The 70,705-nt window shown below is 37.2% G+C and overlaps 3 protein-coding genes and 1 long non-coding RNA gene across 7 annotated transcripts; 2 read left to right on the forward strand and 2 right to left on the reverse strand.

Moving 5' to 3' along the window:
* Positions 1-2,866: 2,866 nt before the first annotated feature.
* On the reverse strand, positions 2,867-12,757 carry SPCS3 (signal peptidase complex subunit 3). The gene is made up of 5 exons (XM_063309780.1): positions 12,343-12,757; positions 9,190-9,263; positions 7,828-7,904; positions 5,588-5,703; positions 2,867-3,277 (listed from the first exon to the last, which is right to left on the reverse strand). The coding sequence occupies exons 1-5, from the start codon at positions 12,483-12,485 to the stop codon at positions 3,145-3,147; spliced, it is 543 nt and encodes a 180-aa protein (XP_063165850.1). The 5' UTR covers positions 12,486-12,757; the 3' UTR covers positions 2,867-3,144.
* A 4,417-nt stretch (positions 12,758-17,174) lies between these two features.
* Positions 17,175-18,150, reverse strand: LOC134502024 (uncharacterized). The gene is made up of 2 exons (XR_010068407.1): positions 17,955-18,150; positions 17,175-17,329 (listed from the first exon to the last, which is right to left on the reverse strand). It is a non-coding gene; the product is annotated as an uncharacterized LOC134502024 (long non-coding RNA).
* ASB5 (ankyrin repeat and SOCS box containing 5) lies at positions 17,527-48,944 on the forward strand. Of its 3 annotated transcripts, none has more exons than XM_063310106.1 (7): positions 17,527-17,898; positions 36,982-37,061; positions 40,435-40,542; positions 41,467-41,617; positions 41,711-41,845; positions 46,449-46,640; positions 47,120-48,944. In XM_063310106.1, the coding sequence occupies exons 1-7, from the start codon at positions 17,703-17,705 to the stop codon at positions 47,245-47,247; spliced, it is 990 nt and encodes a 329-aa protein (XP_063166176.1). In that variant the 5' UTR covers positions 17,527-17,702; the 3' UTR covers positions 47,248-48,944. The 3 variants fall into 3 exon arrangements, with proteins under 3 accessions (XP_063166176.1, XP_063166177.1, XP_063166178.1); XM_063310107.1 differs by lacking the exon at positions 17,527-17,898 and adding an exon at positions 29,316-29,622; XM_063310108.1 differs by lacking the exon at positions 17,527-17,898 and adding an exon at positions 34,688-35,001.
* Positions 48,945-60,310: 11,366 nt separating this feature from the next.
* SPATA4 (spermatogenesis associated 4) lies at positions 60,311-69,191 on the forward strand. 2 transcript variants are annotated; one of them, XM_063309939.1, is made up of 7 exons: positions 60,311-60,376; positions 61,882-62,045; positions 63,441-63,570; positions 63,950-64,068; positions 65,242-65,462; positions 66,144-66,260; positions 69,046-69,191. In XM_063309939.1, exons 2-7 carry the CDS (start codon positions 61,945-61,947, stop codon positions 69,177-69,179), a joined length of 822 nt encoding a protein of 273 aa, XP_063166009.1. In that variant the 5' UTR covers positions 60,311-60,376; positions 61,882-61,944; the 3' UTR covers positions 69,180-69,191. The 2 variants fall into 2 exon arrangements, with proteins under 2 accessions (XP_063166009.1, XP_063166010.1); XM_063309940.1 differs by having other exon boundaries at positions 66,144-66,325; positions 69,046-69,143.
* The last annotated feature ends 1,514 nt before the right edge of the window (positions 69,192-70,705 follow it).

Here is a 70,705-nt window from a genome sequence, read left to right on the forward strand (position 1 = left end):
AATCCTAGTGTTCATTTTTGCATATCTGGTTGTAGGTTGCTGGCACAGGAGCGTACTGGTCTTTTGGCTTATCTATTGTCTCTTTTGGATGGTATGTAAATATTGTTTACCTCTATGTGTCTGTTGATGGCTGCTTTGTCTGAGTGCCAGGCTTCCAGAAAATCTTTTTAAGTTTTTGGATTTGGCTTGGTTTAGGATAGGACCCAAATCACAAAATGTAATAGTGTAAGTGGCATTATATAAAAGAGCAAAGTTGGCATTATTTATTATAGTTCTTACTACAAATATACAAATATCAGAATCTTTATCAATATGATCAAGGTATGTAAAACAAGAAAAGTGAAAGGTTTGAGGGGAGGAAGTGTCTTGGTCATTTATTATTATATTTTCTTAGGTGTTGTTTTTTCTTTTATTGCACAAGTACAAAACCTGTAGTTGCAAATGGTGATATAACGATATTCTTGATTTGTCAGATAAGTCTATGTAAACAATTGCAAAGAGTTATTCTTTTTGCGTTGTTTTCTTCTCTGAATCTGTAATGGTATGTGGTAATGACCTTGTGAGACAGGAGGAAGAGACATAGAGTAGACAATTGTCATGCAAAAGGTATCTCAGTCCACAGAAGCAGAGGGGACATAGGAAGCACTTCAGAAGGGACCCTTCCTAGTTTTCCGGAGAGTAAACAGAGAGGAGGGGAGAAATACTTTCAGACTTGCAAGATTCTGTAATCTTACAATAAAGATAGAGCTAGTATCTATTACTGTGCTTCTTGTCTGGACTACCTTGAAGGGATGACAGCATCACACTTACCTGAATTTAGGGTGTCATGGGAGGACATACCCAGAAGGGAGAAGCACACAGAATGGCTATTGGACTCAAAGAAGTCGTATTCTGGATTGGCCCCTACATTGACTATTAAGAACAAGTAGCAAATGCATTTCCAGAGATTATAGGAAGAATATTTACTACCTTGTAAATACCTGATACAAGAAAACAAATGCTTTCAACAGTTCAAGGGTCTGCATGTGAAGATATGCTGCCTCCAAATCATCCTTCCAGCAATGTAAATCTACTCAACAGGAAATTACTTTGGTTGAATCATCCTTGATCTTATATAGGATTATCAACAGAACTGCTGGTCTAAGTATTTATGACAGCCATGGTATTATGAATCATGGGGCACCAGTAAGGACAATTTGAATGTACTGGTTTAATAAAAGGGCTTCTTTGTGGTTCCTGGACAAATCTTAAGTCAGTCCTTCAATGGGGTTCTTGGTAATTGTCAGGAACCAGGCCAAGAACCACGCTGAGCCTATAATCCAACTCTAGTCTTTTATTGTTCTCACCCTATAGATAGAATCTTGCCAGACTAAGGTTACTCAACTAACCTAAGGGGAAATAACCCAGAAGGGCTCTAGGGCAAAGCTACCTTGAACCTCTTAACCTTCCCAGCAACAGAGTCCAGGCTGCGAAGCCTCTTATCAGTCTGGAATGCATTATCTCCCTGGGAACCAGCAGCAGCTCCGGAATCCATCACATCACCCCCTCCTTCAGGAATACATTCCATCACAATAATCTTCCATCCAGGTTTTTATCGTGGCCTTCATCTCCCTTAATTATGCTGAAATACTAAATCTAACTAGACCATTCATAGTATCCTGAATTTAACCTTTTATCCATGCTTATTATAATGTAAAGATACAGTGATATAAGGATGAAGTGATATAAAGATGAAGTTGTAAGAAAAATTTATAGCCTATAATAGGAGGGAAAACAAGCTATATAAAAGGAAAGCAGGCTCTTAGGAGGGCTGTGAAATGAAATAAAATAATAATTTTAGGCAACAAAAGGTTTTCCTCAAAGAAAATAAGCAACTATGTTAAACCTTAAAGAAATAAACTAATTCAGAAAATATACTTTTCAGGAATTACAGATACTTTCTTCCTCATTCATGCATATATGCAGAAAACATCCAAATATTAGTCTTTGTTAAGTAAACAGTCTTTATTGTCTATTCTGATCTATAAGCTACATGTGGATAAAAGAGGTTCTATAACCCACTCACTCTTGTGTGCTATTTGGACTATATTAAGATTTAATTAAATAGATGTGTTATTTGAAGTCTCTTAAGACTCTGTTAGGTGGAATATAATGGAAGAAGGATAATTGATAAAAAAGAAAGATGTGTAATTTCTGAATCTCTCTCTTAAGTGGATAGGGATCAATGAAAAACACTGTCCAAATTGTAAAGGAATTGGATTTGATAGTTTTGCCACTGTATAAAAGAGCAAAACAAGAATGAAACAAGTAAAAAAAAATGGAAAAGGAAAGTATAGTAAGATTTCTTTTTAACATAATAGGCTATTAATCTATTTTACACAGACAATACTATAAGGATTGAATTTTTGTTCATTCTTAATTTCTATGAATTGCAATTTTATTTATAAATTAAACAGTATATCCCATGGTGTATCTTCTCTAATCTCAACTTCCAGCATTTGTGGAAGCTGCTTTCATCTTTGCCCTAATATCAGGTTCAAGACTGATTCCACGAAGAGATGCCATCCACTGCCTGTGTTTTTTCTACCAATATTAATCTGGAATGCGACTCCTAAAAACTGTGAACTACTTTTTTTCTTTTAAAAAGGATGCTGATGCTGCATCATTTTAGGAAAGTTAGTTCAGGTCTCATGTCTTTTATAAAACACTTTTACAAAGGAATTTGTTTCAGTAAATGCACATAAAGTTACTCAAAAAAATTTTCTGTATAACAATAAGCCATGGTGGTGATACTGCAATTTCAAAAAAGGATACACAGATAGGAGAATGGAAGAAAAAAATAACATAGTATACCCAAACCAAACTGTTTCTGATTTCAAAAAGTTTATTTATAAGAAAGGTAATTTTTGTCCCAATAGTAAACACAAAACTATTTGCTCAAATTTAAACAATCACCTTTCCTTGAGATTGCAATTTCATCTTTTTTAATTGAAAAGAAATCTGACAAAATTTCCCTCCTTCTCAGCTAAGTCTAAAGAAATTAAGTACAGTACCTTTGAATTGCAGCGGGCGAGAGACTAAAAAGTGATAAAATTTGTAATGTACAAGTATAAAAATATGTTACTCAAGGTACAGCACAATAATTTAATAGCTTTTTGCCGTTTTATAAGTATCTGGAAATGGAACAGATATGTGTCCTGCTCCTGTTACAAGAGGTAGGATGCCTGCATTTGGTACAACATTCCACGAGAGAGTCAACGTGACATTCCTGTTGCCCCTGCAATTTGAACAAAGCATTAGTAGAAACATTTGAATATTCTAAGTTGCAAGAAAAGCAACAGTACATAAAATGAGGCAATACCGCTGTGCAAAGCACACAAAAGGGTGCATCATGAAATGGCGTTTGTGTGAATAAGTACCTCTCCTCAAAGTGTTGAGGCATCAATGTTTTCCAGAATGCTTGCTGTGGCTAATTCAAGGGCCTTAATTTCTTCATGTATGTGCATGGACATCCTCTTTACTGATGGAAGTACTACCTCTGTGTGCATACAAACTAACACACATACCCGGGAATGTCCTGGAAGAGCTCTACCTTCCTCAGACCTTTGAGAAGCACTCTGCTTGTGATGTACAGTTTATGAAGCATGCCTTCAAATGCTTTGCATAACTTTGCTATGCATATCATTGTAAAGAATTCATTAATTGATTTAACAAGAATTGGATTATGAACTGTAATGTTGTTTTTATAGTGAGAAACTATTCTGATGAAAACTTGCCAGTTTTATATGTGCTTGTATTTAGGTCTATAGTGCCCTAAATCCAAGGAGCTAATGTTAAGTTTTGGAGTGTGTGGCTCTCAAGATTTGAATGCACTTAATGGTTTCTAGACACATTCTTAAACCTGAAAGAAAAAAAACAATATAACAGGGGAAGTTCCACAATCACTTGCAGACATACTCAGAGCGTATGAGAAAGCTTCTGAAATAACCTTCAAGTAGTTCCCCAGCAGAATACAAAGGAGAGCAGAAACTCAGGGCTTCATTTACCCCTCTTCTTCCATGCAACTATATGGAATGCAAAGATCAGCTGCGGTGGTGAAGGACCACTTATCTGAACCAATTCATACAAGAATGAGTAGTTTAGTTAAGTTTCAAAACTACGTAGTTTAGTTTTCAGCAAAAGGGAATACATTAAGCTATTAATTGATAAGTACTGACTTTTTAAATGGGAATTGATCTGAATTTCAGTATGTCTTTCCCAAAGTGCTACAAAGAATTGCTGGGGTTTCTTCTTACTAATGCATGTATTAGCTATCTCCACTTTGAAGGGCTGCAGGCTCCCTTTCAAATGTCTGTTCAGACTGCTACAGCCAGATCAACACAACATCCTTGTATAATTGTCTTGCTTTTAACATATTCAACAGGGGATCTACTTTCTGTCCTGTCAACATCTGAATACATTTTTTGAGAATGTGAAAACTGGCTGCACCTAGACTCTGGAACCTCATTTATATGATTTAAACCTTATATTTCTACCCATAGATTACTCATAAGTTACGGATATACATCATATCTGATATTCTAGACTTCTACAGTCAGGCATAGCATTTATAAGCAAGTCTACAGAAGACATAAAGAGAACGTGTAAGTTATACTAGCTATAGATACTTGCAACATTTATAAATATATGGTCAACGAATACTGTATTCTCTCAAAAGAAAGAGTATCTACTTATAGGTAGTCCTCAGTTAATCATCACTCATTCAGCAAGCATTCAAAATTATGAAAGCGCTGAATGAGTTATACTTATGACCAGTCCTCAAAGTTCCAGCTGTCCCAGCACCCCCATGGTCACATGACTGCAATCTGGGCACTTGGCATCCAGCTCACACTTACACCAGCTGCAGTGTCCTGCAGTCACGTGATCTCCATTTGCGTCCTTTCCTGCCGGCTTCCCACAAGTGAAGTCAATGGGGAATCCGGCAGGGAAGGTCACGCGAGTCCTGGGCGGCTTGCAAGCAGGCTGGTGAATGGGTAAGTGGCTGCTGCAATGCGGCATGAGCATGGCTGGCTGCTGCTGGCTGTGGGAAGGCACGCAGGTGGCTGCTGTGGCACTGTAAAAGTGCGGCCAGCAGTCAGGCAGACGCTATAGAGTGTGGGATCTCATACTCTGTAGCCAGGCTTCTCGGGAGCGACTTATAGGAGCAACTTGTGACTTCCTGCCAGCTTCCCCATTAACTTTGCTTGTTGGAAGCTGGCAGGAAGTCACAAGGAGGTCCTCACTTAATGACCTGCAATCCTTGCTTAACAACAGCAATAGGGACTGCAGGGATTGCCATCACTAAGTGATGTAGTCACATGACATCACACTTTATGACTGCATTGCTTAGCAATGGAAATTCCGATCCCAATTACTGTCATTAAGCGAGAACCACCTGTATTCCATTGAAGAGACACAGATGCAACAGAAATGTATTGTTGAAACTATATACTCTCCGTATAAGACTGTTTATATTTTTACCCTGTGGTACATATATTACAAATATATATATCAATTAGTAAATAATGTAAGGGGGAGATTTACTCACTTGAGTCCATTTCCATCATCAAAGAAAAAGTATTTTGATTTCATATCTTTCAAAAGCAACTTTGGGTTATCTCCTCTCAAGATGATTTTGTCCCAAAGGACAACTTGATTCAATGCCTATAATTAAAATTAAAAATTTATATCAACAAAACCAATACAAAATATATTTCTTAAGAAAGCAGAACACATATAGAAAATATTTGATGATTTTGTTCACAGTACAATTTGAAATAAAGTTAGCTAATACATACAATCCAGAAGTATATTGGAAATGGAACATAGAAGAGATTAATCTGCAATTTTTTGATCTTTTCTACCAAGCTATTTGACTACTGTTTTAAGGGGTAGATTAAGCAACCATTATTTAAAATTTCAAGCTGTATGGAACCACTAAAACAGAGGCAGAATTTTTTTTTTATAAGGGCTACATGTCCATATATGCTTGCATGTGTATGTGGCAACTGAGGGCTGAAAGGGACATTTTCCGGATGATGATGATGATTAAAAATAGGTGCATAAAACCTTTAAAAAGAAGGGAAAAAAGCACTGCTAAAAATCACTATACTAATGCCAAAATTTCAGCAACATACTGAATCTCTAGGCAGTACACAAACCATTACACAAACAGTAAGTTAACAATACGTCCTAATAATGTATTGCTAAATTATATCCTCCAAACTTTGCATTTGTGTATTAATGAGGAAATTTGAACTGGGTTGTGGTAGAAAAGGTGATTATGTACTCCTGGAAGAAAGTTTGTATACCAGACTCTAAAGATGGGCTTAATAAAATCCATCAACTTTCAGCCTTTGAATTAGCTCAATATCATAAAAGAAATGTCAAACAATATGATTCTGTGAAGTCTAGATTCAACTTGTATAAAAAACCAGCTGCCATATTTTATATAAAAATGCAAATATCATTTTGGTATTATAAAAAAACAGATAAATCTTATTACTAGTGTACTGTTTTCCCACATTTTTACTTTGCTGTATCATTTTGTATTGGTTAATGTATAGTTTATATACATTATTTTGTATTTTTTAAATGTATAATTTAGCTTCAATTGTCTTGATGCTATTTACAAGTTCTGTTTTTCTCTTTTTTTCTACATCAAAATCAATAAAATTGTTATTAAAAAACGAAGGAGGCCACATGCAACTTGCAGGTTACCCTTGTAGGTACCTATACTTGAAGTGCAGCATTTACTACGAGTATTACAAACTTGGAACTAATATTTCAAAATATTATTTTAAGAGTTCCAAGTTAGACTGTTTTTATGAGTCAAGAATAAAATACTTCTTATTTCAGCATACCGGTTGCTTCATCCACAGATTTAAAATGTGTTATCCAAAATATACCGTTGTCTCCTATACATCATTATATATTGTCTTTCTCTGAATATGCATTAAATAGATGGCTGAGTTCATGAACAACAAGGGCAGCCATACTTTTTTCTATATAATTTCCCTGGGAGCATCATAGAAAATCAACAGAGAAATATAGCAAAATGTATAAAAGTACAGCAGTATCATGTTAGACACTACTTTTTAAAGAAAGGTATTATGTCCTTTACCTGTTATAGAGAAAGGAAACAACAGCATGGGAAAATTACGATAAATGAGGAACAATTAGAGATAGTTGCAATGATCCTGTAGCCAAAATAATGATTCAAGACATAACTTATGGTATATAGAAAGATTATGAATTAAAATATATAGAAGTCTTCTTCTCTAAGAGCATTGGAAGGATTAAAAAGGCTAATCTCTATCTAATAATTCAAAATGTTGCTGTTGTTTCTGATTGAGATGACCATAAGTTAAATGTTGGAAACAGAAATTAGATACTGTTGTAATACTAAAGTAATGTATGAAAACCAAAATGCTTCCTTTCTATAAAGGCAGCTTTTCAAACAGCATTCAAGCTGGAGCTGGCAGGTAAGTTCAAAACTTTCAGAATATGGATAAACTTTTGTATATATTTTATACGTTGTTAATCTGGGAAAGTGGAATGATGTCACATCATATCTAATAGTCTGTCAAAGAGAAACCCCAAAATATAATCAAAAACTGCTTTTTAGTTATTGCCAGAATGTGTTCCAAGGTTTATTTTGGTGATGGAGAAGAGAGAGTGTAAGAAATAAAGTAACTACCCATATATGATTGTTATGCAGCTCAATAATACTAATAGCATAACATCTAGTATGATTTCCCACTTACTCACTTTTAAATGTATACTTACATTGTTCTTTGTTGAATATTCTGCTGATAAATATAGAAATAACTGTTTCACGTTCCAGTCAAATATACTTTGCAGATGTGAAAAAGATAAGGAACATATGCTGTATCAGAATATGACTCTTTTCAAAACATTCCCATTCAGTACAAATCTCAGCAATCCAAGCTTCTATTTAAGAAAAGAAAAAAATCTTGCACAGACATTGGCAAGCCTGAACATTATTCAAACTCAAAGCATTCCAACAAGCCCTAAAGCCCTGCTGGTTACAAGTTGGCAGAGTAGAAATGAAAACAGAGGGGCTGTTCACTAGAAGTGTACAAAACATTCTGAAGTCAAAATGACAATTTTGAGTGTTATGAATTCAGAATATCCCATATTGCAAAATTTTACTCTGATTTGGGGATAAAAAAAAATTACTACACAGTGTTTTGAGCACTTTAACACACTGCACTTTTAAAAAAAACACAATGCCATGGAGACTTGTATTACCCAATAAAACAACAAGTAGATCCCTTGCTGCCACTGGTTAGATCTAATTGAAGGGGAATGGGGAGAAAGTAAGAATCATTATGAACTTAGGAAAAAGACTGCTATCTGCCTGGTAAAAAAGTTTACTGCTGTTTTTCAATCTATCTGTTTTTCAGTTCTTTGCTATGGGTTACAAAGAGTAGCCTATAATGTAATGCTGCCCCCATTTTTCATGCTGTTTTGTTTTCCAGGCAGATTACCAAATGCAGAAGTGGGGCAATGATATGATTAACAGGCAATGCTATTATGTTGCTGAATTTTCAAGTTGCCACATGCAAAACTGTGTTACTTTCTTTGTTCACTGAACTTTGTTAGCAGGTTATCAAATGCAGAAAGTATGCACAACATAAGCATCAGCATCAGGAAAAAGTCTCAAAACAACACCAAAGAAATGGATGTTACACTGAAATGAATCTACTGCTATTGCTTCTTTGATGTATTCAGTTCTATGGTTATGTAGCCAATGACTGCAAAGAATTACGCTTAAATATTTCTTCTACCTTTTCTTATAAATGAGGAAGCAAAACTGAAGTTTTCAGTTCCCATTAGTGTCTATGGCAGAACACCCAAAATAGTCTGACTTTTCTTATATTAAAATACAACCAGTTTGAAACACCTTTTACATAAGTATATGAATGCAATGTCATGTTTGAAATTTGAAACTATGTAGAGTTTTGTTCACACTACTAATATTCATATCTGTCCATTTTGGAGGGAGTGTCCCTTCCATTGCTTGCTATGAGTAAAGGCAGGCAGAGTTGATGTCAGTTTACCTGTCCTGTTGATGCCCATAAGACATTCTACCCTCTTAATGCTAACGTTTGTCATAAAGGATATCTGCACTTATGTCAAAAGTAACGATTCCAAGGTCACTTCTTTCACCTGGTCCAGTGAAATCTTCTACATTTTTTCTATGAAATAAAAGTATTATTCAATATTATTCAGTTAACATAAGACACCATATTTACTTTCAAGAAAAAGACGTAACTACTCAAACAGGAAACAAACAAGTATATTTCTGTTTATCCTTATTATGAGAAAAAGAGTGTTTATGCACATTTGTTGCTCTAGAGAGCACATAGGATAAAGTGAATAGGTTTGCATTAGATAGTTTTGCATGAATATGAAATTGAACATTGGTTGGATGGGTAAGAGGAGTAGATGATAGAAGTAAAGCATGTGTGAGAATAAATGTAATGCTTAATGAAAGGTTCAACACTGAGTAAGGAATAAGACAAGCATGAGTGATGTTTCCTTGGTTGCTTAATTTATTTAAGCATAAATTTATAATAAATGCTTATGGTAACTTTAGATGTGTGTTGATTATGGATATGAATGCCCATGTATTTTGTATGCAGATTATGCCATGCTGTTGGCTGACAACCTTAGTGATCTGCAGTGAATATGAGACCACCAATTAATCTATCAAAGACCAAGAAAAAATGAACAATTAAAGGCTAAACCTAAATGGTAAGAACCCACAGTAGGCAAACAATGTGCTTACCTTCATAGAATGTTTAGTAAAGAAGGGGAAATGAATGGAGAACATTTAAGAAGTGCAAATGCTGACAGAAAGGAAGGGGGCAATATGTGAGGAATAAATGTTTGTCAAAAGAAGTTGAAATGGCTGTGTACATCGATCAGTCAATAATATTGATTTTATTCCGTCAATGACCAGCAAAATTTAAAAGGACAGAAACAAAGTAAAACGAAGAGATATAATAATATACTACCAACTAATAAAATAGATAACATAATAATATAGTATTCATTCCTCCATTAATATACTGAAATGGCTGTGTATAAGAATGTGCTTCTGCCCACTTTGTTACATGGAAGAGAGTGTTTGAGTATGTTAAGAGAAACATAAAAAATAGTCGAATGTACTGAAAATAAGGTACTTAAGAACGGTAGTTGGTAAAACAAGAAGAGGTAGGCTAAGGATGAATGGGGGTTGACTGAATATAAAAGTGAGCTGACAATTATGAAAGAAATATTTTGAGATAATTTGTCATGTAGAAAGAATAGGGTCAAATTGCAAATGAAATACATGAAGCAAGAACAAATGAGTTGAACGGAAAAGACCAAGATGTAGAGAATCAGATCCTCAGAGGGAGACATGAGGTCTTTAAAGGAAATGGATGAAGCAGTCCATGGGCATGGGAGAAGCAAGGATCATTTGCAAGGGCTGCAAGAGCATGAGTAATGTTGGTGTAAACTAGTTTTAGCTATTTTCTAAATTCACAGTCCCGTTTATGGCCCCAGTTACAGGTATACAGAGTTATACAGCATCCTTAAATATAGTTATATTTACTTATATAAAGCATTTCTATCTTGTTTCTCAAAACTGAAGGTTCCAAAACTAGTTCTTATGGCAGCAAATATTAGCTAAAGTTTTAGCTTTGTGAAGAAATACTTTCTGTCCTAAATCTGCCACCCTTCAGTTATATTAGATAGTCCCATCTTCTAGCATATGGAATAATTTATTCCTCTTTATTTTTTTCTTATGATGCATTTTTATTCATTTCTAACATTTTCTCTTTTAGTCACATTTATTCTAAGTTAAATAACTCTAAACACTAACATTTCTTTGTAGATTAGAAAAATAATTTATGCTTTTGTAAGATTTCTCTTAGATAAAATATTTTTTATAATCCACAATTAATCCATCAGAAATAGCCAGTACAATCAACAAAATATAAATTGCTAGTTAACTGGGAATAAATGGTGAATTAAGGAGCTATTCAATGGTGAATTAAGGAACTAGCTAGTCAAAAACATGCCAAATGAATGTGAATTCAGTATCTGTGATAGACAAGCACATAATTTAGTTTTCTTAGCACTTATTTACAGTTCTTACTAATACAATTACTATATCATGAAAATCTGGAAACATTTTTAAATTTCTCACTCAAATGGCTCACTATAAAAAAAGATCATAAATGTATTTCCATTATTTTATTGATGCAGTGCAGTTAATATGACACACTTTAACCATGCTGTGTATATGAGATCTGAAACCCATAGTTCAGAATGATCTCTACTGAAATCTTCAGGAAAGCATATCTAAATAGGATTGCTAGCTACAGGATTTATTTTGCTAGTACAGCAAGACTTTTTGTTACAAAATAACACTAAACCTCTTATGTTTTTCTAACTTCTTAGAAACTGGAATATGCTTAGCAAATAAGCTGTCAATGTCAAAAGCAACTGGGGTTTTTAAACTGAGTTGCCCTACTGTGCATTCACTCTCAAGGGAGCTTGCGAGAAGGCAGACTGTAGCACTGGAGGGTTCGTGTTGTTCATTCATTGGCTTAAAGAAAAAGGAAATGACAGAACAGGAAGGAAAGGCCTACGGTTCTGAAACTGACGATCTAGAGGAAAATTAGATTAAGACCTAAGTGACAGCAAACAGAGAACAAGAAAAGTTCTTGTTCCAAAAAGTTTGGAAGGGCTATATAAAGAGTGCCTTTAAATGTGAACTGAACAGCATATATATTGAAGGGGTGAAACAACACATGAGAGTCACTAGCACAATCAAACAGGAGGACACGCAGATCTAAGAATTATTCTCCATCTAACAGCAACTCCAGTGAGACTGTATCAAGGGTTGATACTAAAGCAAACACCAGGGCAAGAGTGGACGTTTACAAAACGGATTAAACACGGGGGTTACTCCACAATACAGCTCAGCACCCCAACACTCCGACAAGTCAGGCTACTGTGTGACAGCTAGAGCAGCCAAGCATTATGGCTCCATAAAGACTGACAAACGTCCTAATGAATTCATTAGTTTTTAAGGTGCCGCCAAACTCTTCGGCACATTCGCTCCTTTTCAGCCAGGGGCCGCTGAAAAAACGAGATGTGCATCCGATTCTGTTTTCCCCCCATTTCCCCCACCCTTTAGTCGGAAAAGGGCTGCCTGGTCCCCATCCCCGGAGAAAGAGAAGGGCCGCCTGCGCCTCCGCCCTCCCTCATTCACACACTCACAGCATGACACGGGAGACGGTGATGCTGACGGGCACCGTGCGCTCTTTGAAAGCAGTGGTGATGAAGCAGCCGAAGGTTAGCGCCGCCATCACGCTCAGCGAGAAGGCGAAGAGCGAGTTGGCTCGAGTTAGGACGGTGTTCATCTCCCCGCCGTCCCTCCAGCCCTCACGACACACACGCGTACGAGCGAGCGAGCGACTGCCCGCTTTCTCCTGCTCTCCGTGCCGGCCAGGCCACAGCTCCGGGGTAAGGGAGAGGGATAGGCAAGCGAGCACGCTTGAGTTAGAGGGAGGCACGAGGACCTGAACCCGAAAGGAAAAGGCCGCTGTCGGGACTGCCACTATGCGTGACTGAAGAGAAAGGAAGGCCCAAGGCGGCCACCTGCCTGGAAACGAACCCGCCCAACCACCCCGCGAGAGGAGGGCCCAAAGAACATCAGTCTGCCTCAGCCCGCCCATAGGCGGAATATCCCCCCTCAGTTCCTCTGTCTACAAGTCCCATGAGCCTCAGCAACCATGGTTCGCTCTACTTCCTCCATAGAGATAGGAAGTTAGAGTGACAGGAAGTCCGCCTTAGGCGAGGCATCGCTGTAGATCTTGGTTGAGCGACGCGGGACGCAACCTGCGCGGCCGCCGAATTGAAGAAGCAAGCTTTTGCGGGAGCGGGAAATGAAATATATTTGCCCTTGGTGCAGCCCAAAGTTTATTTTTGAGATTGAGAATGTATGGCGATTAAGTTCTTAACAGCCTTCCCTAAGACCGTACCGGCGGAGGGAAACGTTCCTGGAAGAAGGCGATGGCAAACCATTTCAGAATGATTAAGAAAACTAAATACTTGTGCGCATTAAGTCGTCATAAGCCGAACTCTAATTGGAGGCTATATTCAGCCTAACCCATTTGGAGGGCGCTGGTTGGAGAAGCCGGAGTTACGTTGCAGAGTTCAGCTTCTCTACACCGCCTGCGTACCCTGTTAATTGTCTCCCCCTCGGTAACGTGTGCTGCAGTGTGCAGCATCGCAGTGGAAAGTTCCTCTACGTGCGACAGTACCGTTCTCCACAAAAGCCTCTTACGTGCCTTGCTCTCATTTAATTGTGAGGTGCTACCTGAAAAACACTGAGCGCAACTAATTGGAAATATGGGGTATGGGGGAGATAATACTAAGAAATGCACGCGTCAACTTTGCAATTTGAGAATAGCAAGGCGGAGCTTACTGTAAAGTGTTGATAAAGTCATCTGTCATGCTGTCTGCTGCGGTATCCCAGTTAACAACAAATAGACATCCTTAAGTCGCTTCGACAGGGGACGCTGCTACTATATTTCTCAGCACAATAAAAGGCGTTTAAAAAAAGAAATCGGACTCGAACTCCGGTGTGGAGGTTGCAATGTTACTAAATAATTAAATCCTAGATACTTATTAAAATGTTTCAGAAAAGCCTCTCTGTTAGATGAAAGATGTGTTGGGGGGCTTGTCTGCACAAATATATAGCACAGTTGTGTTAAAATAGATGACTCTAGACTTTTTCAACCTAATGCCTTTCATATGCATTAAAGTGCAACTCCTATCAGCCCCACTAAGCCAGCTAGGAATTACTCAGCACATCTGGAAGATGGTGCGGTGGTGAAATCCAAGACCTTGATGAATTGATTTGGCGAGTCAACGGCAACTAACAACAGCAACAACCGTATTTCAGCTGAAAAACTCCAAACAACCACTAGATGGTAGTAAAGTGACACAGATAATTATTTGTTGCCATCTAGTGTTGATCTGGAGATTACAGCCCAAATAGGTAGTCTTAAAATACCCAAGAAAAAGTAGGGTGTTGTAGCAATGAAACAGCACTGTGTCCTCTTATTTATATCTTAAAGCAGTAATTCAGAGTTTTTAGCTCTGTGTTTTGATAATTTGACTATAATTACACATCCACCAAGCTACAGGAAAACCTGTTTCATTAACAACTCAAAGGAATAATCTTTTGCTAAGCACACAACAAACTAGTTACAGATGCATACTGATAATGGCTGGTTGGCTGGCAGGAGTACAGAGCAGGAAGCAGGACTGAGGTTCAGTAGAAAGGAAAATATTCCCATTTATTTTCCACATGTGGAGGGGAAACTAATGCTAGGGGGAAAGGACAGCACTCACAAAATTCCATGTGGCATGATACACTAGAATAATTTCCTTGCTAACCAGCCAGCAACAGATGGAAATTGAGTGGAACAATAGGCTAAAATACTGAGAGAATGAGAAGCTGTGTGATGACAGCTGACTTGTACATTCTTAGGGCTAGAGTCACAACATATCTGGCTGTGTGCTTCTGGAAGAAAATATGTTTGTGTGGTAATTCTGCAAAAAAAAAAAAGTGTTCATCCTTGGCCAGCAGCGGAGTGTCTGAGAACACAGTGAATTGTGCCTTTCCTGTATCTTGAAGGAATATTTAGGCCCAATCTTTCAGGCAGATTTTTCCAAAGTTTATAGGAAGAGGGATGAACATTAGAATCCCTTTAGCGAAAACATATTCCTAGTGTTTCAGAAGAAATAGGTGGCCAGTTCCCTGCAGTATTTCAGTTACATTTCCTTGGACCAATATTTCCTCTTCATTCTGGTGAATATTAATTGTCTTGCTTTCCCCTACAGTCTTAGCTTGAGCAGCTATTCCCATTTTGCTCTTGTTGTCCTTGGCTTTTTCTCCCATGTTTCAGCTGCTAGTTTTTTCTCCTGAATTTTGCAGAAATGTCCACAATAGGTTTGGTATGTTGTTGTTGTTTTTTAAAGGTAGCTAAGAGCCTACATTTGTTTCCTCTCTGACCTTCATCTCACTAAAAGCCTCTTCCCTTCACCACACATAGGTAGTACGCCAGTCCTTTTGATCTGATATTGCTGGAATGCTTGGCAGCTATTGCTTCAAGACAGAATTATGCAAACAGCTGTCAAATGAAGGACAGCTTGGGATAAAGGTGAATGAAATTATAAAAGGCATTGGAACTGCCATCTACCCCTCAAATACTGAAGTGGATTTCCCCAGACATGCTTCCTGCCTAAGAAAGCTGTATGTTATGCAAATGCAGTATGTTTTCCCCTTTCTCTGCTTTCCAAATGTACTAGTGGTGAATTCCTTTGCTTAGTCACATGGAACATTATTACAAAAATTTTATACTAAAGTTGGAGTAGAAACTATCCTTGCACAAGTGTTTTTCTCACTTTAAAGGCTTTTTAAAGTAAAGCTTAATGCACAATATTTAAGTATGTAACTAAAATAGTACCTAAGTACAATTAATTGTAAAAAGCAATACCTTTCTAAATGTACATTTTAAAATAAAATGTACGCTTTAACCCATAAAGATTTTGGTTTGGAACGATACTCTAATTTCTCTCTGATTTTCATTGCTTCTTCTGTCTCATGCTGATAGGCAATCAGTTCAACTTTCCTTTCTCCCATCAGCAAATTAATTGATTTTAATTAAGTGTCATCAAGCTGGTGTTAACACTTGGCAACTACACAGATACATTTTCTTCAAGATGACCTGTTCCAGTCTGGTCCTTCAGATATTCCAACAGTGCACCCATCACTGCTGTAATTGAATCCATCTGTCTTGCTGCTGGTCCTCCTCTTTTTCTTTCCACCTTTCGCAGTATTATAGACCTCTCAAAAGAGTTAAGTGTTCACACAATGTGTCTGAAATATAATAATTGGACCTGGTCATCTGTGCCTTGAGTGAGAATTCTGGATTGATTTGTTCTATGATCCATTCATTTGTTTTCTTGGCTGTTCATTGGTATCCTCAGGAGTCTTATTAAGCACCTATGTTCAGAAGTGTCAAGGCTGTTTCTGCCTTGCTTCTTCGAAGTCCAATTTTTGCTTCCCTAGAGTGTCACAGGGAAAGCCATTGCCTATGTGATCCTGATCTTCGTAGGCATAGATACCTCACGGCACCTGAGTATTTTCCAAGGCCTTCATTGCTATTATACCAAGGGCTAGTCTACAGCATATTTCTTATATTGCTGTGCATACACATGGTTTTCCTTCATTGTCTTAACTTGACTCAACAGAATTTTGGACAGGATTCTTAAATACCATCAAAAGACAGCATGGCTGTCCATACTGAATGGATATTCTTGCTGGTTCATTTACTGTTGATAGTCAGTCCCAAAGACAGAAGCTAGCCAGCACGGTATCTTTGTTGTCATTTCTGAGGCTACCTGTTGTCATTAGTTTGGCCTTCTTTTATTTAATCTTAGCCCTACTTTTTACTTGTGTTCCTTAACTTTCAATACTAGAGTTCAGCAGCTTAAGTTGGAAGCAAAAGCTTATTTTGAAGGTGCTATACCCTTTTTTAAAAATAAATATAATAAAATAAGCAGTAGCGTACAGCCAAAAATATCCATTCAGTATGGAGAGCCATGCTTCCTTTTGATGGTATTTAAGAATCCTGTCCAAAATTCTGTTGAGTCAAGTTAAGACAATGAAGGAAAACCATGACTATGCACAGCAATGTAAGAATAAAAAATCCGGTATCAGAGTAGGTCTACTTGTACCTGTATGAATAAATCTAATTCAGAGCATTCTCGTGTTGGCCAAAGATAAAAAAACAGTGATAGCTTATAATGGGCTTCTTACTGTACTTTACGCTGTTCAACTGAGGTATACTGATCAATGAAGCAGAAATTGTCAGGGATAGAGGATACTCAAGAAAAAGAACAGTGGGTGCTAGAATATTTTAAGAAAGAGACAATTGAAGCTGAATTGCTAGCTGAAATGTGACTGGGAAGGGTACAGTTTGGCTGCTCTTCCTTCTAGATGTTATCTGAAAGATGAAGAAATGTCAGATCCAAGCTTTGTTAGGTATATTTTATATTTGGAATACATACAATAGAGAATTTAATTAATATAACAGCATAAATAAGAACACCAACAAAGGTAAATGAGAATTTCCAAAGGATTGGGACACCTCCCCTCTTCTCCAATCTTCTCTTGCTCCTATGGAATATACTGTTAGAAAAGCCATAAATATACTAGAACATACAATAAATAGTACCATTTGAGAATTTTTCTTCAACAGCACAAAACCTGATGTACTTGCACTTAGAAGGTCGATCCTTTTAAAATGGCAGCTTATAATTGACTGTTTGAAGCTGTATGTATTCTTCAGTTAAATACCATCAAGCTAGTGGGAGTGCTAGTGAACTCAATGCTATTTACAGTATAAATAATCCTCATATTTTGAGCTGCAAGCATCATGACCAGCTGATATTTTCTTTCCTCAGGACCAGCTGTTCCCTAGGAGTGTCTGGCTGGAGCCATATGATCTTAGCAACATATTTCAGAGCAGTTTCTAAACACTGACAAAGACTCTTGTGCAGCAATGACTGTTGTAGAGGAAAATAGGCCTTTTGCCCAACAATTATCCAATGTCTACTTTACCATACTTTCACTTTTCTGCTTTAAACTTTTTGTAAAAATCAGCCTTGCAATACTCAGTCATTTCTATATTGTAAAGGGGAATCGTAAAGAGGCAGCAAGAATAGCTGCTGAGTTTTATGGAATTCCTCAAGGACAAGGTATGCTTCTTTCTATTACTTGTTTTTAGTGATCTGCTAGGTTTTTAAAAAAATACCTTGTTAAGCATTTGTCTTCCATATTATCCATGTTGATTTTTGGTATCTGCATTCTTATATTTGGTTTTTACACTAAGCAGTATCAGTTGTCTTCATGCACTGTCCTGCTCCTGACATATATAACAGACCATTCAGTAAGAAAAAATGTTAATTAAAATTGATGGAATTGAATATTTCTATTCTTTTTTAATTGTATTATTTGAGTTTCTGTAACATATATTAACAATTGGCGTTCATAAAGTTTCCAAAATACATGCTATACAATGTCAATTTATACTATATTAATATCCTTGATTATTTCTATCAAACAGTAGATAGAAAAATATCTAATTCATAATAATTCTGGTGATAATCTAAGCATGATTTTGATCCAGTTTTGATCCAGTTTTAAAATATCAAATATTCACAATATAAAATGTTACATATAGCAATTCCCAAAATTCATGGTTATAAGCTAAATTACTTCAAGCCAGAGACATCTATAATTCAAGCAGCTTCTTTTCAGTTAATATCCAGCTCAAGACTGACTTCTGTACGGTAAGCAATAAATACTGTAGTCTTTCAGAATTATTAGTAAGTGCTGAGTTTTATGTAGAATAGCCAATTATTTCTTTCCAATAAATGGCTATATAGTTTTATATTAGATTTATAGACACATTTTTGACAGTCTCCTTTCCCAGAACTGTACCTAGATTCTCAAATGTAAGAAATAATATATTGCTTGGTTTTGTTTTCCTCATCCCTTTTTCCTTCTGTGTCATGTATTTTAGATGGATAAGGACTCTTCTTTTTTCATTGTTCTTCATAAACCGCTCTGGAAGCATTCTTATTTAAAGAGGTTGTTTTTATGTTATTATCATCATCACTGAAAAGCTTAAAGATTTCAGTTTTTTCTATGACACATTAGGATCTAGTAGTGCTTATGGAGCTATGGATTATCTCTGCCCTAAAAAAAAATCTGATGTTGTGGAAGCCAGTCAAAATTACACTTATCATCACAACAGTCCATCATTTTAATTACAAGTGGGAGACCTGGAAACCCAAACCACAGGTTGTTGGGTTTTGGGGATGCAAAACTTTATCCTCAGAAAGAAATATAATCCATTTCACTATGACTTATTTTCTAAAGATTATATATACTAAGCATTGTACAGACTAAGGTCAAGTGTAATGCAAATCAAATAATTAACCCAGCCAACTTGCCTGAACTTGAAAAGCTAAACACGTTGGAGCTGGTAGGTACTTGGATGGGAGACTACAAAGAAATCTCAGGGTTATAGGCTAGATTGTAGGCTAAACAACTTGAAAAAGAGCCATGGCAAACCACTTCCTTGTTTTGCCAAATAAATTACCTGGATAAGTCTTTGAAATGAGGAATCAAGCTTATTATATAAACCAATGTAAATATAAATATATTTTTGTCTGTTGTGTTAAAATTCTCTAATGATTTGATTACACAATGGAAATTAAAAATATTTTTTTAAATTATAAATATATTACAACATGTTCAAATCAGATCTGGCAAGTGTAGAGCATAATGATTACAGTAGCAAGATTCTAATTTCTAAAAAACAACAACAAATGCCCAGCAGTCCAAAAAACAAATGTACAAGTAGCCTAATTAGTTTTAAAACGGAGTAGAATATATAAGTTATTATTTAATATTTGCATGACAATGAACCTCTTCTCCATATATTTGTCTTCAAGGCATGCTTTGAAATGAAACAATGAACAAGTTGCATAGGACTGGAAAAAGTCTTTCTGGTATCAGTTAATGGGAGTGACCAAAGACAAGTCATTAAAAATTACCAATTCTAAATAATATATTTAAACCCTTTTCTCTATAGGAATAATTCTAAAACATTCTGTATGTTACTATGTAATAACATAGTGGAAGAGATAATACAAAATACAGCAATAATTAGTAATATTAAATGAGATGAGTGAATGCTGAAATGCTGAGAACATTTTCTTTTGGTAGAATATAATGAATTTATGAATGTGTAATCTTTATGAAAAGATTCCCATGAGCAATATCAATTCAGGGAGAAATTCTTGATCACCTGTTCCAGATTCAACTCACTGGTTACTCTGAAGCTTTGTATCTCCCATTAGTAATACATCATCAGTAGAATGAATCCTTCCTTTAATTCTCAGAATATTGTTTTGTATACAATAGATGTACAACTGGTGCTCAGTGTTGTAAGAATGAATCTATATGTCTACTTTATGTATCTATATGTCTACTGTCTACTGAATCTATATGTCTACTATTTACTCCTAGTTTAAAAATACAAATTTCTCTATGGCATGCAAAAATACCATTTATGGACCAGGAAATATTATTTATATTTATTATTTATAATATTTGGAGTATGGAAAATGCTGATTCAGAGATTTAGTTTGAAACTGCTTTGATTTAATGTCTGAATTAAATGTTATTTCTGAAACAAAACTGAATTATCATACTGTAGCCTGGAATCAAGTTGATTCAGTTTCCCCAAAAGATTTGAACTGGATCAAATTGATGAACAGAATAAAACTTATTTAGTGACTCTAGATACCCCTAGAGAAAGAAAAGTGATTTTTTAGTGTGAGTTTATTATAGACTGCTTGGACAGGCAGAAGATATGAATGAGGCCTTTCTCTATTAGATGACCAGACTTTCAAAGAGGCATACGATCGTGACAATGAAAGGTTTCAAATTTCCTGCTGGAAATCTAACTGCAAAGACCCAGAGGTTCAACAATTCCCATCCTCCCTTACCGCATATTAATTTGTCAGAAGGTAGAAGAAGAAAAACGGGGTTCTGCTGTTCTTTGCTTGACAAAGTGAAGGTGACTGGAACCTTGGGAAAAAGTGACCATGTTATCCTTCAATTCATGATATCAAGGGAAGAGGAACAGAAAAATCAGAATTGTAAACTGGATTTCAGAAGAGCAGATTTTGATAAAGAAAAGGTAGGTGAGATCCAGTGACTTGAAATCCTGAAAGGGAAAAGTATTCAGGAAAAATGGGAACTCCTGTGAGAAAGATACTGAAATTTCAGGCACAGACAATTTCTACTAGAAAAGAAAAATGGGAGACATCTGAACAGACCAGTATGAATACACACAGAACTTTCTAAATGCCAAAAAAGAAAGAAGGCACATAGAGGAAATAGAAGGAGGAGAGAATAACCAAGAAATTGTATAGGGTAGTTATTAGAACCCACAGGGATTGTGTCAGAAAGACTAAAGTACAGAATGAGCTGTGGCTTGTGAGAAATGCCAGCAACAGCAACAACAAAAACAACAAGGTTTTTGAGTATGTCAGAAACAAATGGAAAGTCAAATAAGGTGTAGGTTTACTGCAAGGAGAAAAGAATGAATTGGGAACAGGTGGTGACAAGAAGGCAGAAAGCCTTAAACCATATTTGATGCCTGTTTTCTCTCAGAAGAGAAATGAAGCCTTAGCTGGCCATGGTTGTGCCACGAATGGAAGAAGGGAACAGCAACTTAGGATAAACAAGAAAAAGACAGAAGAACACTTAGCTAATTTACATTCATTCAGATTTCCAGGACAAGATGAGTTATATCCTAGGATACCAAAGGAATCAGCAGAGGTGATCACAAAACTGCTAGCTGTAATATTTGAGAACTCTTGGAAAATTGATGACTCCAGGAGACTGGAGGAGAACAAATAATGGCCCTATCTTTTTTTTTAAAAAAAAAAGGAAGAAGGAAGACCTAGGAAATTACAGATTTGTCAGCTTGGTGTCTATGCTGAGAAAAATCCTCCAGCAGATTGTTAAACATTTGTGAACACTAATTTAGGAATGCAATAGTTAACAAGAACGATGTGTGTCACAAACAGGTCATGCCAGACTACCTTTATCTCCTTTTTTGATAGTTACTAGCTTAATAGATTGTGAACATACTCTATTGTGACCTCAGTAAAACATTCAAAAAAGTCTTTCATAATATCCTCATCAATAAAATGGTAAAAATAATGGCCTAGATCATGCTAGTGTTAGATGGATTCATAATTGGTTGAATGACTGCATCCAGAGAGTACTCATAAACGGGTCAACATTAGCTTGGAGAGTAGTACTGAGTAGAGTGCTTCAAGGCTCTATACCAGGGTTTCTCCACCAGGGTTCCATGAGAGGTCACTAAGGGTTCCCTGGGAGATCACAATTTTAAAAAAATATATATTTCCAATTCAGGCAACTTCACATTAAAGCGGTAAGTTTCATTCTTTATTTTTAGTTTAAGAACACTGTTAGTGCACATATGCAGGACAATATTTGAAACAAATATAATAATTTTTTAACTTCTGGCCTATAGTTGAGCCTGAAATGTGCAGGGGTTCCCCAAGGCCTGAAAAATATTTCAAGGGTTCCTCCAGGGTCACAAGGTTGAGAAAGGCTGCTCTATCCTGTGTTCTGTGCTGTTCAAATTTACTTCAACATTAATGACCTGGATGAAAGAATTTAGGAGATGACTATCAAATTTGGAAAAGACATAAAACTCAGAGGAATAGCTAACACTCCAGAAGAGAAAGAAAAGATTAACAAATATCTAAGCAAATTTGAACAATGTGTCAAAACAAGCAGCATGAAATTTAACAAGGAGAAATGTAAAGTTTTGCACCTAGAGAGAAAACAAATGAACCAATATAGGATGGGGAGACCTGGCTTGGCAGTAATACATGTGGAAAGGATCTGGACACTCTAGTAGTATAAGCTGAATGTGAGCCACCAAAGTGATGCAGCTGCTAAAAGGGTAAACACTATTTTGGAATGTATTAACAGCAGCATAGACTCTATCTCACAGGAGATAATTGTCCCATTCTATTCTGCCTTGGTCAGGCCCCACTTGGAATGCTGTGTCCAACACAGTCTAAAAAGGACATTAGCAGACTGTAGCAAAACGTAGAGGATGTCTACCAAGATGGTGAAAAGGCTGGAAACTAAGTAGCATGAGGAAAGATTAGAGGAACTGGGTATGTTTAGCCTGCAAAAGACTGAGTGGAAATTTTAGCAGTCTTCTGATATCTAAAGGACTGTCATATAGAGGGAGTGTTGCCCTGAAGGACCAGAACCAATATGTTGGAACTAAAGGGAAATAAATTCAGGTTAGATATTAGAGAGCTTTCTGATGTTAATAGCTGTTAACCAGTCAAATAAGTTGCTTCATGAAGTTCTATATTCCCCATCACTGGAGAACTTGGAAAAGAGATTGGACAACCATTTGCCTGAAATGCTTAGTGGATCTGTACTGAGCAGGAGGTTGGATTAGATGGCCTCTGAGGCTTTTTTCAGTTCTGTAGTTCTATGATCCTGGTATTTCCTCCCATCTAGTAGAGCTTCCAGAATTAGGTGGCAAATATCCAGACTAAAAAACACATTATTTGGTGCCATCTAGTGGTCATCCAGATTTTTGCAGCCCAATCTGGTAACCCTACATACTCAGTGCAATTATGACAATTAAATGTAAGGAGTTTGGATAAGTGTTAATGGCATAATGGATAGTACTAATCTCAAGTGATTATTTTCGAATTCCCTCCCCCTGCCCCACCATTTTAAAAACAGCTGAATGCCTTATGATACCACTTAAATGTAATGTGCTCGTCTGCTAAAAAATGTGCAAATGTGTGAATTCTTTGTATCTTGAAAAAGTATATTCCTATTACATAAGGTTTACGTTTATTTAGGTTCAGTGGAGGTACTCCTCACAACAATTCTTACAATGAGTCTGGTAATAATTGTAATCTGGTGAAAACACTAGATTGAAAAATTGAGCTGGTTGATCTCTAAGGTGACTAAGAGATACTGATTACTCCACTATTAAAATGATTAGACTGGTTGTCAGTTTGCTTTGAGGCAAAATATAAATAATTACCTTGAAAGCCCTTAGAGGCCTCTATCCAAATCACCTCAGAGAGTACCTTCTTCTACACAATCACCACCACTCATTAACACCTTTTGGGGAGATCTGCTTATAGTTGCTGTTTCAGCTTCTTTGACTTCTCTACCAAAATAAGAGGTCTAAGATCTTTGGTGACCTTTAATAAGATCCTAAAGTTATGTTACTTTGACTAATCTCTTAATTATGGGGGTGAACATGACAGAAAATATATTGTCAGAGGGGCCATCAGAACCCAGTGATTTCATCAAAATTGCAAAATGAGTGTTATGATGCAAGCTCCTCTGCTTTCATATGCATGTGACATCATAAGACATGTACAAAAGGGGTGGAGCTTGCAAAACCATTTCCATCATTCCCCACAGAACCCTTTCAAACCATTTTAAGTGGCTGCAGTTTGGTAGAAACAAAAACTCAAACCTTCTGGTTGTGCTAGTTTCAGACAAAACAGAATCTAGAGAGATCTCAGACTGATTGTATGGGATGAGCACAGCAAGGCTGGTCATGTTGAAATTCTTTCTTCTCCTGTGCATGACTCTGGCCATCGCCCACTTTTCAAACACTTCTGTTTATTTTAGTTTTAGCATTGATTTGTTTTCCTTTCTCCAGATACCAGACACTGTTTTATGACTTGAATTTACTTGAATTTAACATCTGATAATTTTTGTTATGGGTAGGAAAATATTGTCTGGATCCTAGAGTGATCTACTAAAATAGTAGAATAGAACTAGACTTTATTTCTTGGAGGTAAGCCTATCTTGTATTCCTGCTGCACAGGAATCAGGACTACAAAAAATGTCAGGTCCTGCTTATTATTTTAAAAAATTGGCAGGTATAAGGACATGAAGTTCCAACAGTACTTGTGCAGTCTGAAATTCAAGTCATGCCCAAGTTTACTATGTTAGCTAGCTAGTGATTCCTTGGGGGGGGGGGCGTGTTCTGTTCCTTTTTTAATTTATTTACAGTGTTTTGTTCATGTATTGTTTTAGAATGCAGGCAGGAAATACAAGTAAGCTCTAAACTCTGGCCAAGCTTTTCCCAACATGGTAACTCCATATCAAGAAAAGTAAATGAACAGAGGAGATATGCCAGAAAAGACTGGGAAATTCAGACTAATTGTAGAGTCTGTTATGGAAGGAAAAAATGTTTACCTTTCTTCCTTTAATTTTTTTTAAAATGAATGTCTTAGAGGAAAGGAAACTTAAAAGGTCTGCCTTAAATCTAGATCTTTTGTCACAGGGACTTAGAAATATTAAAATATTGAAGTGTTCTGATAAAGAATTAAGTTTGTCCTCCCTACCATTTTTCCCCTTTATGGTCATTCCCAGTTATCTGGCCCTTCAGCTCTAGAAATATGTAGCAGTCCATATTTTTAGGTATGTTATCTGAAGAACTTGGCTGCATTCATACAGTTATGGGTAATAAATGTTTTCATAGTACACTGTTTAATAATTGCAACTGATAATGTCACTCAACAACAGTTGTTTGGAGAAGGAAAATAGTACAACATGTTTTCTCAATTCACATTCCAGAAGGATCAGAGTTCTATTAATAAAAAAAACAATAGAGACTCGCCCTAGCTTTCTAGGTACAATAAGCTTTGGTGGCCATGAAAGGAATGCAACATATACTATTCAACTCAATTCATGTAATACTAAGGATTCAACATACTATTTTTCTCAAACTATGATGAACTTTTGAGCCACTAAACTATATGCATGCTAAATTATGTATGTGAATCAAGTGCCTAAGAAATGTGTTTTGCTACATTGTCTGGATTACCACCTCATCCTTTGAATGTGGGCTTGTTTTCTTGATTTTATTATTGTATCATTTATTTGTTGCATTTACATGCCAGCTTTCCCCCAAGAGTCCAAAATGTGCATATTGTACTACCCCTCCAGTTTTGTTCTCATTTCACAGTTTAATCCTGTGAAATAAATTAGGCTGCAAGATACTGATTGGCTCAAATCATCCAGGGAGCTTTATTTGTAGAACCATCACATTGCACTACACAATATTACATCAAGAGCTCAAACCTATGGACAAAGTAATTAAATACTTTGTACCTTCAAAAGCTTAATACATACTCCCTCAGCTGCAATAGTTACATGTGAGTGCCCTTGTCTTTCCTTTGCTGTTACCCATTGTAAGCTTGACTTCCATTGCATGTACTGCATGCACAAACGAGGCCTTTGAATAGTGCAGTGTGTAGGACTCTCGCCTCTGAAGGACATTCTAGAACAGTGTTTCCCAACCTTGGCAGCCTTTAGATGTGTAGACTTCATTTCCCAGAATTCTCATCAATAGCCAAGCTGGCTGTGGAATTCTGGGATTTGAAGTTGACACACCTGGAAATTGCCAAGATTGGAAACAATGCTCTAAAAGCTGAGAGAACCCTCATGAAACCTGGTAACACTAAAAGTAGCATTCAGCATTTGGGAGTAGAGCCTTAGACTCAGGGCAAAGCTAAAGAAATGTTTTAGATTGTATGTTCATCAGCACAGAACTATTCTGTATGTTTACAAGTCTTTTCCTTGTAAATATAATACACTCTTCCAAAATACACAAATCATTCTTCAATAATCCAGACTGAAGTATAAAACAGAAACTCAAAGTATATTACTGTCGGAAATCTACATAGCATGCTTGTCATAGCAGTTATATTTAAATCTGATAGGAAACTAGCTTTGTCAGGCATTACTGTTACCCAATATTCATCCCTTAGCAAATCCGTTAGGCCAGTGTTTCTCAACCTTGACAACTTTAAGATGTGTGGACTTCAACTTCCAGAATTCCCTAGCCAGCATGTCCACACATCTTAAAGTTGCCAAGGAAAAGGAAGTGGGTGCCACTCTATTGGCACTCCTAAGAACCTGCAGTTTTGGGGTCCTCTTCCATCTTAGTTATTTCCTTTCTCATTATGATAAGATTAACAACTAGCAGCACTGGAGTTACAGCATTAGAATTATAGCCAGCTGTTGTATGTTTTACCTAACCTTGAGAATTCATACAGGAGCATTTTTGCTTTTGTTTTTTCTCCCTAGTTCTGTTTTCCTTTTTGTTGTTGTCTCTCTTAAGATTTTAAATCTGTTTGTAATAGCCATCTCTACCTAGGCAAGTCTCTAGAGGTTCCTATTATATCAGAACACACCCAAATGACTGTATCCTAGTATGTTCTACCTCTAGGAAGGAAGCCCAAGAGATATAGTTGGCTGTATAGCTTGAGAAAACCCAACTCCCTGTTCCTCCCCTCCTCCCCAAAGTAAAACAGTCAGGAAAGAGAAGCTTGCTGGATATTTCTCTTGAGTCTTTCTGGGAACAACATGTTGGTGGGAAGAAAAACAAGGCCCTCTCCAAGATGGAGTGGTTGAATACATTCAACCTATCCAGGCTTCCATCTGTAGTAAGTAACCATTCAGAAAGTGTGTTAATTTAGGTTAGGTAATTTTGGATATGCACAAAGCCTCCTCTGATTCATTTCACAGCTATTTTTCCAAGAATGAAGCTAAGTCTCCATTCTTGAGGGAGTTTTCCATAGTCCCTTTATTTACACTGCTGTTGAACTCCAAACCCTTTTCTGTAAATCCAACACCCATCTGTATTTTTTTCTGCTGCTGTATGTTTTCTAATAAAGCAAATAAAATTTTAAATACACTGTTTTGGTGCCAGTTTTTGTCTTGGCGTTTTTAATGAGGTAAGATGATTTTAAACAGACAATTTCTATGCCAGGTTGTGACCAGGAGGGTATCGTCTGGCCACATATATCAAATGTCCTAGACCTCCCCTGTTGAGTTTAGGTTTTTCTCTTTCCATTTTTTATATAACAGAAAGAAGAAGGCATTTTCCATCTTTTATACTTCCTGCTACCTCTCTGGTTTGAGTGGAGGCAGAGAAGGTGGTGCAATGAAAACCAGTGAAAACAATCATAGCTGTACTAATAGAGAATATCTGTAGCTTAGGGTTGAACTGTGGAGTCCTTGGTGCTCTCAGCAAACAACCAAGCTCAGAAAGCACCAAGGACTCCACAATCATAGCTGTATTACCCCAGGCTGTCCTGGTTGCATGGGACTGGTCTGGTGGTAAATGAGATCCTTACACTTGTCTATTAATTTGTAACTGCTTTAGAACTAAGTGTGCAACATAAATGCTTTAAATAAACAAGCAGTTCATCTCAAGCCATACATACAATGCAGTTGCATGCCACATATTATAAAAATAAGCATTAAGGGTATATTAGAACAGTGGGGAGAAGGTAGGTTGGAATTTACTAGTAGATCTCTGAGTTATTTGAATTAGATTACTTATTATTTCTGACTCCTGGTTGTTCTAAATATAGGAAATAGGCTTCACCCCTGTATGCTGTAATGAAAAGTGCTTGCATGAAAACTAGAAGGGAGTGTTTATGTGAAACAGCTACAAGCATATTCTGGTATGGAAAATTCCTAGGGTATGATGCACTTCAGAGGTGCCATATTCCTTAATTTTAAGCATATGTCTGCTTTTCTTTCCAAAACACTGTCTTGACCTTGGCTCTGGCTGATGGATTGTAGAAAAAAAATGAATTTAACACCTTGAAGTCTGTCTACCTGTTCTAAGAACATTTATTCATTTTCGGTATGGTGAACAATAGGTTTTTAGACTTACTTTCAAAAGACAATTCTCTCACAAAGAGTATCATTCTGTAACACACACATAGCTCTGTGGATTGCTAAGCCATACAAGGTGGAGAGCAGGCAAATAGCGACTGGCTGGTTTAGGCAAGTAGAGCATGTCAGTCAAGCAGCCCAGTTTCTGAAGCTTCCCCTCCTCATTATTGCTCTCTTCCTTCACTCTCACCCAAAGTCAATCAGTGGAGCAGTCAACCAGGCATTCACCACTACTCCACTGAGAAATGAGAGAATTCAGGATTGTGGCATAGAAATCAATGCAGTTAATTTGAATTAGTCTCTTCTAATGTTAGCATTACAAATATACATATATCCTTCAAGTCCGTCTGACCATCCTGGATAAGCATATGTTTTAAAATGTATTTTAGATGGGTGGAAAATCAGACAATGACGAGAAAATCTACATGCCGGTAGTTTCCAGCTAGTTGGCAACAGTACTAGTAGCAACTTAAAGGAACAGCAGCAACTGCTTCAGAGAAAGGATAATGGATCCATGTTTCTCAGCTTACAAATGTGTACATATACATACCATCTTCCATATGCTGTGTACAAACATGTATTTAGATGGGATGTAATCCCATCTTTTGAAAGGATATTTGGGATGTGATAGGTTTTTATTAGTGTCATCACAGGACAAAGTTTCTAGCACAGCTTTGAATAAAAATCCAAGAGTGTCTTCCATTTAAATAATGTAAATGACCCAAGTCACAGCTAAGCTGATTCTTTCTTACTTTATAAATAGAACATGCCGATGCAATCTTTTCTTTCTCTCACTCTAGCTGCCTGTTCTGTTAGTAAATGTTGCTGAATGGGTTTAACTGAAGTGACCGTTCTACAGGAAGCTATTCTGTAACAAGTACAGCCAGAATGTCAGGGAAGAAAGAAATGAGTTAGCAGATTATGAATGTTCTGCAGAGAATAGCGTTTATGACACAGAGGCCTTGGCAGGAGTTTGAAAAAAAAAATGTCCACAGATGCTGTTGCTGAGAGGAGCAGCATTAAACAGAATCTCTCAAAGAGAAACCGAGAATGCACAGAGGAGCGTACTGTGAAACGGAAAGCTAACTGGGGTATTCTCACCAGTCAAGGTTGGTAAACTTATTGTTTCAGTAGCTCATAGGGTACTGGCATTTGCTGTCATGCTCACTTTTTGATAAGACTCAGTTGGCACAGTTTCTTAAAGTAAAATTTTGATGTAAATATGGATTTACAGTATATTGTATGTGTGGACATGTGCTTGTGAATTTTTTTAAACAGTATTTAAAAACAAGCTATGTACATTTTGTATGAGATGTTTTTGCAATATGCAAAATGTGTATGTGTGCATACGTATGTGTTTATGTATGTATGTGTGTATGTTTGTAATATAATATAGCTAAGCAAAAGCCAGTGTTGCTAAATATCAAGGATTATTTACAGGGGGAGGGGGGAGAATGCTTGTATGTGAATACAATTATAGTAATAAATATTACTATAATAATACATATCCATGTGCAAACGAACAAGAACAACTACAGGTAAATATAATTGCAGAAATGAGTTAATATGTAATGTACATATTTGTCTTCAAAAACACTGTAACATACATGAAGGACCAGCAAATCCTTTTAAAAATAAATATTGCATTCTTACTGCTTTTATATTTACCAACAAAAACAAATCTATAAGCTCCACCTGCTTCTATCTGACAATCCAACTGATTTGATTTTAGTGGTATTCTGAAATTCTGTAATCATTATCTAAATATAAAGATTCATTTATTATAGACTTTGTTCCATTTTGGATTCAAACCAGATATGATGTTAATCATATATCTGAATGATTAATGGCATTAATATGGATATTTCTTTCCATCCAAAAATAGTTAGAGTTGCACAAATTCACCTGGAATCTCACTGAACTCAAATGATATTACTTCTTAATTGCTAATTATTGATAGCATTATAATTTATTCATGTCATTTACTGATAGCATTGTAATTTATTGATAGCAATGTAACTGTCATTTGATAGCATTGTAATTGATAGCACTGTAATTTATGTCATTCATTGATAGCATTGTAATTTATTCATGTCTCAGATAAAAGTTGTTTTTAATATTTTACATTATCACTGTATTCATGATTAAGAGGGTGTATAAAACATATTTTCATTTTAATACTACATATTATATAGTATTAATACTATATATTCATTCACTTCAGTAAGTTGAAGGAGGAAATAAAAGCTGTTGTTCAAGAATATAATGAGATTTGGAGCTGAATAAACTGAATAATAAGGTAACACTGATTTTTCCTTCAATCATAGTTTAAAGGTTGGAGACAAGCTGAATGCACAGATTCTTCCTCCACTCCCTCCAATATTAAACCATGATTACAAAATACAATTTGATCCCAAGCTGCAATCTTTGTGTTGGAGGGATTACTCAAACCATAGGCGGCCAGCTGAGGATCTTGGCCATGTACAGTACTGTCCAACCTACTGCCCAGCAGAATCTCTTCCTGAGCTCCCAGATCTTGTCTCTGGGCTGGTGTTGGAGTCTCCATTACTACTAGAGTTGGGAAGCTTTCAACCTCCATGCCCCAAGGGAAGCACCTGGGAAAGCTTAGGAGTTAAGTCATGGCATCCACAGGCATGTCAAAGTAATCACTGGCCCAATGCACACAGATGGATATGATGCTAGACCTCATAATTACTTCAGAGTAGTTGATGTGTAATCTGAAGATGGAGAACATTATTCTGAGACCTTTGCCAGTCAGATCACTTCCAACCTGAGTTGACATTTATCATCTTCCAGGACTTAAATGGGAGGCTGGGACAATTAAGATGGTCTGCCCTAGTCCAGCAGAAGACAGGGCCTGGAGGCTGCATCCTCACTGGCTGTCTCCTCTTTTGGGATAATTTAACCCTGAAGTGAGAATAGTCCCCAGTCTTATAGTATGGCCTTCAGAGAATGGAAGGGCTGGCTTTTCTGGAAGGCCTTTGTAGGAGCTTGAGCAAGATCTATGTCAATATGGGGATATAATTTATTATTCTTTAAGGTTGTATTTGTTTTTATGCAAATCTTGGGGTACACCATGGTTTTCTGAGTAGCTCCAAGAGATGAAGCACCAGAAGTGATGTCTGGAGCACCACTGTAGAAAGACAAAGAGTGAATCCAACTGAACACAAGTAAGAGCCCATATTTGGGCCTAGATCATGGGGATAAGGGCAGTGAAATGTCTTTATTTCTCCACCCTTGTTGCATTCTTCAATAACTGTCCAGGGGCCATGTTTAGGGTGATCCATTCCCTGCTGGGGGAAGATGGGCCTCAGGATCTTCTACAGGACTGCAGTGAGGAGCATTCACACCATTTGGCAGATAAAGTCAATTGGATTCACTTGGAGTTGGAGTTGGAGTTGGACTTTGACTTTGACTAGGCAAATCCAAATGAGTTGCCTGGGATACAGTCTTGTGATGTTATCCAGACTCAATTTGATTCTGTGACTCGTGATGAAGCAGACAAGCTTCCAACTGTAAGTTCAGCCACCTGTTTGTTAGATCCTGGCCCAGGAGGTGGCCAGTGGGTGGGTCCATGTGATGGTATTGGTTTCTTTCAGGGAGAGGATAGTCCCCCTGGCTTTCAAGGAGGTGGTGGTGTGCCCCCTTCTCAGGACGCCATCACCAGAACCTCCATTATCTAGACAGCTGTTGTCCAGTTTCCAACCTTCCCTCTGTAGGGAAGGTTGTAAAGAAGGTGGTCGGGTAACAGTTGCAGAGGACCTTGAAGGAAAGTGATTATCTGGACCACTCCAGGAGTTGGGAGCAGGGTGTACTATGTTGCAGTGGTTTGCCTCCTTCCTTAGTGGTTGCTCCCAATGTTGAAAGAAGGGAGAGATCACACCTGCAGCCACTCACTTGTGGGGTGTCTTACAATTCAACCCTCACCCCTCCTGCTTAATATCTGTATGAAATTGCTGGATGAGGTCATCCATCAGAATGTGGGTGATATCCCAAATGTGCATCTCAACCCTGGGCTGTGCAGGTGAAGATGTCAATGTACTGACCCAGTATCTGGAAGCTGTTCAGGTCTGGATCAGTCTTGATAAGGCTGTTCAGGGTTGGCTCAATCCTGACAAAACTGAGTGGCTGTGGCTATTTGCTGCCCCCCACCCCCACATTGGGGACATTTTTACCATTAATCTTGGATCAGTTGACACTTCCATATTCAAGACTGGTGTGCAACTTGGGGGACTTCCTGGACTTGCAGCCACTGCTCAAAGGTTTGGTGGCAGCTGTGCCCAGGCGGGCCTTTGCACAGGTTCATCTTGTGTGCCATTTGCACCCTTTCCTTGACTGACAGGCCCTTCAGACAGTCATTCATGCCCTGGTCACCTCATGTTGGACTATTGCAATGCATGCTATATGGGGCTTCCCTTAAAGACCATCTGGAAGCCACAGCTGGTTCAAAATGGAGCAGCGTGTCCAGTAACAGGCAGTTGTTGTTATGCCCATGCATCATGACTGCTATGTGAGCTGCTTTGGTTGCCAGTTAGCTTCTGGGTACAGTTCAAGGTGCTGGTTGTCACTTATAAAGTCCTTTGTGGCAAAGGACCTGATTATCTGAGGGACCACCTGTCTCCAGTTGTTTCTGCATGCCCAGTTCATTCAAGCAGAGTCGATGTGCTCTAGGGCCCCTCAATTAAATGTTGTCATCTTGGGAGACCAAGGAAGCATGCCTTGTTTGTCACAGCCCCAACCTCTGGAATAGCATCCCCTGTATGGCTCCAACTCTCCAAGTGTTCTAGAAGTCCCTTAAGGCCTGGCTCTGCTCCCAGGTCTGGGGTTAGGGTGTTGTGCAGCCCCTGTCACATTTTTCTAATGTTACTGTTATAGTCTTGTCTAAGATTATCCTTCAGTGTTGGAAAGACAGTTCAGCCCCAAAATGTATAAGCTTGAATCACTGATACATATTTGCTTTATATTTCTGACCTGGCTCTCTGTCAGCATAATAGAAAGGTTGATCAGTATTATTTCATGTAGTCAAGATGTATTTAAACATTAATGTGAATGATTTCCTGTATGTTTAAAATGTTACCTCAGTAGGGGTGGGGGTCTTTTCCTGAGTGTTTTTGTAATGTTCTCCTCTTTTCTCACATATTCAAGCAATAAAATAAAAGAAACTGGATGATTACATAATAACATTCTGAAAGAGCATCAGAAAATAATAGCTCCATCACGTCCATAATGTTTTCCTTCTGCTGTTGCAGAACTTCACAAGGAAGTCAGAGCTATTATTTTGCAGTGCTGTAGCCTAGGTGTATGCTGGAATATGCTGGAATTAAGTCGTAATCACTGAATAGTTTTTAATATTCTTCTGGGAAGGAGAACCCTGGAGAATAGAAGCAAGAGTTAGCTGAGAAGTGAGGTTTTACTATGAAAAAACAGACTAAGGATTGTAAGCAGTTTGCCTATTTTCTTAACTAAGTTTTCTCGTTCATGTCAGATCACTTTAAGAATAACGAAAGAAATGAGGAGCTCTATCATGCCTTAAATTTTAAATTGACTTAAAACTCCAGATAAACTTCGCTTTTTGCGGGGGAGGGGAATGCCCTCCTCTCTGCCGTCTTAGACTGGTTATAGGCCACGATTCAGATATTTTACTCAAAAAGGACTATTTAAATATTTCATATATACTTTGCTGGGCATATATTATAATGTAAGTTACCAAGTAGCCATAAATTAGCCTCTGAACCACTCAAAATTATTATCTATGCATGAGTTCAGAAATTATCTCTGAGTCATTTCTTACATAAATATTGGAAGATAACACTTCAGATGATTGTTTTGTGTAACAATAAAAGGGTAAGGTATTTTTCAGAAATACTTTTATACAAACACAGAATATCTGGAAATAAACTGATTACATGTGACCAGTTTAATAGTATATTTTAGAGATGTAGTCTATGACTTCATAACATATTACGAAGTTTAATTACGTATTTAGCTTCTGTAATGACTACCTGTTTTTATTACATTTCTTTTCACAACAGTCCTATAAAATAAACTACTGGTCTTCCTCTTTTAAAGACTGTAAATGAGATTAAGAGATTATTTTGTGCAAAGCTATATAATAATTCACAGCAGATATCTGAACTCAGAGCCAAGTCCAAATCACTATGGTCTAGATCACATAGTTGATTATAAAATGAAATACTGCATATATTTTAAAGTATGCAGTGTTGCAGATAGCATTTCTACTGAGCAATGAGAGCTGAATTACTCTTACACTTGGTCTCGGGATATTTGTTTTCTGCAGTATCTTTACAGGCAAAAGTTCATATTATACTGAGTGCAAGGAGCTCTTTCCAAAAATGGCTGAGGTGTCATTAACAAGAATCAGCTAAAGGGACAGTTTTTCTTATTTAAAATGAGCAGGATTTATAATCACAACTGGCTGGAAATGCCATGGGGAGATGGAGATTTAGGTACTGTATACAATGTTTAAAACGTTCCTTATTCTTGTCTGTTTATTGTAGCTTTTTAACTTTGATCTCTGCAGTATTTACATAACTGTAGCTCCTGTTCCTGGTAAATTAGATACCATATGACTTGGATTGCAGAATCTAAATATAGCCAGTGGTATTTTGTATTTCAGTCTGTGAGAAAAGAATCATAAGGAAATGTTAGACTAAAAAAAATATTAGGGATTTTATTTTCCTCAGACTAACCTTTAATCTTTTTCTCCTTAAATTTAAAGAACTAGACTGAGTTGGAACTTGATTCTCTCTCCATTACGATACAGTGAATGTCATGCTGTGAAAGCTTGATAAGGTCTTCAGTACAAGTACTGTATTAAAAGGCTAATCACAGTAATGTTACTTCTAGGGTACCTATAATTCTGGTACCAATCATGTAAGCTACAATAATTCATTTATTTAATTGACAGGAATCTAGGTCTCTTATTGGACTTTGGCTCAGAAATTTAGAAATCATGAAATTTTCTATATGGGTTTTTAAAATGTTAGAGTACAAAAGAATGCCTTAGATTCTTGTCCTTTCCAATAGACTGTACAAATTAAATGGGGAGAGGGGTGGTGGTGGATGCAGGATGGACATTCCTCTAAGCAGCAACTTACTTAACAGTATTTTCAAATGAACTATACAATCATTTTACAAACACTTTTTCTTTTCAAATGCAAATGTGAACAGACTATTGCAAAGTATAGTAACATGCTATACAAAAGATTGGGAAGAGCCTTTAGCTCTAAGAAGCAGGGAAAGGAGGCATGCAGGGAGTACCTTTGAATTGAGATGTTAACTAGTATATGTGTGCTGTTATTCCATCTATAATAGGGATCCTGCACGTGGTGGATTAGTTCAGTGCAGAGCTTTGGACTCTATCCTGACATTGTGAGGGAAATTAAATGTTGTGGCATTGTAGTAATGACATATGCCACATTTTTCTAAGCGCAGCGTGTACATCTAAAAGGAAGATGGGAGGAAACAAAAGTTAGCAAGGATATGGATCAATATGTTTTGCAAGGGACAAAACGAAAACCAACAGTAAGAAAGACCCTGACTGCAGTATTCTGTTTTTAACAAAATTGGTAGTACCAGTGCAAGCTCAGAATGCCTCAGGGATATTAATCAGCCACTTTATATGCTTGGTACACTTTCCCCAATGCTGCAGCTCTTAAAGCTCATTTGGCAGCAAAACAAATTGGCACAAAAGTGTATTGAATTCTCTGCAGAGGATGGATGAAGGTGGTTGTAAATAGCAACCATACATCTTGGGGTCTGTTGCTCACACAATAATTTGTTGCAAGATATATGTCTTATATTTCATTTTTGGTATAAATAACATGCTGTTCCTTTTACCATAACATGTGGTAAATTTTTGCGCAGCATTAAAATCAAGTATTATGTACACCATCTACATCTAATTTACATCAGAAGAGTCTTATTCAATGCAGTGAATGATTACTGGAAATCTCATATTTATTTTTGGATCTTTCTTTAGCTTTATAGCAATATGTTTTGAATCCATGCACTGAACTGCTTAGTTTGTGCAATATGGTAAGGGCTGAAAGGCACACCAGTATTTTGATATGACAAAAGAAACAGTGGCCATTTCCCTCTGGCCACAGCACTATATGAAGTGAATTCCATTAATTAACTTGCAGCTAACTGAACTTGTAGCTCAGTTCTAATACTTCATTCATATTTAGGTTTACAACTTGAAAGCATTTCCATCTGGATTAACTAAAAAAAAATGTCTACCATAACCATCTTTTTCCATTCACAAGATGGTTCACTGGATATATATACTGAGAGATGAGATTTAGATTTAGTAAGGATAATTGATAGTTAAGTATGTGATAGTTAAGTGTGCTGTTTCTGTCAGTTCTTTTATATTAATGAAAAAATATATGTAATTTAAACTGTGCCATGGTATTGTTCTGTAGGCTCTTGGGCAGATCGCTCACCACTGCATGAAGCAGCAAGCCAAGGGCGCCTTCTTTCTCTCAAAACTTTAATTGCACAGGTAAAAATGTTAAAAACTTAACTGAAATCAAGGCTCATTTCTATCATTGTTTTTACTGCTTTGTTAAATTTGAAAAGGGCATTACATTATTGTTCATTAATTGCTTGGGTTTCTGTGGTTTCTTTAATAGTTTATGCAGGTCAAAAAAATTCACTATAGTATATATGACAGTGATGGTGACATACAGATCAGGATTTGATACATCCCCTCCAAGATCAAGCTTTTAGTGGAGTAATAAATATCCAGGTATAGTGTTACAGGGTTCTGAACTGCTATCCAGGCTCAGATGATAAATTCACCTAATTCACATTATTGGTTAAATCATGTTTAGTGTTAACTGGGCATATGAGCTGTGGTTTGTAGTAGAGATTTGTGTCTACCTCTTTCTGCAACCAGTAACCCAACCACATTTGCAAGGCATCGACAGCCACCATGATTTTTAACTAAACAACCACACACAAAAAAGTACAAGGCTGTAGTTAAAGAAAACTAAACAAGATAGGATACGATTGCAGAATATGGTTGAGGAATACCTTAACCACAATCTGAGTTATAGTCTCAGATTGTGGTTAGTCGAGGACCAAGGCTTCAGCAGCAACTTTCCCCACATCCAGCTGGCTTGCAGATGTGAGGAGGAGTGCAGATCTCATCAGAGTAGATGACACTCTAATATGACTCTGCAGGTTGTACAACCCAGGGCTGTTCGTTCCTCCAATGAATGTGCTTCCTATTTGAATAAAATGGATGAGGAAGGATATGCTAGTTATCCCTTTGCCTTCTACTACTGAATTTTAGTACCCAGTGTCACTGCCCTTCATATATTTGCTGTAGATATTCTGTGCAATTTATGGAGGGTTTTAAATTATGGAGCAGCTTTCCACTGTATTTTTATTTTCCTTATTAAATTTCTATTCCATATCTCTGTATGGGTAAACCTTTAAGGTGACTTAAAAAAAATTCAGCATAGATACCCTGTTGCAAGTCAATTAAAAATATTCTAAGTATGGACTATCATCCTTTCATGTTTAAGCTAGCTTAAAGCCTGAAAAATGCTCATTAGATGGCAGTAAAACACTAGAATTTTCTGTATTTCATTGGGGGGGGTCTCAAAATTTGTAGTGCTGTGACTCCCCTGATGTCATAAATATGTGTAATTATGCCACTAACATCATCATCATCAGTACCTGCTGGCAGAAAAAAAAATTCTCCAATTGTTTTGGGCTTTTTGCATTGCAGCTCTAGGGGTTCCATATGCCAATACCTCCAGCCAGCTGGCTACAGCTGATGGGATCTGCACTCCTCCTCACATCTGCAAGCCAGCTGGATGTGGGGAAACCTGCTGCTGAAGCCTTGGTCCTCAGCAAGCCAACTGGTTTCCAGTGCTGCATCACCTGTCAAGGCTGACCCCTAGAGGTGGTGTACTTCACCTGCTGGATACAAAGGCCACCGAGGTCAGCGTGGCTGGACTTACCCTTCTACTGACTGCAGTTCCCTCCTGCCAAATGTCGGCTTTGGAACTTTGGTCTTTCTTTAAGGACAGACTTCAAAGTGTGGGGAGGGGCAGGCAACTTGAAAAGAAAAAAGGGGATGGAAGGAATGAGAGAAAAGGCTGAAGGAAAGGAGAAGGGGCCCAGGAGGGATGAGGTAGCAATAAAGGATGGGAATGTGCCACTTGCTTTCTTCTGGGGCATTTTGGCTATGAAAATTACTTCTCAGAGTGATCTTTTAAAAAACAGTTACAAAACCAATCAAAAATACTCTCCTAACTTCACAAAAGAGACAAATTTCCAGTCCCCTTTATCATGAAAGTGTGAGAAAATGGATAAAAAAATTGCCATCATAAATTGCCTATATGCAAATGCCTCATTTAAAACAAAGAATTCTTCTGCTGTAACCTTAACTTTACATCGATTAAATATCACTAATCAGAACTCTAGGAGATTGATTAATCGGATTAACTGTTTCCAGCCAAGGCTGAGAGGAGGAAAGTGAACAGGATTCCCCATCTGCCATGGTAGGTCATGTGACGGCTCGTGTCCAAGCCCTGGGGCAGACTGAGGAGCCTGCCGCAGGAGGGCTATGAAGCGATTTTTAAAAACAGGGAATGGATGCACTTTGCCATGGTAGGAAGGGAGCTGTGTTGTGTTGGGGAGTTCTGGGGCACCTCAAGAGCCCTGCAGCTTATATGGCTGGCGCTTCAGTGATGTGGAGACATAGCATGCAGTGGCTCCTGAGTAGGGTGTATCTGCTACAGTTCCTCCCTACATCCATCTGGGATGAGCTGCTTCTCCATGTCAGTCATGTGCCACATGAGACACAAGCTCGTCTCCTACCTTCCCTGGGAGTCAGATCTCTGCAGATGCTGTACTCCTTGCTCAACTGTCTTTCAACCCTCCTGGCCACCCAAACACTTTTAATTCCTTCAGATTTGCTTGTGCTTCCTAGGGGTCATAATCAAGAGTCTGAGAACCCCTGCTGTTATCTCTTAGTTGCTGTGGCTTGGATTCTGGCAACCCAGAACTGGTACCCTTTGGTTCTTTGTATTCAGATATGCCATGATTTATTGAGCAAGCCAGAAATGACACCGTGGCTGAGTTTACATATTGTCCTATGACATAAGGTGGTTTGTTTTTGGCTTAGCACGATCTGTGAACTCAGTGTGATTTGTAAGCCAAGCATCATGAACTGGCATTATGTATGAAATAGATTCTGTTTCTAGAACTTCTAGAAACTAGAAGTGGTTCTCCATGTGGGCCAGGGGTGCATTTCTAGGGGACCATAGTCTTTATACAATACAGTTTAGATTGATAAACAGTGCAGATGGTAAAGTTCCTTGTGTCCAGCTAACAGCAACTATGACGGGGGTTACAGGTAGATGAGCCTCAGAAGGAGGCCATGAATAAAAAAAGATTGAGAACCCTGAACTGAATAATTGGCTTCTCCAATAATCTGTGGTTAAACAAACCATGATGTAGCAGAGCCCAGATAATCTTTTTTGACAAGCAAAGCAATCACGCTCTATGTAATTGATTCTTGATTTGTTTCCACATATTGAAAGACAGAGTTACCTTGAATATCTGTGGATTAAAAACTAGGATGGGACAAAAAACGAACAGTAAGCCAGATAACTGCAAAAAGCAGTAATTGCAATTAGTTGGTGAACAAGCATGGTTTCATACTGTGGTGTACTTAATCAAACCAAACAGTATTCTGAACTATACTATTCTTCATAATTACATTCCTTTTGAATAATTGTTAAATGTGTATGTTACACAAATGTATAAACACTACTTGTTATATAGTTTATATTTCATTAAGAAACTGAACAGTTAGGAGACTGGTTATGATTGCTAGTTTCTTCTTTTGTGCTTAGGGATACAATGTAGATGCTTTGACCATTGATCAAGTGACCCCATTGCATGAGGCATGCCTTGGAGATCACGTAGGATGTGCTAGGATACTTCTTGAAGCCGGAGCAAATGTAAGTGATCACACTGATATCAGTTTAAACTGTGGTTAGAAGATATAAAGAAGTTAGTTCTTCTTAGAAGCATTGATGTAATGTGTATCATTACCTACTTTATTGGAAGGCTAGCTTTTCTTTTTAATCAAAATGACATTTCCCTGTAGTATGTAATTCAGTGTATGTAATCTTCACTTAACTGCATTCTTGGAATGGTTTAAGTGTGGGAAAAAGTGTACATAGGTGTTTGATACAAACTGAGATGAGACAATTAGGCAATGTGTGTTAAAATGTCACGCTGCAAACCCTGGCCTTTTGTACTGCCAAACCACTTTGGACAGAAGTATGTAAGTTGTGTGATTTGCATCATGACTTAGTAATGCACGTTTCATCCTTTGCCTCCCTTACCTGCTGAACCTGATGCCTATAGGTACACAATTTCCATTTTCAGTGCAGGGCATTTACTTACTGATTTAAACAGATTTATATGGCTACCCATCTTGCAAATGTGACTCTGGGAAGCTAACGCCACTCTAAAATAACAAAAACCAGTATTAGCAAAGAATGGAAAAACAACAATGGTCACTGAGGATGAACCCAACAAAACCTCACTATTTGTCTTCCATTAATACTACGTCAAAATAATATGCATGTTATATGATATATATAAATACCTTCTTATTTCCCTCTATACTCATCTTCTATGCTTTTATCCTTCAGATTTGGCAGATTTCCACCATTCTTTGTAACATGTACTATACATTGTTTTCCCAAGAGAATAGCTCTGGTTGCTCCTCTGCAAGCCATACCAGTAGGGAGATTCTCTTGCTATATTCAATGTTTCCACTAACTTAAAATATGACAAAGAGAAGGCTATAAATACAAAGTATGATTTGTAAACATGTATTTTATCCCCACTGATACATCTAATCAATGTTTTAGGTGAATGCCACAACAATTGATGGGATAACATCCTTATTCAATGCCTGTTCAAGAGGAAGTGCATCTTGTGTACAACTTCTGTTGGAATATGGTGCGAAAATTCAGTGGGAGACATGTCTCTTTTCCCCAACTCATGAAGCAGCCAGCAGAGGTAAGCCATCAACTAAGTAGATTACAAAATGAATCAGCCATTTTAAAATGTAAATTCTTGTTTTAGGGATTAATTGCATTATGTTTTCTTCAGGTCACAGTGATTGTCTAGAACTGCTGATTTCTTGGGGCATAGAAGTTGATCAAGAAGTTCCTCACCTAGGAACACCTCTATATGTGGCTTGTTTTTCACAGCAGAAACAATGTGTTCACAAACTTCTGCATTCAGGTAATATATATTGTTTAAAGTATTTTTATTCTGCTTGCTCCTTGAACTGAACCAGTCTTTCACTATACAGAATATATATAGAATATACTTTTATATTTGCTATAAATAAAACCAACAAATGCATTTAATTAGGCTACTTTAGTAGCTCTGCATGGATTTCAGATCAACTAAGAACATTATCCGTAAGTGTAATTTATTCCTGAAAAATAAATTACATCTTCTCATTATCATCATGAGAAGATGATGTAATTATTCTGGAACCCATTAATTATAAACATACAGGAAAGTATTATTTTAACAGTTTCAAATGATATTTGTCATATTAATCCATGTTATATCAACTATACTGTATATTTCAAATTATGTCATTTTTCAATTCACTTATGTATGAAACTCAGCAATCCTCAGATCACTATCCACATTATATCTAAAAAAATAAAGTCAGTGAGGTCCCTTGTTTTAAAGACCCATACTTTTATAACTCAATCCTTGTTAATGTAGTATCATTTTTCTTTAACTCTGACATATTCAGAATTTATAAATAAATATGCATGATTGTGTCTGTTCATTCTGGGTGGGATTGCTATACCTCTGAAAGATCAGCTCAGGCTATACATTGACTGGCTGACTACCTTTATATTTTGTTTCTACAACGAAGAAGCAAAGACTTCCTTAAGTTCAGTTCCTGGTGACTGCAAGGACATGCCCAATAACTTTCTTAGCAACAATTTTGAAGTGATTTGTCATTACATTTTTTCAGGATGTTTTCTTGACTTAGTATACACCCCTGGGAATTTGTAGTGATCTCCCATCTAAATATCAGGTCTGATCCTGTTTAGTTTTTTTCAGGATTAACCAAGTTATATAAATGCTGCCACCTGCTGTGATAAATAAATTATCAAGGCAAAAACCAAAACAAACATAAGAGTTAAAAATAAATTAGGGGCAAAAGCTTTCATAACTTAAGAAGGCTCCAGGCAAAGGTTAACAGAACAGTCATAAATCAAGTCCACTTACAATTGTATTTGCTTGTAAAGCTGTAAATTAGGCTGCAGCCTTTGAGTTGCAAGGAGTCAGGCAGCAGCAGAGGTATCTAAGTCAATCTATATCCAACAGTCATCAGGTTCAAGATGACCAGTTATCAAATCCTCATAACCAAAGAATCCACATAGTCAGGAACTGCACAAGTATTTTCAAAGTAGGATTATCACCAAGAAATCTCCCTATTGAGGGGTCTTAAAAATTCATGGCTCCCTATTCCCCATCCAGAAGAAGCTGAAGCTAAGCAATCTTGATTTATTGGGGTGAGATTCTACAAAGCTTCATTCCCATCAGGAGTCTTCTCCTGTAAATGACCATTTCTTCACCTTGCTGGTTTCTGGGTCTCTGTATGTACTTGGGGGCTGGAGCACCTTGCCCCCAATTTCAGGCCAGAGTCCTTTGTAACAGGACTGGGCACAGGATGATACCATAACTTATGTTTCAGTGTTGATACTTGGTCTTGGTTCCTTAGTGTTACCAAATTCATCAGCTTGGTGCTCTTTGGAAGAAGATTATGGGTCCTACTAGGTCCTGACAAAAACAAAGAAAATGAAAAAGGAAAGTATACATGCATACAGATATGAATATATGTGATCTTAAGAAGAAATACTGTACAAACAGCCATATTCAGTATTTTGATCCAGAACATTATTTATACAAAGCTAATATATTAGAAAAAGCATTGTTAACAATTATGACCAATTTTGAATACATTTATCATTTATTGTTACTTTTTGAACAATCTTTGTTGTTGTTGTTTTTTCAGTTACAATAATCTTTATAAGGCCACCCAACTCAAACAATGTGACTCTGAGCAATGTACAACAGAAAAACAAACAATAAACCAAAAGAACCAAATAACGTAACATATATAAAAGGGTAAAATGCAAAGTATAAAATGATGATCAAACACAATAATAAAAACAACCAAAAGGGGACTCTGATCAACTGGACCCAAATGTCTGGGGAAAAAGCCAGGTCTTAACTGGTTTTCTCAAGGCGAGCAGAGTTGGGGCCTGTCATACTTTGTGAGAGACTGTTTCACATCACATGGCAGCCACTGAAAAGGCATGCTTCCTAAGTCCCATAAAGTGCCAAAGTTTAAAAGAAGGAACCTGGAGCATGCCCTCTCTATGGGAGTATGTGGGATGGGCAGATATTCTTGGGAGAAGGTGGTCTTGCAAGTATCCTAGTCCTATACCATGAGGAGCTTTAAAGGTGATAACCAGCATCCTGAATCACACCTGGAAGCCTACTGGGAGCCAGTGCAGTTCACGGAGTAGCAGTATTACATGGGCATAACAAGCTGTGCCCATAACTACCCAGCTGCTGCATTCTGAACCACCTGAAGCTAAATACCATGGATCCAATAAAAGATATATTTTAAGAAACCTAGTGGCTAACAGTGAGAGCCAGGTTGGTGTAGTGGTTAAAGGCAATGGGTTAGAAACTGGGAGAACACTAGTTCTAGTCCTACCTTAGGCATGAAGCCACCTAGGTGACTTTGGGCCAGTTATTCCCTCAGCCCTAGAAAGAAGGCAATGGTAAACCACATCCTAAAACATTGTCAAGAAAATTGCATAGACATATCCATGTAGTTTCCAAGAATCAAGGCTGACTTGAAGGCACATATGTGTGTTTGTGTGCTTGTATGCATGTATAATAATAGAAATTAAACTGACTCCTTACATTAACATTCTGAGTGAGTAAATTTGTATGATACCAAATCTAGTCAGAATCCTGATGGCTTACAGAATAATTAAAATCTTCTTAGTATAACAATAACAATATAAAACAATAAAATGTGCCCAGTAAGGATGTAAACAATTGTAAACATTCTCAGAGTAAAATTAAACACAGCAGCAGTCTCACAATAATATACAAAATAGCATTTCACTATTAAAGGCCTTCTGGAAAAGCTCATTCTTCACTGCTTTCTGGAAGGCCATCACTGTGGGGGGGCTACTTTAATATCTAAAAGGGATCTGTACTACCATGTTGCTGCCTATAAGATCACTGGGACATTTCCCAAGTGTCTCTTAGAATCCATCTGGATCCATAAAGCATTTGGGTTGTACCATCGTAACCAATCCATTCACTCCACAGGAGTCCAGATTGACAATCTTATTTGGACAACATGATCTAACTTCAGCAAAGGGCTAAGTCAAATGCCCTCCATATTCCTGTTAATGTTCCAGAAGTCCCTCAAGACCTGGTTATGTTACCAGGCTTGGGGGTCCCAGGGAACCAATAACATCTTAAGAATGGCTGCATTATTGATATGTTCACTCTCTTCATGCCTGTGGTTCTTATATTTTACTTTTTAATATATTTTAATTTTTATAATGATTGTTTTATATTTTTTATCATGATTGTATTTATATAATTGTTATTTTATCTGATTGTTATACGCCGCCCAGAGTCATTTCTTGTGAGATGGGCGTCTCTATAAATTTGATAAACAAACAAACATTCAGCTCAAACAGACCCAAGATTATCTGGGAAAGCCCATGGTTGCCATGAGAATCCAAGTTGTTCCAGCCCTAGCCCCTGGGGCATGGAGGATTACATTCCTCAACACCAAAAGGTAAAAGGACTTCAACACCCACCTTGAGCCCATATACAAACAGGATCCCCATCTTGTTACTGTTATCCAGCTTAACATACAGGCACTCACACACAAAAATCTCAAGGGCAGGCCCTGATCACAGGCAAAGTGTTGGCATATCTCCAAGAGCTACCTTCAGCCAACCAGTTCTGGACCAGGTACTTTCTTTATACACCAAATCATGGATGAACAAGGTCTTATTACAGTCAGACCTGTTATTTACTATCAGCAGCAAGAAGCTAAAGTTATCAGTGATCTGATCATCATGACCACAGGGCCAAAAGCAGGGGCTGCCACCTACCTGCCTCCCCTGACATATCTTCCTCAACCCACCATTGCTGTGGTTTCCTACCTCCATTAATGTGGAATTCACCCCTAAATGGTTACCAGATTTCTCAAACCTCCTCTCACCACTGCACATGCACACACTCCACACATTCACCATTTGGGAAGGCAGCATTTAAAACATATTTTAAAATGCTAGGTAGGTTAGTCTAGTCTAGTCTAGTCTGATCTGATCTATACCTAGACTCTTGGAGGGACTAGCTTTCCTGTTATGAAACTGTATGACTGTTAATATCTATAGGAGAGGCCCTATAGAAGAAGCCCCCACTTCCCGAGGCTCATTTCTCTGTCAAACAGGAGAGGGTTTTCTCCTGCATTGTTCCCAGGATGTTTAATGTACTATCTGAGTTGTGCAAAGCTCTCCATGCTTCCTGCTTTAGAAAAACAACCAAGATACATCTATTTTACTGGGCTTTTACTTGTTAATTAGTTTTACTGTTATTTCCAAAGTTATATTAGCTGCCTTTAGTACTCACTGGCATGGAAAGGTAGAATATAAATAAAGTGTTAACAAGCCTTTATTTCTGAGAAACAAAAATTAGATACTGGTGTCTAACTATTAAAATATTCTTAGGTTAATGTAAAATGCATTCTATTATAAATCTGTAGGTGCAAATGTACAAAAAGGAAAGTTTTTGGAAACTCCACTGCATGCAGCTGCAAGGCTATCTAATACAGAAATAATAAACATGCTTCTTGAGTTTGGAGCGGACATAAATGCCAAAAATACAGAGTTTGAACGACCAGTAGATGTCGCTGTTTCAAGCAGCTTGGGGGAAAAAATACTGCTACTGCATGAAGGTAAAGTTTGTATTTCCTCTTCCTCTGTTGCTGTTTGGTTTTGGATGGCTGCATCAATCCCAAGCTTCTTTTTCTCTTTCTCAGCGCTGAGGAAGCACATATATTCGATTTAGAATGACGGGAGAGGAATTTTCCATCCTCCTCCTGTCTGACTATAGCAGATTGCAAACCTAACTTTTTCCTAAGGAAACTGTTATTTTCTCTTCCCTAAATCTGTATTTTCTTCCCCAAGTCATTTCAAGATGTCTTGCTGAACTTTGCAAACATTCCTTGATTTTTCCTACAGAAAACATGTATATGTACTACATATTTATTACATGTATGTCAGTAAAAATGGCAGACACATACAAGAAATCAAATATATTCAACTGAAATGTCTGTTTGGATATATCAGAAAAATATATAATATAATAAAAACAAAATGTAAGTTCTTCAGGATACTGAATTTCCACTTAATTTTATTTTTTATTCACTTGCAGTGACGCCGTGTTCCCTTTGCCAGCTGTGCCGACTACGAATCCGAAATTATATAGGAAGGTCTAGATTGCATCTTGTACCACAACTTCAGCTGCCAAAAATCTTGAAAAACTTCTTACAGTACCGATAAAATAGTGATTAGTTCTTCAAAACCTGAAGAAGTATTTTACAATATGCGTCACATGAAGAATTGATAGGATAGGGGACAGCCTAAACAAACACACCTGCACATTAAAATCATGCTGCAATGTAATTTGGGATTCCTTGAAGTACTGCTATAATTAAATATAAAATGTACTCATATTTTATAGAGCTGCACGAATCCTTTGAAAAAGGTGTTCTGGAAGGCAAGGGAATATGTACAAAGACCCTCTTTTTGAATTATTAAAGCAACCAGATGTTTAGCAAGAAGCTGCACCCAGCTATTTCCACTGATGAGGTGGCTGTACATGCACATGTATGCAGACAGAGCCAGGAGCAACTTTTCATGCAGCTACCTTAGAAAAAGATGGGCTTTGTACACTCCTCCACATGTTCCAAAGCATCTCTTTTGAAGGACTTACACAGCCCTAACATTCTGAAAGTGTGCTATATTTTACAATGTAGTGTTTACTGATTAATCACACCATTTAAATTTTACTTTTGTTCAGTCTTTCTGGGAGACTGTACTTTGCACTGCGAATGGTAAATTCTTGCAGGAATTCTGATCTCTTTTCTTCAGCGCAGCATTTTCTTAAAACTACTGGAGAAAGAGAACTGGGATTTCACATAAATTAATGCTTCCAATCCTTTCATATTTATTCTCTGCATAAAATTCCACAACCTGCAATCAGAGTCACAAGGAGCTTCCCAAGGTTTGGATGTAGTTCCAGACTAAGTTTTTTCCAAAATGCAACTGAAAAGGGAGGCTATCAAGCACAATAGGTTCAGGAGATGATCATATGAATTTCATTTAATAATTTAATTGCAATTAAAGATAAATTTAAATTAAATAATCTAATTCAGTTTTTGTCCTAGGTGTGCCCATTTTATACTATATACCCTCCAGTATGACATTTGGCCTAAAAAAGATTGTTACTCCTATTCTGTAAGAATTAGCTTAGCTGGAAAAGATTCAGCTCACTTGCATTTGTAAACCAAGAACATCCAGCCATAAGTAATAGCTTTATCTATTTAAATACTGGTGCTCCCGCAGAAGCTATTTTATTCTATGTTCCTACTGCTGTTGAAAGAATGGGATATTAACTGCCTTTTAGTGGATTCTTGGTTTTTTAAGAACTAGAATTGAAAGATCCCACCGTTTATTTCTCTCTTCAAAAATTTTATGAAATGCTATGTAAGTAACTGTGTAGCTAGAAGGGATACAGGAGAATGTTTTGAAAGTCTAGATCTTGTAAGTTTTGCATAAAATCCATTGTTTAGTTTAATTATTGTTTCACTGTTACATTCTGAGTAAAGATGAATGTGTGTGTCCGTGTGTGTGTGTTAAGATGTTAAGTACATATTCTTTCTCTCTATCTCTAAAACTGATATACATATATAAAACTTGAAAGACAGTTAAACAAATAAGTGTCATATTTTTTTTCATACATCTCCTGCTTACGTACTTTATGAAGACCTGCTATTGTGAATTTACTTGTTTTTGTGTGGTCAACCACCCTCTAACTGTCCTGGCACCACCCAGGAAATTTCAGGACAAAGCAGGGACTTAATCATTCCTGCTTCAACCACTACATAAGAGCACCATAAATGTTTGCATAGGTGATTATTTTTCTTCAAAATGCACAGAAATTACAGATGAGTACTTATAAGAATAAAAGATTAAATAAAAAGTACAAACCAGATTTGATGCCACTGGACCTCAATAGTGACAGTAATTCTTATACACACACACACACACACACACACACATATACATACACACATATACACACAGACACACAGACATACATACATATACACAGACATACACACATGTGTGTATATGGACTGGGGCTTTAGTTGTATTATGACTCATTCCAAGGAAGCTTTCTCACTTGGTATAATTATGGAGTTGAAACTGAACATTTAGATTATCAAGTCCAAGCCATTGCTCACAGCAGGAATTCAAATTAAAGCAGACCGCCAATGGAAGAGTATCTAACCTCCATTTGAATACATCCAGCGAAGGGGATGTGAGCTCACTACTTCTATGAGCAGCTGTTCCACTGTCAAAGTGTTTTTACTGACTTTTGTAACTTTCAATTGGAATCTGCTTTCCTGTAACTTAAACTCATCATTCTGTGCTCTGGAACAAGAGAGAACAGATCTTGACTTTCAATGTGACATCTTTTCAGGTGTTTGAAGAGTGCTATCATATCCCCCTCAGTCATCTTTTTCCAAGGCTAAATGTTTACAGCCATTTCCATGTCTCTTCATAGGTTTTAGTTTCTATTTAACCCCCTCTAAATTTGTTGCAATTTTTCTGAATTATTTTTGAAGTGTAGTGCCAGAACTGGATACCTTATTCAGGATGGGGTCTGACCAATGCAAAACAGAGTGGAAAAGTTACTTCCCACTATTTAGAAATTATATTTCAATTGATTCATACTAAAATTATATTTGCTTTTTAATGGCCGCTTCCCACTGTTGGCCAGTATTCAGTTTACTATTCCAAAATCTTTTCACAATTATTACCACCAGGCCAGATGTATCCCATATTATACCTCTACATTTGATTTATGTTTCCCATGTGAAGAGCTTTGTATTTGTCTCTGTTTAGTTCTGTTACCTGCAGCCCATTATTACTCCCTGTCAAGATCATTTTGAGTTGGATTTCTGTCTAATAAGGTATTAACTATCCCACTCATTTTTGTGTCATCTGCAGATAAAAGCATCCCTCTCCAAATCATTAATGAAAATATTGAACAGTAGAAGATCCAGGATTGAACCTTATACCATCCCATTTAACAGCTCTCTCTAGTTTGATGAGGAACTACTGATGAATACACTTGGATTACATATTTTGAGCCAGCCCACACCATCCAGCCCACACTTTGTCATATATTTTATTTAAGACAAAATGGATTATGACCATTGCATTCCCACAGTGTATTAAGGAAGTCAGCCAATGGAAAATGAATGAATAAATTTACTCTGGCAAGTTTGTTCTTAATATATCCATGTTGACTTCTGGTAATTACCTTTTCATTTCACAGCACTTGCAGATTAATCTCTTTATGATCTGCTCTAAAATCTTCCCGGATATTGGTGTCAGGCTGCATGATCTGTAATTTAATGAATCTTTTTTCTCCTATTGGAAGCCAGAGACACTTTTTTTTCTGCAGTCACTTGGCATTTTCCCAGTTCTGTTAATCTTTTCTTACTATTTTGAACACATCTAAAGACGCCTCTTTTATTACTTAGCATCCTTTGCTAACCTCCGTGCATTCATCCTTGTGACATAAACTTTACAAATTTAGGAATACAATATCTGTATTCCTCCTTTGTGATCTCTCTCTCTCTCTCTCTCCATTTCCTTATGTCCTCTTCCCTCCACCACCCCACTTCTGCTGCTGCCCTTCTTCTTGTCTGCTTTTGAGATTTCCTTTTTTAGAAATTCTGACCCATCTTGTTCCTTTTTCTCTATTAGTTTCTCCTAGTATCACTGCTGTAAGTTTAGTAAAATCAGCTTTTTTGAAGTCCAGGAGATATATTTAACTATTTATTTATTTTTAATTTATTTTTAATTTTATTTATTTTCTATCCAACTTTTATTGTAACTCAAGGCAGTGAACATATCTAATACTTCTTCCTCCTCCTATTTGCCCCACAACAACAGCCCTGTGAGGTGAGTTGGGCTGAGAGAGAGTGACTGGCCCAAGGTCACCCAGCTGGCTTTCATGCCTAAGGCGGGACTAGAACTCACAGACTCCTGGTTTCTAGCCCAGCACCTTAACCACTAGACCAAACTGGCTTTATGCTTAAGTTTCTCTTAAAATTAAGAACTCTAGCATTACATGATACTTTGCTCCAACATATCTTTTACTTTCAATTCTTCAACTAAGTCTTCCCTACTGATTAAAATCATATCAAGAATATCCGACCCTCCTGTGCCTTTTTCCACCTTCTGAAGAAGTTGTCAACAAGACAAATCAGAACTTTCCTGGGCAGACCACCCTTGATAGGTTTGTTTCTCAAGAGACATTAAGAAAATTAAAGTGTTCTACTATTACAAATTCATGCCTCTTTGAAAGTTCTATGAGGAAGGTCAACCAGACAAAAGAAAATATGCAAGTCTCTTCTTGTGAACCAGTATTTTTTGTTATTTTATTTGTTATATAGAGATGTACTAGTTTCTATAAGAGATTAATACTTTCAGATAATTGTGGAAGAAGCACTTAGCTAAAGCATACAAACAGATCCTCCTTTGAGTATTTGAGTTAAAATTAATATGATCAAGAGGAATTTAGTTCAAGTTTGATCTGTAAAAGATACTAATATTTTTATTCCTATTTATGACATTTGTCTACTGCCTAGGGACACTCTAGCTGCTTACAAAAGTTAGATAAAACACAATGCCAAATTAATAGAATTAAAACAGTACATCAAAACCTAGTTAGTAAAAGCAACACGCTAAAATTTATTGAGTATGGTGCTGCTGATTAAGTCAGCCCTTCAAGGTAGGTTAGGCCAGGAAACCGACTCCACAAATACTTGTTGTTCTGGCTGTTTGGCCCTGATGTCATTGCTAATTTTAAATCTCACAATTATTAGGGGCTTCAGAGGAAGCCTCTAATCTACTTTTACAAGATACTGAATGGTTTAATTTTATTTATTAATATACCTCTAAATCTGGAACAACTCACAGCAAGTTTTACAATATACACAGACCATCGAACACAATATACAATTAAAGACCTCCATTCAATAATAAATACAATAAAATCAAATAAAAAATAACAACCAGAGACACCAACCCAATCAAATCATAGCAACACTGAACTTCAAACTTAAAATATTCTGTGGATGAATTCTATTTTGGCAGCTTTATGGAATGATGCCAGGGTCAATGTCAACCTGACCTCCAGGGTGAGGCAGTTCCACATACTGGGAGCCACCACATATAAACAAACAATTTTTTAAAAAAAGCCCTGACTCAGTGACCCACAATTTTCACCTCCCATATGTGAGAAACATTCATTATCCCCCATGGGATAAGGTTCTTCATGGAAGAGGAAGTCCTGAAGATACCTGGGAGTTGAGCCACTTAGAGCTTTAAAGAACAAAAAAGTACTTTGAATCGTACCCAGCAACCTACTACTTGGAAACTGCAATTGGTACAAATTGCAGCTGCTAGTATGTTGGTGCTGCTACAGCCATCTGTAGCAAACTTATATTATGGATGCTGCATTGACTTCTAGTAAGTTGCTGGGTACAATTCAAAAATCTTTTTGCCATATGCAACAATAACAGCAAAACAACAACAACAACACGACATGAAAAGCCCAATCTGTTTATGAAGACATTGTAAATATCCAGCAGCATTTTATTGTCTGACTGGAGCACTGCATCTTATTTTAGTTTTTTTCTTTTAAATTCATGTGGAAGTAGCTATTTTTACAAGACAGCTTTTTACTTCTCCCATTCAACAGAGATACTTTGCATTTTAATTTTTTTTTTATAGTAATGTTATTAAAATTACAATTATGATAAAAAACTAATACAATGAAAAATAAAAGAATAAAAACAAGAAATAGAAAGTGCAGAAAAGAAAAAAATAGAAAGAAAAACAGAAAAGAAAGAAAAAAGAATATAGCAAAGAAAAAGAAAAGAAATATATAAAGAAATGACTTCCCCCTTCATCACAAGTATAAACAATTTTAGTAACTTATCACCTCTTAAAATACAACAAATGATCTCTTCATCCCATATCCCATCTCTTATCTATAAAAAAATCCTTAAAGCCTCATCATTTCAGTCCTGATGTCAGCAAAAGTTCATTAAGGGTTACCAGAAATAACAACATATCTATTTTAACCTTGATCAAATAAACCAACTTTCTATTCCTGCTTTTTACTTCTAACAATCTTGATCTTTAGTCCCTTCAAATAATGTTCTAGAACTTGATTTCTTTTCATTCTTTCTTTGTCCCTTTTCACAAAATTCTTCAGAGCTTTAACAAGACTCTTTTGTAAATCCAATATAGGAAAATTATCCAGGTTTGTTATTTGTATATCCCTTTTAATTATTATGACATCAGCCAGGTTCTTTTATATGTCCAGTATAATATCTTTTTCCATGTCATTCTTATACCTGTCATTTTTAAATCCACTTTCAAATCAGTCTCAACCTTGTCAAGTAAAACTTGTTCCTCTTCCATGACATCTTTTAAACACAGTCTATCTATAGAGGCAGACACTCTTAAAATTAAGTTCTGGGTCCACTGTTCAAAAATATCCTTCAAAGCATCCAAAGTTAAAATATTTTGCTAAATTCTGTATTTTTGTAAGTTTGAGTGTTCTTCTCCTTTAATTGTAATCTTTAGTTCCTTTAGTTCCCTCCAGTGTCCAATTTTTAAAGCCTTATCTTATTTTTTTAAAGAATTCAAAACAAAAGACTTGTCCCACGGGAAGGATTCTTATAATTAATTGCACATTATTTCAAATTTATCTGGACCCTTAGTCCTTCTGCAACTTTCCAAAATCAAGGTTTTAATCACCCTTTTGCTGTTCATTGCAATGTGTGTGTATGTCCTTAAACATGCATTTAAAACTTCTTTTGCTAAGGATTGACGGAAACTTACCTGGTGATGTAAAACCTGTCGAAATCCAAAGGTTCCTAATATCTGAAAAGCAGTAAACAAACAATTTCTGAAAGTGATTAGAAAAGGAAGTATGCAAACCCAGTATCCCGAGTATTGTCAGTCAGACTTTAGCTCAATCCATGATTAAGGATTCAGCAAAGATAGGCAGCTGTTTGCCTTCCAGATGCTTTACAATTGATCATGATAATTAAGCTGATGGGAGTACAATCTAAAACTTTTGAGTGGACAAACCATTTACTTTGATCTAGCGTTAGTGTCTACATAGGAATTTTATTTACTTATGTATTTTTCACACTGCTATCCTGCTGCAATCTAAAGAATCTTGGCAGCTTTAATTATTCCAAAGAAGAAAAGCAAAGTTGATTGTTTGAGACCAAACATTGCAAAACTAAGAAACTGAAAGCAAAAGCTAAAGCTTTAAAAGTATGCCACATGGTCAGTAAACAATAGGCAGTATCATAGAATGATGAAAATGTGGGCATCTTTGCCAGTCCAAGCTGTCCCATCTTTCACAACTGGAGTTAGGCCAGAAAGGCCAAGAAAAAGAATGCATGAAGGATAACCTGTATGCATGAATAGTTTATAATACTGTACATACAGTAATGAGTGATCAAGCAAATTTTAAAAACAATTTTCACACATTTTTATCCTTTAAAAATGAAACATAATTGAAGCAGTGGCAGTCCCATCCTCATCACAATGTATTTCGGTATTCTTGCTTTCCAGTCAATCTATATGCTGAATGAATGAATGAATGGCAATTATTATTTTTTCTTTATTTTTTTCTTAATTTTGAATGGTATACCCCAAACAAGGAAAAAATGCAACTAAATATACCCTCTGATTAGAATGAATCCAAAGAATATTAGCAGGAAAATGTTTTTGTTACGAAGAACCAATAATCGTAATCTTGAAAATCAGCTTTCCAGCTATCCAGAAGGCTTCTTTGTACCGAATTATCATTTAAAAAAGACAAGGTATTGAGCACTGCCACAGTTAATACTGTAGGATATGGGTTGCAAACGAGGGCTCTAGTTCTGTTCTGACTTACTAGATAATAAATCCTATTAAAACAAAATGCAATTTTCATTATAATCAGGCTCCATCTCAAATAATAGCTCAAGATCTCTCAACCCAGGCTTATCTGCAGTATAAAACCCTAGGGAGGAATGAAGCAATAGACCTCAACTTTCCACTCTCTAGCCTCAGAGCTATTGTTAGATTAATGATGGAAGTTATCTGGCCGCAATATTTCCCCCCCCCCCACAATTTTCTCTCTTTATTTACTAAGTCTGTGGTTTTTCCCCATTCTCAAACTCCTCTTCTGAATGTCTCAAAGCCAGAGGGGATTGTGCTTTAATCATGCTCTATGAAGGCAAAAGTTTAAAACACCCCCTAGTGCCTATGAAATCATCTCCCATGATTGAAGAAACAAACAGTGCATACAAAATCTAACAGATTTTCTCTCCAGCCCAGAAATTAACCACATCAGGGCAGCACTCTAATTTCAGAGTAACATGCATGACATAATTTGCCTACAGTTTCTGTCATAGGACAGGAATATTTCAGTAACCTCTGAACGGCTGGTTAAAACTTTCATTATACAAGCAAAATGTGGCCAAGTTTGAACAAAATGTATCAATATCTTTGGACAGATGATGTATATCATGTATTCTAATTTTAGTAATATTTTCTCAATACTTTTTCACCTGCAGTATCTATGGCATCTTAGACTGGTTTGAAATATGACAATTTTTGATCTCATCAATTAAAACACAGAAAATGGATTTGAAGAACTATATGCAGCTTTGTTTTGTTTTGTTTTGTTTTGTTTTGCAACGCTCTGCCAAAGCAGTTCCAAGAGTACACAGAAATCTACATCCTTGGTGTTAACAAGGAAAGGAAAGGCTTTTTTCACCCTCACTCAAGACAGATGCATGCATTTTGTTTATTTCTTCAGTCGCTTCCGACTCTTCGTGACTTCATGGACCAGCCCACACCAGAGCTTCCCATCGGTTATCACCACCCCCAGCTCCCCCAGGGACGAGTCCGTCACCTCTAGAATACCATCTATCCATCTTGCCCTTGGTCGGCCCCTCTTCCTTTTGCCCTCCACTCTCCCTAGCATCAGCATCTTCTCCAGGGTGTCCTGTCTTCTCATTATGTGGCAAAGTATTTCAGTTTTGCCTTTAATATCATTCCCTCAAGTGAGCAGTCTGGCTTTATTTCCTGGAGGATGGACTGGTTGGATCTTCTTGCAGTCCAAGGCACTCTCAGAATTTTCCTCCAACACCACAGTTCAAAAGCATCTATCTTCCTTTGCATACACATAGAAAATAAAAGAATCATTTTCTACAGGCATGAGAGCTAGCAATTTATTTTCAAGACCAAATCTGTTATTGAATGAACGTGAATTGAAAACGTTTGGGGGAGGGCAGTAAAACTCTTAAATAACTGCTTCAGACTTTGTTGTTGTTTATTCATTCAGTCGCTTCCGACTCTTCGTGACTTCATGGACCAGCCCACGCCAGAGCTTCCTGTCGGTCGTCAACACCCCCAGCTCCCCCAGGGACGAGTCCGTCACCTCTAGAATATCATCCATCCACCTTGCCCTTGGTCGGCCCCTCTTCCTTTTGCCCTCCACTCTCCCTAGCATCAGCATCTTCTCCAGGGTGTCCTGTCTTCTCATTATGTGGCCAAAGTATTTCAGTTTTGCCTTTAATATCATTCCCTCAAGTGAGCAGTCTGGCTTTATTTCCTGGAGGATGGACTGGTTGGATCTTCTTGCAGTCCAAGGCACTCTCAGAATTTTCCTCCAACACCACAGTTCAAAAGCATCGATCTTCCTTCGCTCAGCCTTCCTTATGGTCCAGCTCTCGCAGCCATATGTTACTACAGGGAACACCATTGCTTTAACTATGCGGGCCTTTGTTGTCAGTGTGATGTCTCTGCTCTTAACTATTTTATCAAGATTTCTCATTGCAATTCTCCCAAGGATTAAATGTCTTCTGATTTCCTGACTGCAGTCAGCATCTGCAGTAATTTTCACACCTAGAAATACAAAGTCTTTCACTGCTTCTACATGTTCTCCCTTTATTTGCCAGTTATCAATCAAGCTGGTTGCCATAATCTTGGTTTTTTGAGGTTTAGCTGCAAGCCAGCTTTTGCACTTTCTTCTTTCACCTTCATCATAAGGCTCCTCAGTTCCTCTTCGCTTTCAGCCATCAAAGTGGCATCATCTGCATATCTGAGTTAATGTTTCTTCCAGCGATTTTAACCCCAGCCTTGGATTCCTCAAGCCCAGCATGTCGCATGATGTGATCTGTGTACAAGTTGAATAGGTAGGGTGAGAGTATACAGCCCTGCCATACTCCTTTCCCAATCTTAAACCAGTCCGTTGTTCCGTGGTCTGTTCTTACTGTTGCTACTTGGTCGTTATACAGATTCTTCAGGAGGCAGACAAGATGACTTGGTATCCCCATACCGCTAAGAACTTGCCACAATTTGTTATGGTCCACACAGTCAAAGGCTTTAGAATAGTCAATAAAACAGAAATAGATGTTTCTCTGAAACTCCCTGGCTTTTTCCATTATCCAGCGGATATTGGCAATTTGGTCCCTAGTTCCTCTGCCTTTTCTAAACCCAGCTTGTGCATCTGGCAATTCTCGCTCCATGAATTGCTGAAGTCTACCTTGCAGGATCTTGAGCATTACCTTACTGGCATGTGAAATGAGTGCCACTGTTCGATAGTTTGAACATGCTTTAGTGTTTCCCTTTTTTGGTATGGGGATATAAGTTGATTTTTTCCAATCTGATGGCCATTCTTGTGTTTTCCAAATTTGCTGGCATATAGCATGCATTACCTTGACAGAATTATCTTGCAAGATTTTGAACAGTTCAGCTGGGATGCCGTCATCTCCTACTGCCTTGTTATTAGCAATGCTTCTTAAGGCCCATTCAACCTCACTCTTCAGGATGTCTGGCTCTAGCTCACTGACCACACCGTCAAAGCTATCCCTGATATTGTTATCCTTCCTATACAGGTCTTCCGTATATTCTTGCCACCTTTTCTTGATCTCTTCTTCTTCTGTTAGGTCCTTGCCATCTTTGTTTTTGATCATACCCATTTTGGCCTGGAATTTACCTCCGATGGTTCTAATTTTCTGGAAGAGGTCTCTTGTCCTTCCTATTCTATTGTCTTCATCCACTTCCGCGCATTGCTTGCTTAAAAATAATTCCTTATCTCTTCTGGCTAACCTCTGGAATTTTGCATTTAATTGGCCATATCTCCCCCTATCACTGTTGCCTTTTGCTTTCCTTCTTTCTTGGGCTACTTCTAGTGTCTCAGCAGACAGCCACTTTGCCTTCTCTTTCTTTGGGATGTATTTTGTTGCCACCTCCTGAACAATGTTGCGAACTTCTGTCCATAGTTCTTCCAGGACCCTATCTACTAAGTCCAGTCCCTTAAATCTATTCTTCACCTCCACTGCATATTCCTTAGGGATATTAGTGAGCTCATATCTAGCTGATTTGTGGGTCTTCCCTAATCTCTTTAGTCTGATCCTAAATTGTGCAAGAAGAAGTTCATGATCTGAACTACAGTCAGCTCCAGGTCTTGTTTTTACCAACTGTATAGATGTCCGCCACCTTTGCCTGCAAAGGATGTAGTCAATCTGATTTCGGTGTTGTCCATCTGGTGTAGTCCATGTATAAAGCCGTCTCTTAGGTTGCTGGAAGAGAGTGTTCGTTATGCAGAGTGAGTTGTCTTGGCAAAATTCTATCAGCCTATGTCCTGCTTCGTTTTGTTCTCCCAGGCCATGCTTACCTGTAATTCCAGGTGTCATTTGACTGCCCACCTTAGCATTCCAGTCTCCTGTGATGAAAATAACATCTCTTTTAGGCGTGTTGTCCAGTAGGTGCTGCAGATCCTCATAGAACTGCTCTGCTTCAGCTTCTTCAGCATCTGTGGTTGAGGTGTATATTTGGATCACTGTGATGTTAGATGGCTTGCCCTGAATTTGAACTGAGATCATTCTATCATTTTTTGGATTGTATCCAAGCACTGCTTTAGCCACTTTACTATTAATTATGAAGGCTACTCCATTTCTTCTGCAGTCCTCTTGTCCACAGTAGTAGATCTGGTGGTCATTTGATGTGAAGTGGCCCATTCCAGTCCATTTCAGTTCACTGACGCCCAAAATGTCTATCTTTAATCTTGACATCTCACCAATAACCACATCCAATTTGCCCTCGCTCATAGATCTTACATTCCAGGTTCCAATGGTGTGTTGATCCTTAGAACATCGGATTCGCCGTTCACCACCAGCACCGTCGGCCGCTAGCCGTCCTTTTGGCTTTGAGCTAGCTGCGTCATCACGTCTGGGGCTATTTGAGCTCATCCTCTGTTCCTCCCCAGTAGCATTTTGACCATCTTCCGACCTGGGGCTCTCATCTTCCGATGGTATACCGACATATCTCTGGTTGTACTGATCCATTTAATTTTCACGGCAAGAATACTGGGGTGGGTTGCCATTACCTTTCCCAGGGATCGCATTTAGTCTGACCTCTCTGTCATGACCTTCCCATCTTGGGTGGCCCTTCACAGTTTAGCTCATGGCACATTGAGGTGCTCAAGTTCCAGCACCACGGCAAGGTAACGATCCTTTACTGAAGGCTTCAGACTTCACCATTTCAAAATATGCATGTAATCTTTTTGTGCCACATTACTGTACCTTATCAAACTAGTTATCTTCTATTTACCCTCTAACTTGAACAAAAGCAAAACCTCACAAAAACAATTCTGCTTCCAACTTTCCTGAAATAGAGGTTATAAAAGGAATTCCCCAGCTAATTTAGCTGCCCAGAGTCCCCCCCATAGGGGAGAGATGAGCAGTGAATAAATTTATAAAATAAATAAATAAATTTTGTATTTCTTTTTCATCGGAAGTATATATTTCGCTTTTTACCCTAAAAGACAATGTAGAAACGGAGTTTGATCATGCCCTACAACTATTTCTCCCCCTTTTCAAATTGACTGGAAGCAGCTTGTTCCTATGTATTCAAAAGGAGGGGAAAAAAGAGCATCTGCTGAACAAGGAAAGGGGGCGAGTCAGACGGGTTGAAAAACCCGCTTTTGAGATCGGGAAGTTTATCTGTGTCAACCGGTGCCGGCGGGTTGATTGGTTTTAATTATGTACTACTGGTAATCGACCTCCTGATTTACTCTGCCACCGAAAATTAATCCACCTCCGCGAATACGAAGCCAAATTAGACGCCACCAATTAAAACCCTTACTGCTCACGGCGCGTACATACTTTCCCAGTCGCTGAACGCATGCGCATTTAGGCTGCTGGCTTTTTTTCCTAATTAGGCGGCACCGTCGCTCTAGGGTTGCCTTGGTGATGGTTGTTACGGCTACCTAAGACGCTTTAGTGGGCCCTGAGGTGCTTCTCGAGTAAGAGCGGCAATCGCGCGGGTGGATGGAAAGGAGAGTTTGGGATTGACAGTCGGGTAGTTCTGAAAACGATCCGAAAGGAAGGAGGGGTTGAATCGGGGTGGTGGCTGGTGGGGAGGGCAAAGATGAAATTTGCTGTCAGCGAAGGAGAAAAGCAAGCCAATCTGATTATATTTCATAATCCAGCTCGACTCCTGGGACGGATGTGATCTGCCATTGCCTTTTTCCGGGATGCTTTTTTCGACTTTAAGGCCTAGCCTAACCTACAGCCCTAGGATTTGCAAATGGTAAGCAGATCTGAGTCGAACTAGCTTTTGGGGTTCAATGAAGATCTAACAGCTTTGACCGCCTTGGTGGGCTTTTACAATTAGGGCAGTGTTACAAACTTTGAATGGATGTGACAGCTCTAGGTAGTTGTCATAGTGGTTTGAAAATCATCATGAGCATCATCCAGCATCACTATGACAACTTACAGATGAAAGGCAGATCTCAAGCACTTGACTTCCTAGTTGTCTGAAGAGCTGAAAATGAGAGAAAGTGGTATTGCAATCAAAACTGGCAGCTGATAAAGGAAGGGTTTGGCAGAATTGGCTGGCAGCTTCTGGTTATTTTTCTATTGTGATCTAATCCATATTTGGAAATTGCTGTATTCATTGCTACATCAGTTTCCATGTGGTGGGGGGGATCCATGATTTACCGCTCCCCAAGTTAAATATAGAAATTGGTTTAGGGAATGTCTGAGCTCTCAATTTTAGGCAGAATTAATGGATCCATAACTGCTAAGTAAAGAATGTTTTTCATACACATATTTATTCTTTCCCACTCCCATCTCAAAGCATTCTTAATTCTATTATTTTTTTTCTCCATTTTCTTATTTCATCATATGGAAAGTTGGTAAGATTATTCCCATTTCCTTTTAACTTCCAGAACATTATCTACCACTCCATTTTGCCTTTATCTTTTTTCTAAGTAAATGGACACATATCCAAACAAAGCACTAGGCTGCAGCCACTAACCATTTTTATTTCTGAGAATGGTTATGAGCTCTATAGATGAATATTTGTGTAAGAAAGAAATCAGAAATATACTAGATGCTAGTTTTGTCTTGTCTTGGCAGCATGTCAACTTTTCTTACGATTTTCTAAAAAAACAAATTGAGATAAAGAAGCCTAGTTGGTACCAAGGAAGTACTTCTAGTCACAGCAGGAATGGCTGCCTGGTCCTATCCAAAGTAGTAATCAGCAACTATATTGTAATTACAGTTCCCAGAATCACTATGGTGAGTGGAGGAAAGATAGTATTTTCTTTACAAATTTGCTGAGGATGATATAGTTTCATACACAGGACAATTTTTAAATAAAAATCTTTGGGAATTAATGCTGGCCAATTTATGGAGTTTATGGCTTACAAGAGTTTTTAAACTACTGTGATGAAGTTGTATTGATAGAACCAGTAGGCGGCAGTAATTGCATCTTCTTGTTTTGCTTTAATATAAAACTTGACAGGTGAAAAAGTAGAAAAAATAAGAACTTAAGAAGTCCTCAGCTTAGAAGAATTCTCTTGTCTTCATGTCATACTCCACGAGTCCAAGGCGTACTGGATTGCCCCGGACCGTACTGCGATGGCTGCAGAGCCTTGACCTCACTTTCTCACCAATGCACTTCCGTAGGTAAGGCAAACAAATTCAGGAAGAGGATTGTCCTTGTTCTTCTTCCTTCTTGAAGAGTTTCCTTGTTCTTGATCAGATGGCCAAGAATCTGATGGTACTTGACAGGCTGTACAAAAACATAGAATATATTAAAACACCAGTATTTTTTTATTATTATTACTCCAAAAAGGCTAACAAGGTTGTTTGTTAGATATTGTTCATCTATAGCTGAAGACTCTCACCAGAATTCACGTATGCCCCCCAATTGTACTCTGACTCCCAAGTACTTTCTCGTTTCTACAGAGAAACCTACCTGCCTTATATCTTGCACACAACATCGCTGTGTCTTTATCTGAGTGAACCATAGTGAGCTTTTGTTTACTTGGAAATTTTGCTCTCTTCCTATTGAAAAAGCAGGTTTTCTTGAAAATGTGTGACTTAATATTTGAGTCTTGTGTTTGAAGAAGACAATTTGCTTAAACCATTGTACATTTATTGAAAAACTGACTTGAGAATGAATTTTCAGGCAGCTAAGGAGTGGCAGTTATAAGAATTGCTATAGATATTAAATACAACTATACTGAGAAAGTAAGGCTAAATAAGGAGTTGGCCAATATTTATTAGTGGTAAATGCATTCAATCTGCAGTCTTTATCCTGATACTGACTCTTAATAATAAAGTTAATTATTACAATACTTGGCCTATTTTTTTAGCTTTTCTACATCTTACATTTTTTGTATCACCTTGTATGATGTTGAATCCTACAGTTATTGAATGTTTGCAGAGTTTTAAAAATGTTTGTGTGATCCTTAATAAAAATACTGACCAAGTATTGATTTTAGATTGTTTTTGCATATAAACCAGTGTAACTTTTTTTGCTTTTTATGTTCTCATTGGAGTCATCCCTGCTGGGAAGGTGAAGCCAGGTCCAGTTGATGTACTTGAACGTATTAATCCATTTTATATGCAGGTCTAAATATTCTTCCATTTTCTTACAGTAGATTTTCTTTCCTTGAAACTAAACCTGTAGCCTTATAGAATGGATTCCAGATGACTACAGGCCCAAACTCTAAAGACAAAGGGTGAATTTTTGGGAGACATAGAAAAGGGAATTGGTTATAGCATATGATTACTACTGTTCAATTCTTGCTTTTTAATCCTTCTGGCAGGGGAAATGTGAATTTACTGTGGTTTTATTTATCAGAGATATGAGGAGAAAAACGGGGAAGGATTTTTATTAGGCCCTTTTCCAAAAGGAAGTATAACTATGTTTAAGAATTTAATAAGCCACCACAAAATCCCCACCTCTCTTAAGTAAGAATCTATATTTAGGGAATGACATAATTAAATTAAGACAGATCTTAAAGAAGCTAGTCTTTCATTCAATTTTTTAATGTTATGTTTTATTTCGAATAGGGATTTTTCAAATGGCTATCTTATTGCTGAAATATTCTCTTGGTACTATCCAGAAGACATTCAAATGCATTCCTTTGTAAATGGAACCTCCTTAAGTGTCAAACTCAGTAACTGGTCACTGCTCGGAAAGGTGAATAATAAATGCAATTGTGAATCTCATATGAATTTTAATGTATTTTAACAGATAAAATAAAATAAAATAGGCTTATTTCTTCTTTAAACTATTAGCAGTTAAACAGTATACACCCAATAGTCATAGACAAATCATTTATGCTATTGTTTATCCAAGTGTGCTATAAAAATAGTATTTGTAATGACTCCAGGGAAATACTACACATTTATATTTTTAATGTCTGTGTCTTTCCAATTGTGTTACTCAGATATTATAGTCTACATTGATGGCAATTTTTACATTATGTAAAGTAATGTAAAATCTCTTTGTGATAGAGAACTGAGGGCAAGAAGATGAATTCATATCTGAAATATATTATATTTCCTCTTTGTTAAAGTTTTTTACAAAAAGAAACCTGAAGCCTACACGAGAACTAATTGATGGGACAATTCACTGTAAACCAGGAGCTGCAGAAATATTTGTACAAGATATTTATACAATGCTGACAAACAGACGGTATGTTTTATTTGTTCAGTGCTGTATTTGAAAGTTGTATGTTAATACTTAAATGTTAGGATTAAGTAACACAGAAGATAAGACAATTCCTGCCTGCAGGCTCACAATCTAGTACTATAATTTTTCCAAGGAAAAACTAAATTAAATGGGAGGAAGAAAACAAACAAATGTAGGCATCAATTTGTGAATCTCTAGAACTTCGAAGTTAATTTGGGGAGATGAGCTTCAGGGTGCTTAAGTAAAAATATAAGGACACATGCAGCTCAGCATTTCTTCATCCTTTGACCAGTGAAAGAAACTGGATTATGCTTTCTTTACTGCAAATGACAATTAGAACAAAATGTTCAAAACACCAACTTCAAAGACAGACAAACCAGCAGCAGTTCCAGTGAAATGCCTAATTATGCATGGCTTCATAACAGAAAGTGTTTTTACAAGTCAGATGTTGTTCATAGTAGATTATAGAACGTTCCCTTAATCTCTACGATGGTTATACCTACATTCTCATATTGGCTTACACTTTATAACAGGAGTGACGACTTGTGGCCCTCTATATGTTGCTGAAGTGTAACTCACAGCATTCCTCACACTTAGCCATACTAGTTAAGAGTGACGGAAGTGGTAGATCAGCCAGAGGTTCCCCAGTCTAATACTATGGTGCTGAGTGAGTATGCTAGGTTATAGGAACTAGCAACAGACTCCCAACAGGTACAAGTATTCTTAAGGCACTGAAAACAAGAGCTAAATGTGTACAGCAAAAAGTTATCAATACAAATTCTTCCCGCTCAGTTCTGTGGACATAGAAGTTGGACAGATCTGCAGGGAGAAGAATGGAGGAGAAAATGGAATGGAGATAGTATGTCTTTTTAGAAAGATGTTTGATTAATTTAGCATAATTTCACACATTGGTCGGCTATTGTATTTCTTGCATTTTTTTTTCTTTTTGAAAAGCAGAATGGCCAGCTGCATTGCTTAGGCTATTTCAGCTATCAGCTGAGGTCAGCAATATATTATTTCGAATATTGCATTTAAAGACTGTTAGATCTGAATTACTTAGCATGTTTCCTTATGTGTGGCAATCAAATTTTTCATATTTTATTTTAATAATTTATCATTAATTTCTTATTTTTAAAAGTTCAAAGTTATGCAATAAGTTCAACTTTTCTCTCGTAGTATAAAACAAATTCAGGATGAAGAGATTGACTTTACAGATCGTATTTACCAGGATAAATTACCACTGGTTGCTAGATCAACTGCTTCAAAGGCTATTAAAAACAATCTCAGTTTGACAGAAATAATGGTAGAGCCTAATATTTACAAAAACAAACAGAAAATAAATGCCATCATTGATATACACATGCAGCGAAGGTTAATGGAGAGGGAACAAAATCCAGGTAAGTATCTTTCTCAGAACATGTTTTTGAACAACAGAAGGATTCTTCCATGTCCACTATAACTTAGTAGGAATAGATTTTTTTAAAAATGAGAAAACCCAATAAGCTTAGCTGGACTTTTAGTTAAACCAAAGCTCATCTGGAAGGGGCTTTCCATGCCTTGCACTTTATCCAGAGCCTGTCTGGTAAGAACTCACAAAGAGAGTCGCAAGGCTACCTGCAGCAGAAGATCCAGTTTGCTTTTCATTTTGTTACTATTGTCTTAAAAAGGCCTGTTTTTATAATGGAAAATATTTAATACTGATTAGTTGAACTTCTGCCTGCGTTGTTAGATTGCTTTCTATTGTCTTTTATTAATTTTTAATTGTTTGATTGTTCTGCAATTAATGTTATGATCTATCTTAAACACCATATAGTAGAAAGAGCAGTTATAAATCTTAACTAAACATATTGTCACCATGTACTAGACTTGCTTTATCTTTAAATTTGATTAGATTATAATCCAAGCTCTCAGGGAACCAACATCTGTATAATCTCCAGCTGTATCCTCTTTAATTTTCTCTTTAATGAAACATTTTCTTTAATAATCGTAAGTAGTAATTAATTTTATGTAAATACAATATAGTTGGCATATGTAATAGCATACTTGTTGCTTAAGATAAATGATTCTGTTATTTATAGCACGGTTTGGTATTAAACCAACATTGAGAGAACTTACCATTCGTCGCCCTTCTATTTTGGTTCATTCGTTGAGTACAACTAATCTTCAAAAGGAAAAATCTGTTCCTGTGCCAAGTAGTAAGCATTCTTTTTCTGATTTGAAAGTCAAAGGTTACAGTTCTATTCAAATGGGCTGTATGGAGGTAAACTTAAGGAATACTTGTTTAGAAATAAGTTCTATTGAAATAGTTATGACTGAATAAGCATGGCTTGAATCAGGCATGTGCTTTTTCCTTTTAAGTGTTTAACCAAATTGTAACTTCTATTAAAAATATAACAAAACTTTGAGCAGAATATACTCCATTTTGTTTTTCTCATATAATTCCTTTCCCCATTCTTTAATTCTGTCTTTCCCTCTCTATACAACTCTGATTTATCCATCTTTTTTTCATTCTATACTTATTTATACCCTTTTCTCCTTCCAAGAATGTTTATTTTCCTACCGTGCCGTATTTCTTCTTTAATATTTTTATTCAGTTTATAGTTAGTCGCTTTTCTTTCATCTTTCCTTTCTCTGATAGCCATTCTGGAAGTGTCTACGCCTTTATTTTCCCTATACTGCCTCTTCTGAGCCTTTTTCTGCTTCTTGGATCAGACAGAAAATTGAAAGCCAAGGAAAAGAGTGAGTTCCACTACTGCCTCTGTTATTCACCCTCTATAGGCACCAAAGTAGGGGTTACTGGGCCCATAATGCTGTTTGAAGTGTGAGCCTGCTTAACTGCCCATCAGCCCATATACCTGTATCTATACATACACTATACAGTAGGTGAGCAGAATAGAGTGTTGTCCTTAAAGTAGCTTAGGGTTGTCTCTGATTTGTCTGGAGGCAGATATGGGTCTCAACTTACCCTGGATGAGTGGGCCCATTAGTAAGAATTACTCCTTTGAAAAGCAGCCTTCTTTATTCTCTCAGTATCTCATCTACCAAACTCAGTGAAAGAGTAAAAGCAAGCAACTGGAAACAAGTGATACATCTTTTTGCTTGCTCACTCTTTCCCTCTGGCCCTATCGAGCACAGCCCTCCTTGCTGCATATGACAAGATGTGGACATATGCACAGTGTCACAGACTATGAAGGCAGATGAAGAAGAAGAGGCAAAAGTAATAGTTACTTTTCCAATTTTGCTTTTGAGAGAAAAGTTGAATAATTTGGAGACAGTAGATGTTACAGCAAGAAACATCTGCAAGCTCTTTTCACTCATCCCTTACTTCTCTGGGTAGCACAAGAAAGAAAAAAATACAGCTTTTGTATTCCATGACTACCACTATCTTTTGTATTACCAAGGAGAAAAGGAAAGGGAGGCAGGATGAAATGTCAGAATTGTATACTGACCATCATTCTAGGCAGCACCACAGGCTCAGCCTATTTGTTTCATGTCAGGAGATATAAACAGGAGATGAAGCAGCCACTGCTTTCTTTTGCATGTTGCCACTTGTGCATCCTTATGGAACATAAAAAGGCTTAGTTCCACTAGCCAAGTCATATCCCTTGAAGGATAGTTTCAGGCAAGTGAGAGGATGAGGTGATTGCTTCTTCAGTGAGAGTTCTCTGCATGGCTAAAAATTAGCAGGCAGAACTTGTGTTCACTTTGACTAGGCAAGGAGGAGCAAGTGCTCCATGCCGGTTTTCAGATGACAGAGAGGTAAGAGCAGCCAGTGCTTATTCTTGCCTGTAGATGTACTGTATTTAGTCTGGGCACCAGCAATTGACAGGAAATGGCCCCATGGCAGGTTGGAGAAGAGATTCCTAGGGGATTTTTGGCTAAGTAATTTGCTTGTGTCAAGTCAAGGGAAATAGAACTCATATTTGCTTCTTGTTCTCTGATCCTCTCCTAGTCAATGCTTACTAGATGTTTATCATTATGTGTAGCTAGATTGCACTACTTCTCCAATCTCCTGCCTTTTTCTCTTCTCAGAACAGACTGCTTACCCAATCTTATCAACAATTGAATTGTTAGGACTGATTAATAACCAGTAACAATCCTTGGTTGTAATGGAAGCTTAGCTTGCTGAAAGGTTTTTTTATTAATATTTTGCTGCATTTTGTATTATCTCCTGCTAATCACTTTGAGTAATCTGCAACTCAGTGTATTATTTGTTAAAATTATATCCTACATTTTCATTTTTTTAACAATCCCAAAGTAGGATTTTTGAATTAAAAAAAAAGATAGTTATAGCATATAAACAAACAATTCAGTGAAGTATCTAACACATATTTAAAATAATAAACCATGTAAAAGTCTATTATATTTCCATAATGTTAGAAAGAAATGTGATGTAGTATCTGTTACCCGACATGTATAACAAATATGTCTTAAGCAGATGCTGGAGCATTATGTGGCTCAGCACCAAGTATAACTATACAAGAAGGAAATGCCCTATCTAAATGTAGAAATGGAGCAAGTACTCTGCCAGATACCTAACTACTAAGCTGTATAGGCCTTTATATATCATAAGTACCTGAATTTTGCTCGATAGCAAATCATTAGCTAGTACTTGTTCCCCATTATTGGGGTAATGTGTTCATAGAAGTTTGCCATCTTCAGCAATATAGCTATGGCATTTTGTACCAACTGTTGCTTCCACAACAGTCTTAAAGGCAATCATACATGTAGCATGTTTCAGTAAGCCAAATTCGAGTTTACATGGATTGAGTTGATAACAGTTGGTAACTGCTGAATTGCAGACAATTTATGCCTAAGTATTTAATTTTCTCAAGCACTCACATGTAGAGGAATCTTAATAATAACTCACATTTCTTAAAAAAAAAATTGCTTTAACACAAATTCTTACCAGAAGCTAAAACAATATTTGTATGTTATAAATGGAATTATCTGTTTGAAAAGTTTTCTTTTTCCTCTTAGGTATAGCATCCACAGAAATCAGGGGCAAAATGGGTGTTCATTTCAAAACTATTCACGTGAAACAAGCTGAGAGATACCCATTTGATGTGAACATTAATATTGAAGCTTCAGGCACACATTTTAAAGGACTATAGAGAAGAAATTCATGAACACAAAAGATTTATAATCAAATTTTGAGGTATTATATTGAGGAACATGAACCTTATAGATAAAGCCAGTAAAGAATTAATGCTGACATCAAAGACATATTACTAATGTGATATTTGAAACTGCATAAGAAACCGCATTAAAACCAGATCATTTTATCCATTCTATTACTGGAACTTTATATCTTTGTCATGCTGTGATGCAGATGTTTTATTATACTAGCAATGCACAGCCCTGAACTCTTAAACAGTGTAATTTTAATAAAATGGATCAGCTCGAGTCTCATTGTCGTGTTTTCTTAAGAGTTTAAAAACAATGTGAAGTGTTCCAATTAGCTAAACATATCCTTCAGAATACACTTATAAATTGATAGAAATCAATGGTTTTTAATGAAACGTTAAAAACTTTCAACTTCTCACCAACCAACGGAAGCTTCTTACATTATATTTTCAGAACTGTCAAATTAAAACTCTTTTTGTATGTTAAATGACATTAATCCATCCATGGAAATGTTAGATTGAAATGGATGGAGAACGTCCTGAAAACTGTGTTCCTCCTCCTACTTGCAGTAGGGAGGACTAAAGAGTTTCAATGATCCCTACATTGGGGAAAATCACCCCTTTCCTACCACTTACAAGATTGAAAAGCAGAAAAATGCAAGAGAGAAACTAGGGTGATTTTTAAAAAAACCCAAATATAGCTCTTCCCATGGCAAAACCATCTTCTCACTACTGAGGGACTGATATCCTTCATCTATTGTAAGAAAGGAATCTTCACAGTGAGTCCAGTTCCTACAGCAGATATCTGACAACTGGGACATAATCAAAATGTTCCCAAGGAGGGTAGGCAACATAATTCTTGAAGAACTTAACTTCCTAACACAGAGAAACACAGGACTTAGTACCTCTTGATAATGAGATCGTGGGAATCTTATGATTAACTTCATATAATACACTAATAAAGTCTTATAAGGTCCCCAAATCAAAAGTCTCAGTTGAGAAAACAGGTTAGCCAATTACAGGCTATTAGGTCACCTGTGTTTCCTGCTAACGTGTGAATTTGCAGGGAATCTGTCCACTTCATAATGTAATAGAGAACTGTGACAGCAAGTCAAATCTGTTGACCAGGAAAAAGAATGCTCGTATTTTCTGCCCACCATACAGTTTCTAAATGCTCTTAGGGAAAACACTTTAAAAAGTACTGGGAAGGAAGAAAAGAAAAAGAGAAGCAAGTTAGTCCCAAATCTGAGACATACACATGTAATAATGTTATATGTATACTGATCTATTGCTAAGAAATAGGTGAAAAAGTGAGTGGTAGCTAATTCCGTTTTAGAGATTGTTACAAATCTTTCAGCCTGCTTATTAGAACAAAAAAACTCAAGCTTCCAGGGTATCATTTTTCCATAGAAGAACTGGTATGTTCTATAATAAGAAGGTTCATTATAAATATCTGACTTCAGAATTAAAATATTTTTTCTTCCTTCACACTATAGGAAAATGACAATTGTTTG

The sequence above is a fragment of the Candoia aspera genome, chromosome 8 (genome assembly GCF_035149785.1).
Source record: "Candoia aspera isolate rCanAsp1 chromosome 8, rCanAsp1.hap2, whole genome shotgun sequence".
Taxonomy (NCBI): domain Eukaryota; kingdom Metazoa; phylum Chordata; class Lepidosauria; order Squamata; family Boidae; genus Candoia; species Candoia aspera.

Bases quoted from the DNA above. Each gene is read 5' to 3' on its own strand.
- SPCS3 (XM_063309780.1), bottom strand. From the start codon at position 12,485: ATGAACACCGTCCTAACTCGAGCCAACTCGCTCTTCGCCTTCTCGCTG. The intron at 9,264-12,342 runs GTGAGTGTGTGA...TTTATTTCATAG, and splicing joins ACCGTCTCCCGTGTCATGCT to AAAAAATGTAGAAGATTTCA. The intron at 5,704-7,827 runs GTAAGTATACAT...TTTTAATTATAG, and splicing joins AATATTCAACAAAGAACAAT to GCATTGAATCAAGTTGTCCT.
- ASB5 (XM_063310106.1), top strand. From the start codon at position 17,703: ATGACTGTTGTAGAGGAAAATAGGCCTTTTGCCCAACAATTATCCAAT. The intron at 41,618-41,710 runs GTAAGCCATCAA...TGTTTTCTTCAG, and splicing joins TCATGAAGCAGCCAGCAGAG to GTCACAGTGATTGTCTAGAA. The intron at 46,641-47,119 runs GTAAAGTTTGTA...ATTCACTTGCAG, and splicing joins AATACTGCTACTGCATGAAG to TGACGCCGTGTTCCCTTTGC.
- SPATA4 (XM_063309939.1), top strand. From the start codon at position 61,945: ATGTCATACTCCACGAGTCCAAGGCGTACTGGATTGCCCCGGACCGTA. The intron at 63,571-63,949 runs GTGAATAATAAA...TCTTTGTTAAAG, and splicing joins ACTGGTCACTGCTCGGAAAG to TTTTTTACAAAAAGAAACCT. The intron at 65,463-66,143 runs GTAAGTATCTTT...TGTTATTTATAG, and splicing joins GGAGAGGGAACAAAATCCAG to CACGGTTTGGTATTAAACCA.